This window comes from Rutidosis leptorrhynchoides, chromosome 2 (assembly GCF_046630445.1).
Source record: "Rutidosis leptorrhynchoides isolate AG116_Rl617_1_P2 chromosome 2, CSIRO_AGI_Rlap_v1, whole genome shotgun sequence".
NCBI lineage: Eukaryota > Viridiplantae > Streptophyta > Magnoliopsida > Asterales > Asteraceae > Rutidosis > Rutidosis leptorrhynchoides.
This window is the reverse complement of record NC_092334.1, coordinates 242,898,838-242,970,926: the sequence shown is the minus strand read 5'-3', so window position 1 is coordinate 242,970,926 and position 72,089 is coordinate 242,898,838.

The following is a 72,089-nucleotide window of genomic DNA, read 5'->3' as shown; positions in this document are numbered from 1 at the left end:
ATAAATTATATTATTTACTCTAATAAATCTTTTAAAAATATTTAAAAATATAAAACGACGATATTTAAACTATATATTAATCATGTATAGATTTTTGGAAATTATTTTGAGTCAAATTTACTTTTATTGACTTTTGTATATTAGTCTCGAGCATTAGGATTGTGGTACACTATGACTTGGCCTAATTTGTTAGACAAATATTGACCAACACATAATTATATATAATTAATTTAGGTTCGTGAATCCGAGGCCAACCTTGCATTTGTTCAATGACGTTATATGTATTTTTACTACGAAATACAGTATGGTGAGTTTCATTTGCCTTTTTACCCTTTATATTTTTGGGACTGAGAATACATGCGCTTTTATAAATGTTTGACGAAATAGACACAAGTAATTGAAACTACATTCTATGGTTGAATTATCGAAATCGAATATGCCCCTTTTTATTAAAGTCTGGTAATCTAAGAATTAGGGAACAGACACCCTAATTGACGCGAATCCTAAAGATAGATCTATTGGGCCTAACAAACCCCATCCAAAGTACCGGATGCTTTAGTACTTCGAAATTTATATCATGTCCGAAGGAGGATCCCGGAATGATAGGGGATATTCTTATATGTATCTAGTTAATGTCGGTTACCAGGTGTTCACCATATGAATGATTATTTTTGTCTCTATGCATGGGACGTATATTTATGAGAACTGGAAATGAAATTCTTGTGGTCTATTAAAATGATGGATATAAATGATTATGATAAACTAATGAACTCACCAACCTTTTGGTTGACACTTTAAAGCATGTTTATTCTCAGGTGTTAAAGAAATCTTCCGCTGTGCATTTGCTCATTTTAAAGATATTACTTGGAGTCTTTCATAGCATATTTCGAAGAACGTTGCATTCGAGTCATTGAGTTCATCAAAGATTATTATTAAATCAATTTATAGTTGGATAGTGGATATTATGAAATGGTATGCATGCCTGTCAATTTTCGATGTAAAGAAATTTTGTCTTTTAAAAACGAATGCAATGTTTGTAAAATGTATCATATAGAGGTCAAATACCTCGCAATGTAATCAACTATTGTGAATCGTTTATAATGTATATGAACGGGTCATTTCAGTTGGTATCAGAGCGGTGGTCTTAGCGAACCAGGTCTACATTAGTGTGTCTAACTGATAAGTCATTAGGATGCATTAGTGAGTCTGGACTTCGACCGTGTCTGCATGTTAAAAGTTTTGCTTATCATTTCTAGTCGGAAATCACCTGCTTATCATCCATAGGAAATTACCTGCTTATCATTATTAGTCTAGACACTTCTTGCTACATTAATTGCATGAGTAGTGTATAGATAAAATTCATATCTTAGCGTATCTGCTAAATCATATCTTATCGTATCTGTTACTTTAAACTTTGCCTGACATATCCCGCAAATTCCTCCGTAATCTATGAAATCTTTTGATCTCTATATATAGATATCCTATGTAAATAGAATACCACCCGATAGCCGAAAAATCATTTTATATCGAAAAATCCTTTATCCAATCGTACGAAATGGAAATTGTCATCAGTTCAAGTCACTCGGATTCCGAAGTAGAATCTCACTCAAGCTCCGAAGCAGTGTGACCGGAATGGATCAACCAATCAGTCATCACCTATTCTGAATGAATTGGAGATGGGTTCGTAGCCTCATCAATCATTGGAAACAAGAAGAAGGCGATCCTTTCCATCCACCACATTGCCCTCTTGGCGAAGAACCTGAAGCACTTACTGGCAAACCTGTTCGAGACATCATTTTCTCTCTCATTTCCAGGGTATCTCGTCACGATTATATACTACATCAAATTCTAGATTTTATTTATCTGCTCGTTCCGACCGACAATCATCCTGGAATAATAGAAGAAGTCAACGAACTTCGCGCTCGGGTAGTGGCTTTGGAGAATATGGTGCAGAGATTACAAACACCAGCAGCAGCACCAGCAACATAACCAGTACCACCATCATCAACGCCAATAGTACCATTACTACCTCCAACCACAACCGTGTTGTAAACCTCAACTTCACAATCTGTCCCACGAGCATCAACGTCATACGCACCATAGATACCAAGGAGTACCAACAACAATAACTGACGAAGTATTAATTCATAACTTCATTGGAGAAACATTCTGCGGCGATTATATAATCTCTAAAGTCTTAGAGATTATCTAATCTAGCCCTAACCATAAATCAGTTAAGCGAACCAAAATGATAGAAGGAAGAGTAGAAACCCTGACAAAAATGGTGTGTGATTAACAAGTTAAACTTGTTTTACCAACAGCATCAATAGTACCGTCAACGTCACCAGCATCGTCAGTACAGTCAACATCAGAATCAACAACACCTATAACATCACAAACTCCGTCAGTTCAAGAATCACTGTGGACATCATTACGAATCAATAACGTGTATATTGTATCAACAAGTTATGAAGAATTAACTCATTCCCTCTGAATAAATTATATATATATTATATATATATATATATATATATATATATATATATATATATATATATATATATTTTGAAATAAAAAATAAATCTTTCCGTGCTAAGCTATTGTGTGTGAATCTTAACTACTCGGTTAATTCATATTACAAATATGCAATAATGTACGTCCCTCGCCCGCGACTTAACCATCGTTAACTACAATCTCTGTCTCAATTCAACAAATTCCAATTCCTAATAAATCAAGTATATATTTGATTTTACACTTCATCATTGATGTAGACGAAACTTTTCAGATAACATCATTCTTACTTTGCGAAGTTCACAAGAATTTAACGAAAACCAACATCACATCTCAACAAATAACGAAGTATTGATTCATAATTTCAATATTATTGAAGAAATACTTATGTAACCTCTAAAGCCTTCAAGGAATTATTCAATTCTAGTTCCAACCGTAAATCGAATGAGTTTAATTTAGTATTAACTCATTAAAATCTATGTTACATCTGAGGAGAATATATACATATATATTTTCATAAAGACTGTAATAAAATTCTTATGTAAAAAATATTAATTGTGAAATTTTTTTTAATGGGTAGGTAATACCCGAGAGATATATATAAATTCACAATTAATATGTTACATTCTTCGAATCGGATTAAGCAAATTATCAATTATACTTCCTACTTTCACAATAATATACATTCATTCATAGAAATCAAAACAACCATACTCATTCAAACCCAATTACATATTCTGATTTTAAAATCTCAGAATTCAATTTGAGATATAACCGGTACCATCACTTTTAGATTCCTACATCTTTCAAAGCTATACTTTGACTTCAAAAGTGTGTTAGAACATCAAATGTATACAAACGATTACAATCTGTGTTCAAACCCTTCGAAAATCTCTGAAGACACTTCAAATAATGAGCAATCGAGATGATGATCCAACCACATATTACCCACAGTTATGTACTTAAAAAGCTCTCGAAACCAAAGTCATAATTCAACACATATCTGTGTCAGATCTTTTGGCATTTATTAGCAAAAATAACCTTGCAATTCCTTTGCAAAGTAGCAAATTATATCACAGCTCCAGCAAGACAACTTCGATCTTTTCATTCGGAGTAGCCTTATCATAATTTTGATATATGTGATTACCCTTTTGTTACCGGAGAACCTTTCATATTCCACCACATTAGCAATAAACTTACCAACAACTTCACTGATCTTGGGCATTCTGAAGAATCATTATATTTATCGAAACCTCATCATTTACTCATCTGCCTCTTGTAACGAGAATTGCCATACGAATCATTGGGAATTAGCAATCAGTATTTTGAAATCTCACAGCATGTTGACGCCAACAGTTATACATAATGTCTATTTCCAAGGCTTACATACTTCGAATGTGAAGTTTCTGAAAAACACTCTGAACCACGCACTAGTTCTCAAAATGCTGATGAAGCAACAAAAACTGTAAACGACCTTAGCAGTAAAAAGTTTGATGATAAAGATTAGTGTATTAGCAAAGCTCAGAAATAGAGAAGTTTTGGAACTAAAAAATGGATTGAGCAAAGTATGAAGGAGGCTGTGGACAAATCACAAAGAATGAACCTGCCTTCAAAGAATCCAAATGATTCAGTGTCTGCTGAAGTCATTAACAAATACCTTGCTCCTGACACTAAACCCTTACAGAAAATATACTTCATCATCCTCTGATATTAGAAATTCTAAGATATCATCGTATCTTTCATTATAAATATCCTCCATATTTCTGAAGATATTTCCATAACTATTCTTATCTGGAATCATTTATCTTTTTGCGCTATCTGTATTACATCAAAAAGGAAACTCTTTAGTTCCTATACTCTGTAAACCTTTGAGTTTAAAATATGAATATTTTTGAAGTAGTGTTGGAAACTGAAGCACGAGTTAGTATAATATAATGACACTTGATCAACGTAATTATATTACAGTAATTCATGCTGAGTTTCTAAATGGAACGTGATGATTCACAGATCATAACATCATCATGTGCCGTGTTATACGACTCTTGTATTCTATTTAACCTCTAAAATATCAAGAAAATATTTCTTGATGATTCGGCTTTTTCTGAGGTATTCTGATAATTTGACAAGTCAAGATCGTGCCATTACAATTTTCTTCCTAGAACATTAACAATGTTCATTCCAAAATTCATATCTGCAAATTCTGGACCATTACAAGCGGTGCTTAATCGCAAGAAGAAGAAACGAAAGGACAAAACTCCGAAATAGAAATTGGGGTATAAATTGCAGCAAATAAAAGAGAACATTAACTGTGGATGACAATGATTATAGAAGATAGAAACAGAGACTTTGAAATATAAGGGAAGATATAAAGCCCAACGACAAACCAAAAGTTATAAACCATATATATCGATGCATATAGCAATATAAAAATATGGGAGAACTAGAAACACTATAAACCCAAGAGTATAGTAGAAGTAAATAGATTCTTCTGGCGGTAGATGAAAAAGAAGAATGACCGATATGAAAGTTAGAAGTATATCGAGAATCAGAACTGGATGGAGCATATTGATGAATACTTTAAAATATGAGTTGAGGGGGAAAGAATAGAAGGTGATGAAACATGACTAGGAACTTAGAAATCAACAGATTTAACTCACACAATGACGGAATAAGTGAATCAAACCCTCTAGTGAATAGGTTAAGCTTTTTGGGATTAATTTAGTCATACCACAACTAAATCAAGTGTGATTAGATCAACACTTAGAGCTATTATTCACCACCTGGGTGATTTGGGTTGAGAGAGAATCGGAGGAACTCACCAGATCTGAGTGTGTGTAACAAATGAGAGGCTTAACCTAAAATGAAGAACATAAGACTTTATATACCCCTGCTGTTGACTCACCCGTACGATTCATCCATCACACATACGAGTTGGCTTCATCAGCCGTACGGGTGATCACTCACTCGTGTCTTCTCATTTAGGTTGTAATTGTGACTTAGCTCAGCATCAACCGTGCGTATGAGCCTGTCAACCGTACGAGTGGGGCTTCACTCGGACGTCTGACTAAGTCTAACATAGTCAAACATCCAAATCTCATTCCTGCAGTTCCTGTAACCACATACAAACACGGATAGGATAATAACGAACGATCATGGTGGCCTGTAAACTGTTGTACCTGCAATGGACGTGGGTAGATGTCTAGGGACTTGCATAAAATGCATCAACAGAAGGTGTGAGTTGTAAGAAAATGAAGGAGGTGAATTTATAAGAAAATCTCTGACAGAACAATTAAAATGGACGATCGCATTTAAAGCGGATCCTAATTCCCTTTGTTACCAGAGAATCAAATCTTATTACAAAGATTTTCTTCAAATCCCTTGAAATCTGGAAATCAATCATATCTACGTCAAATGATAAGATGAATCTACACTTACTCATTTCACTCTTCTATGTTAGCTTCATTCGTACTCTTCATATAAATGGATTGTTTATCTAAATTATTCGCTGATGATAAAACTCTAATTTTCAGCCTGTATGCATCATGAAAACATACTTATTATCATTCATGACTTTCCACTCAAATTTCGGGACGAAATTTCTTTAACGGGTAGGTACTGTGACAACCCGGAAATTTTCAACCAAATTCCAACTTTATCTTTATATTATTCCGACACGATAAGCAAAGTTTGTTAAGTTAAATCTCAAGAATTTTAAATTGTGTTCATACATTCATTATAACCTCGACCAAATTCCAACGATTCACGAACCGTTATATATAAATAAATATGTATATATATGTATATATATATATATATATATATATTATAACTTGAGAATATTAATAAAGTATTAAACGTATAATACTTTACATGAACATATTTGTTTCAATATGTTTATCGATGGAATTAGAAGATAATATCAAATAATTGATTTATCAGATACATTGTGATATGATTACGGGTCTATGTTATGAGGTCCACTGTGATTTAAGAAATCTATTCTTTTTTACAACATTCGAAAAATGGTAAAGTGATTTATAAGTAAGAACGTGAAGTGTAACTAACTTAGATGTTGGATATCGACAAGTTAAGTAACTCGACATTTTTCATTAAGATGATTTCATACATTTATTTAACCTTTGAACTTTATCTCATGCTTCACCAACAGACTGTAATTTAAAAACTTGAAACCTATTATGAATATATATGATTCTACTTTTCTAAAACGTTTTATGATATAACGATTTCCATTATTTTAACCTTTAAACAAAATGATTCTTAAAAATATATTTGGTTTTGGAAAACGAAATTATTATATTTATTTGATTTAGTTTCAAACGTACAAAAACGTTTTCAGTTTAAAAAGAACTTAATATTAAAACGTATATAACTTTTATAAATATTTAGAACCACTTTTGACAACTCATTACTTAACCAGTATGATAAAGATAACGATATTTATATTTTATTTTATTAAATATATATAATGATTTAAATTAATATTATATATATTTATACGCGTATTATACGTACATAGTTTTATACTTTTACTATACTTAAACTTTACCTTTACTTTATTTTTACTTTACTTTAACTTTAATAATTCACTTTAATAATTCACTTTAATAATTCATAATAATTCATACTTTAATAATTCATTTTAATAATTCATACTTTAATAATTCACTTTAATAATTCATACTTTAATAATTCACTTTAATAATTCAAAAATCTATTATAAATAGAATTCAATAGGTTTCATTATTTCATAGAAACTTGAAAATATTTTTCTCTAAACTCTCTCAATCGATTTACATATATATATTTACTCCGTATTATTTCAAGATATTATTAGTATACATAAAATATTACAACGGAGTGCTGTCCGAGTGATTTCGAAATTGTTTTTCGAGTACGATAGGATTAAGGAAATTATGGGTTATAGCTATGGAGGTGATTGAGTATGGTTCATGGGTATGCTCGTGAGGTCAATATAGTGTTTATCATTTCCGTTGCGTCTACGTACCTTTCCTGCAATATTGAATCCCAATATTGATACATGAGTACTCATAATTTAACTTTTACATACTAATAGTGTATCCCTGACTAGTGCTCGAGTATTTAGGATTATGCATGCTTGTACTTTTGATATTGCCCTTAGACAGGTTAGGTTGAATATTGAATTAGTTACACTTGCGGTTGAGATAAGGTATAAGATATGCATGTCCTTGGAAAGCTAGCGAAAAATTAAGGACTTTTCCTTTAGATATCGAATGGTTTCGATGAACGGATTAGAAGTTATAATCAATTGAATTTTCGATATTTTTATTAAAAATGATTATTATTATCGTCGTTTTTATCGTCGTTCTAGTTTTATCTTATTATTATCATTATTATTATCTTTATCAATAAAAGGGATTTATCATTAAAAATTGTTATTTTTTTTATTATTACTATCGTTATTATCGTTAAAGTTATAATTAGTATTATTATTATTATTATTATTATCCAATTATTATTATTATTATTATTATTATTATTATTATTATTATTATTATTATTATTATTATTATTATTATTATTATTATTATTATTATTAGTATTATTATTATTATTATCATTATTAATATATATATCATTATTTAAAAATGGATATTGTCATTGTTATTATTATTATTACTATATTATCATTAAGATAATTATTAGTATTATCGTTAAAAATGTTATAGTAACTATCATTATTAATATTAGTGTAATTAAAACAAATATTTGTAACACCTAATTATTTTGATTACTATTATTATCAATATTATGAATACGATATAAAAGACGATTAAAAGCTATTAAACGAAACGATTAGGAAATAATGAGTAAGAGTATCATGATGAAATTAAAATATTATAAGATATTGATTTAGATAAAATTATCGTTCTTATTATTTTTATCATTACTATTATTATTAAAAATATCGTTAGTATTAAAACTATCATTTTAACAAAAATTATCATTTTAATAGAAATGTCATTGTTACTATAAAATATCATTATTATTATTATTTTAAATAGAATTATTATTTTAAAGATAATATTAAAAATTATCGTAAATATTAAAGTTATCATAATTAAAATTATCGTTTTATCATAATGTCATCTTAGTAATTATAAATATTGATATTTTTATAATAATAATTATTATTACAAAATAATACAACTTTTACTTACTATCATTATAGATATTATTTTATCAAATAAATATGTGATACAAACATATTTTACTACGTGTAATAACTTACTTTAATAATACCTATCATATTATCTTTATGATATTAAATGAACCCTATAAATTTTATTACTTAATATATATAAAAGTATATTATATTATATAAATTTAATATAAAATTTTATTTATTAATAAATAAATTATATTATTTACTCTAATAAATCTTTTAAAAATATTTAAAAATATAAAACGACGATATTTAAACTATATATTAATCATGTATAGATTTTTGGAAATTATTTTGAGTCAAATTTACTTTTATTGACTTTTGTATATTAGTCTCGAGCATTAGGATTGTGGTACACTATGACTTGGCCTAATTTGTTAGACAAATATTGACCAACACATAATTATATATAATTAATTTAGGTTCGTGAATCCGAGGCCAACCTTGCATTTGTTCAATGACGTTATATGTATTTTTACTACGAAATACAGTATGGTGAGTTTCATTTGCCTTTTTACCCTTTATATTTTTGGGACTGAGAATACATGCGCTTTTATAAATGTTTGACGAAATAGACACAAGTAATTGAAACTACATTCTATGGTTGAATTATCGAAATCGAATATGCCCCTTTTTATTAAAGTCTGGTAATCTAAGAATTAGGGAACAGATACCCTAATTGACGCGAATCCTAAAGATAGATCTATTGGGCCTAACAAACCCCATCCAAAGTACCGGATGCTTTAGTACTTCGAAATTTATATCATGTCCGAAGGAGGATCCCGGAATGATAGGGGATATTCTTATATGTATCTAGTTAATGTCGGTTACCAGGTGTTCACCATATGAATGATTACTTTTGTCTCTATGCATGGGACGTATATTTATGAGAACTGGAAATGAAATTCTTGTGGTCTATTAAAATGATGGATATAAATGATTATGATAAACTAATGAACTCACCAACCTTTTGGTTGACATTTTAAAGCATGTTTATTCTCAGGTGTTAAAGAAATCTTCCGCTGTGCATTTGCTCATTTTAAAGATATTACTTGGAGTCTTTCATAGCATATTTCGAAGAACGTTGCATTCGAGTCATTGAGTTCATCAAAGATTATTATTAAATCAATTTATAGTTGGATAGTGGATATTATGAAATGGTATGCATGCCTGTCAATTTTCGATGTAAAGAAATTTTGTCTTTTAAAAACGAATGCAATGTTTGTAAAATGTATCATATAGAGGTCAAATACCTCGCAATGTAATCAACTATTGTGAATCGTTTATAATGTATATGAACGGGTCATTTCAAGTCGCGGAGTATCCCTGAACACAATTCCCTATAAAGCCAACCGAATTCTGATCATTTTTCATCATCTAATATCTATCTCTCTCTCAATATATACGTAAAAATATATATATATATATATATATATATATATATATATATATATATATATATATATATATATATATATATATATAATTTATATTTTAATTTTAATTTTAATTTTAAATCCTAATAATAAGGGTATGTTAGCAAATGTTGTATGGGTGTAAGTCGAAATTCTGTCCGTGTAACGCTACGCTATTTTTAATCATTGTAAGTTATGTTCAACCTTTTTAATTTAATGTCTCGTAGCTAAGTTATTATTATGCTTATTTAAAACGAAGTAATCATGATGTTGGGCTAATTACTAAAATTGGGTAATTGGGCTTTGTACCATAATTAGGGTTTGGACAAAAGAACGACACTTGTGGAAATTAGACTATGGGCTATTAATGGGCTTTATATTTGTTTAACTAAATGATAGTTTGTTAATGTTAATATAAAGATTTACAATTGGGCGTCCCTATAAATTACCATATACACTCGATCGGACAAGATGGGCGGGGTATTTATATGTACGAATAATCGTTCATTTAACCGGATACGGGAATGGATTAATAGCCACTAGAATAATTAAAACAGGGGTGAAATTATGTACAAGGACACTTGGTATAATTGATAACAAAATATTAAAACCTTGGATTACACTCAGTCGACATCCTGGTGTAATTATTAAACAAAGTATTAAAATCTTGTTACAGTTTAAGTCCCCAATTAGTTGGAATATTTAACTTCGGGTATAAGGATAATTTGACGAGGACACTCGCACTTTATATTTATGACTGATGGACTGTTATGGACAAAAACCAGACGGACATATTAAATAATCTAGGACAAAGGACAATTAACCCATGGGCATAAAACTAAAATCAACACGTCAACCATCATGATTACGGAAGTTTAAATAAGCATAATTCTTTTATTTCATATTTAATTTCCTTTATTTTATATTTAATTGCACTTCTAATTATCGCATTTTTATTGTTATTGTATTTAATTGCACTTTTAATTATCGTACTTTTTAATTATCGCAAGTTTATTTTATCGCACTTTTATTATTCGCAATTTCATTATCGTTATTTACTTTACGCTTTAATTTAAGTCTTGTATTTATTTTTAATATTTTACATTTGGTTTTAACTGCGACTAAAGTTTTAAAATCGACAAACCGGTCATTAAACGGTAAAAACCCCCCTTTATAATAATAATATTACTTATATATATATTTGTATTTTTATAAAAGTAAACTAATATAGCGTTAAGCTTTGTTTAAAGATTTTCCCTGTGGAACGAACCGGACTTACTAAAAACTACACTACTGTATGATTAGGTACACTGCCTATAAGTGTTGTAGCAAGGTTTAGGTATATCCATTCTCTAAATAAATAAATATCTTGAGTAAAATTGTATCGTATTTAATAGTATTTCCTGCTAAAATTTAATAGCTATTTTATATACACCTAGCTTAAAAGCCGGAAGCGCAACGCTAATATAAAAAAAAAAATTAGTTTACTTCTATTAAAATTCGTTTTTATAAAAATACGTTTTAAATATTCGAAAATATAAAAAGAAAACAAAAATATAAGTATTTTTTAAGATTTTGTTAAATATTTAAGTTTTATAAAGTTTCTTTATTTTTATTTTATAAAAATATAAGTTTTATTTAAATATTTTGTTTTTATTTAAAACATAAAATCAAATACCAAAAAAAAAAAAACGCGTCGAATTTTAAACTGTACCTGAGTTGAAAATTGGAACCCCGCGACTCGCGGAGTTTGCAGCCTCGAATACCGCGACTCGCGGAGCCGTCTGACACGAACCCGGTCCAGCAATTAATTCGATTTAGGTTTTAATTATTTATTTTTATTATTATTAAACCTAATTAGGTTTTATATATAATATTATTTAGTTTAAGTTTTTAATTAATTTGTAATATTAAATTTTAATTAGTTTTATTTATATATAAAAATTAATACTATTATAAAATTAATATAAAAATAATATTTTTATAAAAATAAGTAATTTTATTATTTGTTATATATTTTTATATTTTGTCCCTTTTTAATTATTTTAGCGTAATATTTGTATTTTTTTCGCTCATATTTAGTTTTAAACTTAGTTTTTGCCATAGTTATTTTTACTTCTAGATTTTTAGGCTTTGCCGTAGAATTTCTTAAGTGCTTTTTCTTTAGACTAAGATTTAGGTACTCTAGAATTTTGCGACGCCTTTTTAAGTTTTAGTTTCTTTTTAAGTTATTTCCATTTGGGATTTAGTTTTTCCTGTAAGCTTTAATATTTTTAGACGACTTTTTCCTATGTATCAATTATCATTCCAATTAGTAATCTCAATTTGCGATTATAATTTTAAGTTAGTTGTAGTAATAAGGTTAGGTTAGTCAAGTATTTTTAAGTTTTATAAGTTTCTTTTATTTTTCCGCCACCTTTTATTTTTCAACCATTTTTCTTTTTCGACGAACTCTTTTTCTTTCTTATTTCTCGCTATTCTAGTTTTAGGACATAGATTTTTATTCTACTTCTTATCTAAATTTCTTAAAATTACGAAATTTATTTTAAGTGGTTAAATTGATAGACATCAAAATTTTCTGGTTCGTAGTAATAGTTGGATTTGTACGTGGACCGAGTTATTGGAGCCAAACAGTCCTCAATTATATTGAGACCAAACGAATCCTGCCCCTCTGCTGCATCTTTTGGCTATTCGAAACGTGGGAAAAATCAGAAAAGTCTATTGATTGGATAACTTATTATAATTTTTCTTTCCTTTTTAAAACTAATAGGATATTCAGTGAATGCACCGAGCAAGACGTTCACCACCTTTTGTACGTTCACCACCTGTAACTAGATCAAGACATTTAGCAAATATTCCCACCGTTGATTTTTCTTTAGAATCGTCATCCAGTCGACCAAGTACTCCAGTTCAAATTTCCGATAATCCATTTTTTGAACCCGACCTCACAATTGAGAATCCGGAGAATATTCAGGAATGATTAGTAGATCCTGAACCACTAAACTTTCCTCCAGAACCACCAATCATTCAAACAGAGATTGTTGAGGAACGAACCATTAAATCAGAATCCTCTAGTGATTCCGATTCAACAAATTCAATTATTGAGAATCTGGAACCTTTAAGTATGGAAGACCGAATGAGACCTAACCGCACTGGCCAAGGTCTCGCAATTACTCATCCAGACATTAATGCGCCAGATTATGAAATCAAAGGACAAATTCTACACATGGTGACTAATCAATGCCAATTTAGTGGTGCGCCGAAGGAAGATCCAAATGAACATCTACGTACCTTTAATAGGATCTGCACACTATTTAAAATTCGAGAAGTTGAGGATGAACAGATATATCTCATGTTATTTCCCTGGACTTTAAAGGGAGAAGCCAAAGATTGGTTGGAATCGTTACCTGAAGGGGCGATTGATACATGGGATGTTTTAGTTGAAAAATTTCTTAAACAATTCTTTCCTGCATCTAAAGCCGTAAGACTTCAAGCAGAAATTGTTACGTTCACACAGAAACCAAATGAAACTCTATATGAGGCGTGGACAAGATTTGGAAAGTTATTAAGAGGATGTCCGCAACATGGTTTAGACACCTGTCAAATAGTACAAATATTCTACCAAAGATGCGACATCACTACAAGGAAAGACATAGATATAGCAGTTGGTGGTTCTATTATGAAGAAAACCGAAACTGATGCTTACAAAATTATTGATAACACTGCTTCCCACTCACATGAGTGGCACCAAGAAAAAGATATCGTTAGATCATCTAAAGCAGCTAGAGCCGATTCTAGCCATGACTTAGATTCCATTTCCGCAAAGATAGATGCTGTCGAGAGACGAATGGAAAAGATGACTAAAGATATTCACTCAATACGAATTAGTTGTGAGCAGTGTGGAGGACCACATTTGACAAAAGATTGTCTCAGTATTGAATTAACAATGGAACAAAGAGAGAATATTTCATACATAAACCAAAGATCTGGAAATAATTATCAGAATAATTATCAACAGCCAAGACCAATTTACAATCAAAACCAGAATTATAACAGAAATATTCCATACAACAACCAACAAGGTCCTAGCAATCAACAAGTATCCAATAATACTTACAATCAGCAAAGACCTAATTTTCAAAACAAACCACCGCAACAAACCGATGATAAAAAGCCGAATTTAGAAGATATGATGATGAAGCTAGTTGAAACTCAAACGCAGTTTTTCACATCTCAGAAACAAACCAATGAACAAAATGCTCAAGCATTTAGAAATCAACAAGCTTCTATTCAAAATCTGGAACAAGAAGTAAGTAACCTAGCAAGGTTAATAGGTGAAAGAAAACCGGGAAGTCTACCTAGTGATACAAACGCTAACCCCCGGAATGAAACAGCTAAAGCCATTACCACAAGAAGTGGTACAACACGTAAACCACCTGAAATACCTGTAACTTCTGATGAAGCTATTCCTACTCCACAAGAACCACAACCTGGTCAAGATAAGGAAAAAGAACCGGTAGTTGAAAAGGTTAATGAAGATAACACAGTTAAGGCTAAACCTTATGTTAAACCATACCAACCACCACTTCCTTACCCGAGTAAAATGAAGAAAGAGAAACTTGAAGCCGAGCAATCCAAATTCTTGGATATGTTTAAACAGATAAATGTAAATCTTCCTTTCATTGATGTGATTTCAGGAATGCCTAGATATGCTAAATTCTTGAAAGATCTAATTTCAAATAGAAAGAAAATGGAAGAACTCTCGGCTGTTACCATGAATGCTAATTGTTCAGCAGTGCTGTTGAATAAGATACCAGAAAAACTATCTGGTCCAGGAAATTTCACAATTCCATGTTTTCTGGGTAGTCTTAGTTCAATAGAAGCATTGGCAGACTTAGGTGCTAGTATAAATCTAATGCCGTATTCACTATACGCTAAACTAGACCTTGGAGAATTGAAACCAACCAGAATAAGCATACAACTAGCCGATAGATCAATAAAATATCCTAGAGGGATAATGGAGAACATGCTAGTTAAAGTTGGTACTTTAGTATTTCCAGTAGATTTTATTGTTCTGGACATGGAAGAAGATTCTCAAGTTCCTCTCATATTAGGAAGACCATTCTTAAACACGGCTAAAGCAATGATAGACGTGTTCGGTAAGAAACTGACCCTAAGTATAGAGGATGAGAGTGTTACCTTTTCAGTTGATAGAGCAATGCAACAACCACAATCTGCAGATGATACATGTTATTATATTCAAACTATAGATGCACATGCAGAATTATTAGAAGAATTTCCAGAATTACAAGGAACAGGAGAATGTTCTTTAGGAGAAGGTAATGAACCAATTGATGAAACTGAAATGTTAGCTACACTTATAGCTAATGGATATGAACCAACAACAGAAGAAATCCAAATGCTAAAAGAAGAAGACAGATATCGATACAAATCATCGATAGAAGAACCTCCGAAATTAGAGTTAAAGCCACTTCCAAACCATTTGGAATACGCTTATTTACATGGTGAATCTGAATTACCTGTAATAATATCGTCTTCTCTTACTGAAAATGAGAAATCACAACTCATTTCTGTGTTGAAAGCCCATAAACCAGCCATTGCATGGAAGATTCATGATATTAAAGGAATAAGTCCTTCGTATTGCACACATAAAATCCTTATGGAAGAAGGTCATAAAACGTATGTGCAACGCCAACGAAGACTAAATCCTAATATGCAAGATGTAGTTAAGAAAGAGATTATTAAACTGCTAGATGCAGGTTTAATTTATCCAATTTCTGATAGTCCATGGGTAAGCCCAGTCCAATGCGTACCTAAGAAGGGTGGCATGACTGTCATTACAAATGAAAAAAATGAGCTTATTCCTACTAGGACTGTAACAGGATGGCGTGTGTGTGTTGATTATAGAAAATTAAATGACGCCACCAGAAAAGATCACTTTCCCTTACATTTCATTGATCAAATGTTAGAAAGATTAGCCGGAAATAGTTACTATTGTTTTCTAGATGGATTTTCCGGATATTTTCAAATTCCAATAGCACCCGAAGACCAAGAGAAAACCACATTCACGTGCCCTTATGGTACTTTTGCTTACAAACGCATGCCATTTGGACTTTGCAACGCCCCTGCAACCTTTCAAAGGTGTATGATGGCGATTTTTCATGACATGATAGAAGAATGCATGGAAATGGAAGTTTTCATGGATGACTTTTCAGTCTTCGGTGATACATTTGAATCATGTCTAGTTAATCTTGAACGAATGCTTATTAGATGCGAACAATCAAATCTAGTACTTAATTGGGAGAAATGTCATTTCATGGTTAAAGAAGGCATCGTTCTTGGTCATAAAATTTCAAAAGAAGGAATTGAAGTAGATAGAGCTAAAGTAGATGTAATTGCTAAACTTCCACATCCCACCAATGTTAGAGGAGTTAGGAGTGTTCTAGGGCATGCCGGTTTTTACCGACGTTTCATAAAAGATTTTTCTAAAATTGCCACTCCTATGAATAAACTCCTAGAAAAGGATGCTCCATTCATCTTTTCAGATGAGTGTATCAAATCTTTTATTATTCTTAAAGAAAAACTCACTAATGCGCCGATCATGATAACACCAAATTGGAATCTACCATTTGAACTAATGTGCAATGCAAGTGATTTTGCAATGGGAGCCGTTTTAGGACAAAGGATTGAAAAATGATTTCAACCTATATATTATGCTAGTAAGACGTTACAAGGAGCACAAACGAACTATACAACTACTGAAAAAGAGCTCCTTGCTATTGTCTTTGCTTTTGACAAATTTCGATCATATCTCGTTCTAGCAAAAACGATGGTCTATACCGACCATTCTGCTCTTAGATACCTATTTTCGAAACAAGATGCTAAACCAAGATTAATCCGTTGGATCTTACTCTTACAAGAGTTTGATATTGAAATCCGAGATAAAAGAGGAGCAGAAAATCTCGCCGCTGATCATCTTTCTCGTCTTGAAAATCCCGAATTAGAAGTTCTAAATGAATCTGCCATACAAGACAACTTTCCTGATGAATATCTATTGAAGATAGATTATAAAGAAATTCCATGGTTTGCAGACTATGCAAACTACTTAGTTTGTGGATTTCTTGAAAAAGGATTATCGTACCAAAGACGAAAGAAATTCTTCAGTGATATAAAACACTATTTTTGGGAAGATCCACATTTGTTTAAAAGTTGTCCCGATGGAATAATACGCCGATGTGTATTTGGAGATGAAGCTAGTAAAATATTAAACCATTGTCACACAGGACCAACAGGAGGGCATTATGGGCCTCAACTAACAGCAAGAAAAGTTTATGATGCTGGATTCTATTGGCCTACAATTTACAAAGACGCACACCTTCTTTGCAAATCATGTGATGCTTGTCAACGGGCCGGAAAAATAAGTCAACGTGATGAAATGCCACAAAATGTCATCCAAGTATGTGAAGTATTTGACATTTGGGGTATTGACTTTATGGGTCCATTTCCAAAATCTCATAATAATCTATATATACTCGTAGCCATTGATTATGTATCTAAATGGGTGGAAGCACAAGCTCTCCCAACTAACGATGCACGAGTTGTAGTCAACTTTTTAAAACGTCTTTTTGCAAGGTTTGGAACACCGAAACCTTTAATAAGTGATCGGGGTACTCATTTCTGTAATAATCAACTTGAGAAAGTTCTTAAAAGATATGGAGTAACTCATAAAATCTCCACCGCATATCATCCACAAACAAGTGGACAAGTTGAAAATACCAACCGAGCTTTAAAACGTATTCTAGAGAAAACCGTAGGAACAAATCAAAGGAATGGTCCATTAAATTGGAGGATGCACTATGGGCTTTTAGAACAGCCTACAAAACTCCAATTGGAACCACACCTTTTAGACTTGTTTATGGAAAAACATGTCATCTTGCAGTAGAAATTGAACACAAAGCATTTTGGGCTTTGAAGACATGTAATCTTAAATTACATGAAGCCGGACGTCTACGATTAAGTCAACTAAACGAATTAGAAGAATTAAGACATGAAACATACGATAATTCGTTAATCTATAAGGAAAGAACGAAGAAATGGCATGATAAAAGAATCAGAAGTTCAAAAGAATTTAAGGAAGGAGACAGAGTTCTTCTTTTCAATTCACGATTCAAGCTATTTCCTGGAAAATTGAAATCAAGATGGTCTGGACCATTCATAGTCAAAAGAGTTTTCCCATACGGAACAATAGAATTAATAAATTCAAATGGGATTGAATTTAAAGTTAATGGTCACAGAGTTAAACATTACATACATGGTCCGATGGAAGTTGACAACGAAGTTAATCACAATTTCGACACCACAGCTAACTAAGTGTGGGGAGAATCAAGTCTTTAAAGGATAATATGTATTTATGTTAGAGTTAGATTGTCTGTTTTCGTGTAGTTCTCGAAAATGGAACCCGAATGGTCTTTCCCTAGTAGACCCTAAAGAACTAGTCTTCTCCCCCCATTCTGAATTTTTATTTTTTTTAGGAAATGAAGACTGCCTGTGAACTAAACCATGGTCTAATGCTACACGCTTTGATCACTAAACGTAATAATGACATACTTCCGAGTGAAATAGTATCAGTAATCAGAGAAAGAATGGACGGAGTTAGAAAAGAATCCAGATGCGAAGATAATAAGTTACAATTTGGTAAAGGAAAATCAAAATCCGCAGCGAAAAGAAGAGCACGGCACCTAGAAAGATGTCACAAATACGGAAAATGGTCACATGGAGGTAAATGTTCAAATAATCAAACCTATTCAAATACCGAATTTGTTACTTTATGCAGAGATGGACCGTTCATATGTTTAGAAGAAAAGACACTGAATGCTCGAGGTTACGCCTATGTAGCTATGGAAAACCAATTAAACCGACTATCTTATGAATGGGATCGATCATATAACTAAGAAATCTATTTCACAGGTATGTTTATACAGTTTTTATTTTATTTTTTTTTATTTTTAACCTTTTGATAATAAACGCTAATTTGTTCGCTATAAAGTATTAAATTGTTATTGAATAAAATTAGGTTTGGCGACCGAAATTATTGATATCATTCAAAAATTTATTACATCACTGCAAAATTTAACGTTTATTCTTAAGGTATAAATATCTTTAATCAATCAACCCAAAATATTTCAAAAATTCGTCATGAGTTAAATTAGGTCTTGGAACCGAAATTACTTTACCGAAAAAAGGGGCGCATATTTTTGATAATATTTGATTGATTAAAGTGGGATAAAAAGCGAAAAAAAGATTTTTAATTTTATTTTTACCATGTTTTTAAAATTAATATTTAAATCTTAAATTAATATTGTAAACTTTGTAAAAACATTATATTTAAAATTGTAAGTATTTGAAAATTTAATATAAGTTTGGTGTGAATTTATAATATGAATTTTTAAATTAAGTTTGGTGTGAATTTTTAATTTTTAAAATATGAATTTTAATTTTATGCATTTTAAATTTTAAGTTTGGTGTGAATTTTTAATATTAATTTTGAATTTTATATTTAAATTGTGTGAATTTAAAAACAAAAATTTACTTTATCTCATTAAGTTAAAAATATGATTTTTAAAATTCGTCGTAAGTTGAAGATTAGGTCTTTAAACCGAAATTGCTTTACCCAAGGGAGGGACGAGAACTTTTATTATCATAATTTTTAATCTTATTGAATTAAAGTATGCCAAAAACATTAAAAAACCCAAAAATCTTAGCTTTTAAAACAATCGCTACAAAAAGACAAATTTTAAAATTTTGTCGAAGGACGGACTAGGACATCGATCCGAAACGACCTCGTCCTAAATAACAAGGGAAACAAAATTTTAAAAGTAATTACTTAATTGTTTTAATTAGTATAAGATGTTAAAAAAAAAAAAAATAAATAAACAAACTCCGCGAGTCGCGGAGTTTGAAGGGTCCAAACACCGCGACTCGCGGGAGGACCAAAACTCAGAAAAAAATAAAAACGCAAGAACTGATCAGTCCACACCACAAAAACAGAAAATACAGCGAAATACTGCCGAAAAAACTCGAAAAAAACACCCCCAAAATCACAATTTTTAACCGTTAATCATCAAATCTTTTACTAAAATCATGTTGAGAAGGATGCTATCAAGGAATTACTCAAGAAAAACGGTAAATTTCTGCACCTAAACACCATTTAATCCGAAAATTAGTGTTCTTGAGTAATTTTTTCTCCAATTTGATTTTGATGCTTTTTAGTGTAATTATGCTTAAATTGCTTATGTATTATGCTTGTATAACCTAGATTGATGCTATTTAACATAATTAGAAGCCTTAAACTTCAAATTTTGAGTAATCTAGGGTTTGTGTTCTTGAGCAAATTTGGGGCATTTTGATATAAACAGGTTATGGCCGATTTTTTTCATGAATTGTTGCTAAATTAAGTAGTGTAACATGTTTAGGTAGTTAAATGATCCAAAATTTGAGCCTAAACATGATTTTGAGAATTAAAGTGGACTTTTTCAAGTCTAAAAATTCATGAACTTGATTTTTGAGAGATAATGCCATTTGAAACTTGTTTAATTGCTTGTAATGATTATTTTGACATGTTATTTGAGTTGAATGCTTATGAACTTGGCGAACATTTTCGTATATGCTTATTTGAAAAAGTGTAGATTTGATAAAAATGTGAAAATGAGCTTAAGTTTGATATAAATTGATCATGTCATTGTAATTATTTTGATTGATGATTTTGCTGACACAAATGCATATTTGGATGCACAAAAATTGTGTTTGATGTGTTTTGCAGACTGAAAGGGGTGAATCTTCATCCCAAGCTCGCAATGCTCCTGCTGAGAATGCGGAACAACAGGAGGTGGATAGCTACTACAAGCAAGATATACCTCATTCAGTCATGACATTTTCTGATATGCACTTGGAAGATTTGCACCCGAACCTGAGATTTGACAGACTTTGGATAGATTATCCAAAATACCAAAGGGGTTTGCATACTCTTCATTCTAAAGTTGTTGAGGTACCTAGGATCATAGAATGGGGACCATTAGAAGCTGTAGAATTGGCCGGGCCAATTAGGGAATTACTTGCACAGAGGTATGGTAATTCTACTTTTAATGACTGGGTACGTTTATTCACCATGCGTAGACCTGTATATAAAGTATGGTGTGAAGAATTGTTGTGTAGTATAGAATTAAATGATCGGGTAGCTAGTTTAACCGATCGATCTTTTATTAGATTTTTGTTAGGAGGTTCGATGCGTCACATGTCTTTACTAGACATGGCTCAGGCTTTACGTATATATACGCCTGAGGAGTTAGCATCTGCCGATTGTAGAGGGTTGATACTAAATGGTAGAAAGATATATGAAAATTTTGATACACATGGTGTATGGAGTCAAATGACAAGCCATCACCGATTCAAAGGGGGGAATTACTCTTATTTGGATATAGATAGAGCTGAATTAAGAGTGATTCATAGGTTTTTAGCTAATTCGATTACACAAAGAGGTAAGAACAAGGAAAAGGTAAATGAACAGGATTTGTTTTACCATATGTGTATTCGAGACCCACAAAGCGCTGTAAGTATACCTTATTGTGTGGGTTATTATTTATCAGCTATGGTTAGGGGGATGAGACCGCATAGCATAATAGGAGGTGGCATTTTTATTACTTTGATTGCTGAATATCTCGGTGTGGATATAAGTCGGGGGGATTATTAGTCGAAGAACCAGAACCCCGCGATACAATAGGTTTAAATGTATACCATGGTGCGAAAGTTTTGAAGAGGCGAAATAACGCCGCAGTACAATACCATGGTAGACATCCACAGGTTGAGAGAAACCAACAGCAAGGTAATGTAGGAGGGGGAAATGAAATGCAAGAAATGCAAAGGTTTATAGCTTCACAGGAGTACGAAAATGCTAGACAGAGAGCATTTGAAGATTGGCAAGTTCATCAAAATCAAATCATAGCTCATTGCCAACATATAGGTAGAAACTATATTCCTACTCCAAAACCCATATTCCCTCCCTGGTCTATAGAGATGCAACCACCGTATCCTTCGTATAACCCTGCCGAAGCATTTTATAGTACCTATGGTTATGCTTGGAACCCCTATTGGTATCAGTATCATCCCTAGTCTACTTAGTTTTATTTATTTTGTAATTTGTAATGTTGATACATTTAATACTTATGTTAATATTGTAATAGTTTTTATAATTTTCTAACTTTTATTCTTAGATTTTAATAATTTTTGAATGTGGGGTAATATACCAAACTTCAAAAATATATATATATGTTTGCAGTTTATCTTATGTACACAACAGGTTAAAACAACGCATTTTCAAAGACTGGCATTAAGTTCAGCAAAAGCAACTAATTTTGATGACAAGATGTAAAATATATGTGAAATAACAACAAGACGGAATGAACAAATGATGTGCACCATTTATCATTCAGCAAACAAACGCCAATATATTTGGAAACTTTGGTAAAATTTAATCATTTTCACACAAATCACCCTCAATAATTTAAATTGTTACTGATTTCTTGCAAATGAGGGCATTGCAAGATCTTAAGTGTGTGAAGGAGTTAAATTCTTTTGGATTTTAAAATTTTTACTTTATACACTTGGTTACCATTAAAAATACTAGTAAAGCAGTAGTTGTATTAGAATCTAGTACTCTCTGATAATAAAGAAAAGCCCTAGTCTTATATACTGACTACCCAATTCTAGAAAAAAAAAATTCAAAATTTTCAATTAAATGAACTCAAAATCATGTTTATACATATTTATGAACGATAAAACTAGGTTTTAACACCGAAATTATTGTTACCTCAGAGAGGACATAAATTGAGAAACAAACAAAAATGTTAAAATTCATTTAAAATGGAATAGAGGACAATAAAAAAGGAAAATAAAAGCCAAGTGTGGGAAAATTCTCCAAGTTATTCAAAACATATATCACATATTTTTGTACAAATAACTGAAAATACTTTTGCTTTGGACTAAACTAAAAAGTTTTACCTGATTTACTGTAAGAAAGATGGATCTACACGATGAATCAATTCCATCATTAAAAGGAAGTAAAGTCTTCCGAAAAAGACACGCGCTTCTTGATTTAGGTCAAGAAGTTGTCGTCCAGACCAGCTGTAGGTTGACGAAAAATCTAGAAAAGTCATCACTAAAATCAGCAGGAAATCCACGGACCTCAGCATTAAACAGGGTCTCCAAGTGGTCAGATTTATCCTAACCATGAGAAGGATTTATCTCGTACAATGGGGGGCACCATGCAAATTAGCTTGATAAGACTAATGAATCAGATCCCCAGAAAGGATAATCTCCTTAAAAGATCAAAAATCAGCTTTTAAGCCTGATATTACTCAATCCTTGAGATTGACCTTAAAGATTGAGAATTATAAACTCATGGAATTCAATGATATCTAAACTCGAGCTTGAACGAGAAAATATTTTGATCAAAATTACAAACCGATTTGTTTTCTGAAAACCCTATTTTCAATGCGTTCATTACCATTGAACGTAAAATCCTAGGAATTCACCTGGAATTCATTAGGTCACCTGAACCAAATCGGGTGTCAACCGTAAGAACGGTGGTTGCATAGTGGTCAAAGACAGGACCTTGTGCCAGACCAAAAAATTATAAGGGTGAGCTTTACTATTGCTCCTACCAAGGATAGTAATTGCGTCCGACACGTTATAGACCATAATTAAAAGCATGTCAGGGGACATTGCCTTAACAGTTGCTTGTTCAACGCTTTCCTTTACAAACCGAACGGTAGTTTACCGAAAGGTAATATACGGGACAAGTAAACTGGACGTGTTGCTTTCCAAATACAAGGTTAGCAAGTGGGTGACACAAAACCATAAGTTTTGAGCTAAAATTTTCAAATCTGAAACCCACCAAGCCCACAAAAATATTTTGCAAACACCGGTAAAGGGTTATTCCGGAAAACTTATCTAGGGTAAAAACTAGATTTAATTTTCAAAAGATCAAATGTTTTCATAAAGATCCAATTTCCTTAATGGATCTAAATTTTTATAGTCATGTGGGACTGTAAACCATATCGTTACTACCATTGTTTATACCGCCGTAAAGAAATCACTGATGTACAAAGTGTGAAGAATAAAGAAGTGATTCTAGTATTTAAAGACGATATTGCTTGAGGACAAGCAACGCTCAAGTGTGGGAATATTTGATAATGCTAAAAACGAACATATATTTCATAGCATTATTCCTCAAGAAAGACAAGCTTTTAGTTGCAATTGATCTATTTAAAAGTGATATTCGTTTAAATAATAAAAGGTGAAGACAAAAGACAGATTCGACGAATTGAAGACGCAAACGACCAAAAAGCTCAAAAGTACAAAATACAATCAAAGAGGTTCCAATTATTGATAAGAAACGTCTCGAAATTACAAGAGTGCTTGATTCAAAACGCAAAGTACAAGATATTAAATTGTACGCAAGGACGTTCGAAAATCTGGAACCAGGACATGAGTCAACTCTCAACGCTCAACGCAACGGACTAAAAATTACAAGTCAACTATGCACATAAATATAATATAATATTTAAATAATTCTTATAATTATTTATATATTATATAAATAATAAAAATCCGTCGGCAAGAAAGACTCCAAACTGGAGTGAGCTGTATTTACAAACTCCGCGACTCGCGGAGTTTGAAGGCAAAAAGGGCCGCGAGTCGCGGAGTATCCCTGAACTCAATTCCCTATAAAGCCAACCAAATTCTGATCATTTTTCATCATCTAATATCTATCTCTCTCTCTATATATACGTAAAAATATATACGTAAAAATATATATATATATATATATATATATATATATATATATATATATATATATATATATATATATATATATATATATATATATATATATACAACACTTATAGGCAGTGTACCTAATCGTACAGTAGTGTAGTTTTTAGTAAGTCCGGTTCATTCCGAATGGAGCTAGCTAAGTTTAACGCTATAATTATTTTAAGCTATAATTGTAAATATATATATATATATATATATATATATATATATGTATATATATATATATATATATATATATATATATATATATATATATATATATATATATATATATAAGTAGTAATAATTATTATAAAAAGGGGTTTTACCGTTTAATGACCGGTTTGTCGATTTTATGTCTTAAGTCACAATTAAAACCTAATGTAAAATATTAAAAATAAAAATAACTTAATTTAAAGCGTAAAGTAAATGACGATAATAAAAGTGTGATAATTAAAAAGTGCAATAAATAAAATGACGATAAATAAAATTGCGATAATTAAAAAGTACGATAATTAAAACTGCGATAAGATATGAAATAAATGAATTATGCTTATTTAAACTTCCGTAATCATTATGTTCGACGTGTTGATTTTAATTTATTACCATGGGTAAATTGTCCTTTGTCCTGGATTATTCGATATGTCCATCTGGTGTTTGTCCATAACAGTCCATCAGTCATAAATATAAAGTGCGAGTGTCCTCGTCAAATTATCCTTATATCCGAAGTCAAATATTCCAACTAATTGGGGATTCGAACCGTAACAAGGTCTTAATACTTTGTTTAATGAATACACCAGGTTATCGACTGCGTATAATCCAAGGTTTTACTACTTTGTTAACAATTACACCAATTACCCTTGAATGTAATCCACCCCTGTTTTAATGAGTCCATTAACTATTAATCCAACCCCGTATCCGGTAAAATGAACGATAATTCGTATTTATAGATATCCCGCCCACCGTACCCGATTAAGCGTATGTGGTTATATATAGATACGTCAAATTGTAATCTTTATATTAAATTAACGAGGTATCGTTTAGTTAATATAAAACCCAATAGTAGCTCATAGTCCAATTTCCACAAGTGTCATTCTTTTGTCCAAACCCCAATTATGGTACAAAGCCTAATTACCCCGTCTTTAATATTTAGCCCAACATCACGATTATTTCGGCTTAAATAAGCATAATAATAACTTAGCTACGAGACATTAATTTAAAATGGTTGAACATAACTTACAATGATTAATAATAGCGTAGCATTACACGGACAGAATTTTAACTTACAAACTTACAACATTCGCTAACATAACCTTATTATTATTAATCTTAAATTAAAATTAAAATTATAAATATAAATATATAAATATATATATATATATATATATATATATATATATATATATATTTATGAGAGAGATTGATAAAGGAGTACATCTGTAAGACCCAAATATTTATTGTACATAATGTATTTATGGTGTACGATACGTGTATGAAGTGTACGAAGCATGTACGTGTTGTTTGCTCGAACGTCGAAGGAAACTGGACGTTGTGTGAAGTGACAAGGTGTGTACGTATCTTTTCAACCCCAAATAAAGTTTGTGTTGATGTTTCAAAGCCTTACCATTGGAAAGGAAATCTTATTACGTTTCCAACGATATTTGATTCATCGAAAACGGAGCTACGGTCAAAAAGTTATGGCCAAAACAAGTTTCTGAAAACTGACCTGCAGGTTGGAGCGGCGCTCCACCATTTGGAGCGGCGCGCCGATTGCTGCTGATGCAATTTTCAACCTTTTTAAAAGGCTTAAATGAGGGGTACTTTGGTCTTTTCATTTAGGGTCGGTTTAGGGTCACCAAAACTGATCTAGAACTCCATTGGAGCTCATTTCTCACCGACACAAACACTCTCATCCACATCTAGAGAGAGAGGAAGAGTTCTAGAGTGAGAGAGCTTGAATTAGAGAAGAAGGAGCTTGAATTAATCAAAGTCTCGGGTTTTAAAGTTGTTCACCTCGTTCCTAGCTACGTTTTGGTTGTTGTGGTAAGTTCTAACTCCGAATTTTATTGTTTGATTTGATATTCAAAGTTAGGGTTTGAACTTAAATTGTTAAGAAACCCATTTAAACTCATGAAGTGAGTTTAGTGATGCTAGTAATCAGGTTTATAGTTAGTTTTGGTGGATTTTGGGTTGGTGAACAAATTGGCCTTGATTAGGACTTGTAATTGGGTTTAATCACTAGGTTTAGTGATTATGGAAGTGTTGAAACACTTTTAGGTGTGTTTGGTTGACTAATTTTGACTAGAGTCAAAATTAGGGTTTGGTGATGATTATGACCCAATTGTCGATTTAATAAGGTTTATAAACTTAAAATGGATTAAGTTGAAGTATAAAACCGGGTTAAATATGTTTTGGTGTCAAAACTTGTAATTGGTGAGATTTTGACTTTATGGGTCAAAATTAGGGTTTATGGGTGATTTTGAGAACGATAAGTGTTTAACACTTGTGTTCGGGTTTAATTGGCATATTAGGACCATTCTCACTTGTGTTAGTGATAATTGGTTAGTTTGGGCACGGTTTGTGCTTGGAAGTGCATTTGGGTCAAAATCGCACTAGTTGTCAATTTGGGTTGATTTGTATATCCACCCTAATTGTGTTACTTGTTATGTGATAAATGGATTAGGTACATTCCATCGGCAATTGCAGATTATTCTGTAGCATTCTTCAAGGCGACAAGGTGAGTGTTAATATCCTATATGCATATGTATGTGTAGGATGGGTGCGGGTCGGGAGAAGGGGTTCTCGCTTGTAGAGCTCGCTTCTCGTATAGGTGGAATTGTTGGACTTGTGTATAGGTCCAATTGGCACGGTTGTGCATTTTGGTTGACCACGTTGGCGAGGTGCACACTTTGTGTGTACGTTATCACATGGGCGTGTGATGTGGACTTATATAACCCCAATGACGAAGGGTTAATATAGTGAGTGGAATAATTATATGTGTAGGTATATAATGTATCTATTTGTTGTAGCGTGAAATGCGTAGTGTCGAGGTGTTAAGACACCACGTTTCACGTGACGAGTGAAGCATCGAGGTGTTAAGATGCCACTCGGGGTGAAGCATCGAGGTGTTAAGATGCCACCTAGGGGTGTAGTGTCGAGGTGTTAAGACACCACTCCATAAAATAATGAGTGAATCATCGAGGTGTTAAGATGCCACTCGGGGTGAAGTGCCGAGGTGTTAAGGTGCCACCTAGGGGTGTAGTGTCGAGGTGTTAAGACACCACTCCGTAAAATAATGAGTGAAGCATTGAGGTGTTAAGATGCCACTCGTGGTGAAGTGCCAAGGTGTTAAGGTGCCACCCTAGGGGTTAGTGATACGAGGTGTTAAGTACCCTAACGGATGTTATGCACATCGATGACTTGTTTCGCGAAGTCATTCCCTTGCGAAGATTTGGTTAACCATGGTTATTGTGATGTAAGCGTAAGCAATTATGCTATTCGAGATATATATATATATATATATATATATATATATATATATATATATATATATATATATATATATATATATATATATATATATATATATATATATATATATTGTATACGTATAATGTTGTTTATATTAATGAATTTTTGTGATGTAGCTAACCCTCCGGGTGTGGCTTATTGGCGTTGTTCACATCATCGTTGGTGAACTCACTTTATTTATTGTTAGCTTGTTGCTTAGTGATGTTACGGTATGCTTAGACTAGCTTGCCTTTATGCTTGGATGCTTCGGTATGCGGTATTTGATATTTGTGTGGCGTGTCCATTTTATACATATATATGTATGTAGTATGTTATCATTCACTAAGCGTTAGCTTACCCTCTCGTTGTTTACCTTTTTATAGATTTGCATGGATGCGGTGGCTCGGGTAAGCGTGGGACTAGTGGACTCGCGTAGTTGCTTTAGAAGGCTTGCTTTTAGATTGATTAGGATTGGGTAGCGTATCCCCAATCGCCATGCTCGGCTTTATTTTGTGTTAATAGTCGTGTGATTAAAAACTTGTATTTTCGTATGAAAGTCGTAAAACGGCCGATGTGGGCCCGGCCTCGTAAAACTTATTTTATGAATGGAACGTGTTAGTTTTTCATATATGAATAGGTTGTGAAAAGGGATTTGTCTAAATACGTCGGGAAGTGGTCAAACATTTTCGCATTTCATGACTTTTTGGACAGGCCAGTTTGGCGCGCCGCGCGGCCATATGGCGGGCCGCGCCATATGCTGTTCCAGCAATTCTTTTTTTATTTCGCGTTATTGGTTGGTTAACGGGTTGGGTTGTTACAAGTGGTATCAGAGCATGGTCTAAGAGATTTAGGTGACTTGAGATAGGTGCCTAGACTTAGACTTCTGTATGTGCTTTAATTGTTTTTGGACTTGTAGGATTACGGGTCGGAATGGGTTATAGTTAGTGCCTTGTTTGTAAGTGGACTAACGTTTATATTAGTAATACGGATATTATTAATATACTTTTGTGTTGTGATAATAATTCTCGCGTGTGTTTATATCGTGTAGAATTTTATTTGTGTTTGTTTATATCATCGAGCGAGGCGGTCGTTGTACTAACAAGTTGATACGGCGTGTATGCGTAATAAGGACTTGCAAACCTTATTACGGGTGCAAATCATGTCTAACAAGTGATGTACGATGAGTGTTTTGCAAGATGGGATGGTGTTGTACGTGTGGTATATACGTTCGTGATCTAATCGTTTGCATCCCTTAGAATGAAAACGGAAGATGGGTGCGGAACGAGTGAGCCAATTCACGAAGGGAAGGATGAGTTAACGTTAAAGATTGAGGCTGTGTTTGAACAATATGTCTCGGTTTTCACCGGCAAGGTTAGAGAAGTAACCAAGGAGTTGGTCGAAGGACAAATGACGGAAATGGTCCGAGACCAAGTGACTAAAGTTGTAAAGGAAGAGTTTGAAAAGAGGTTTCCCAAGCCTCGAGGTAGTGATGGTGAAGATGTACTTGCAAGGTTAGGATTACATGGTGCTCATGGTAAGAGTGCACGAAGTACGCCTGAAGGCGTCGGGAATGTGAAGAAGAAGAGTAAGAAGGGTTACAAGCTCACGTGCTTTAAGTGTGGGGAACGGGGTCATTTGGCACAAGATTGTACAGTGGTGCCTTTAGACTCAATCAGGTGTTTCATTTGTCGGATGAAGGGACACCGAAAGTCAGAGTGTTCCGAATCGCCATGCGATCGGGTTAGGAGGTTAGAGCGTGAATACATGATGGGAAGTGGAGCACGGAAGCCCAACAGTTCTACATCAGGTACTTTTAGTACGAAATTATATGTTGTTCGTTTGTAATAACATGCGGTATGTGCGTAAGTCTTAGCTAAACTTTATTCTCCGTTGGAGATAATTCGTAGCAAGCGGGCGGTTTACGTTTATGGTTCCGGTTTGCTCTCAGCAGAGTGTATAAGTGGTGTGTTGTGCCTTGATCCTATGGTGCGAATCCTTGGGTGCTTAAGCATTTTGGTTGGTATCTAAGCTCGGTTGAGTGAGACCCTTAAAGTCTCAATGGTGTTGTGCATGTTATTGATATGGGTGACGTTCCTAATGGAAGTACCCTATGGTGACGTTTGATTGTCGGGCGAAGGGCATAAGACTTGGTGCAACCAAGCATTTCCTTAGTATTTGGGAAATGTTTCTACCAAATCATGGAAATGGGTTTTGGTGTTCGGTCGTTAAGCGCGTGTTCGCTTTCGTGTTGAAGTTGATGAACCATGAGGTTCGTCGGGTGGATTGAAACTCTTGAAATCGAGTGTTGATCTCGATGTATGTTGGTAAAGGAGTCTACGTGACGCGACATTAGGTGCCTTTTTATACCTACTAGCGTGGTGTTCGACTCCGATTGTGTTGCGGTTACATTGTACTTAGGGTACCGAAGTGAAACCCTTAGGTACATGAGTGATCGGGTGAAATTCGATAAACTAAAGCAATTGGATGATTGCGATTGTATAGTTCGTGTAATTTGTGGTACACTTTTCGTTCGAAGTGTTTAAGGATAGGTTAGGATCCTTGGTATGCTCAAAGTTGGAGCAAGACATGGTGATGGGCCGTGTGAACCCAATTATTTGTAAAGTCTACCTTTGGTTGCATGGTACGGGTGTACGAGATGCGGATATGGAACGTAGTTCCAAGTGGGGGAGTTACACTCCCGCACGCGGAGGTTTTAGTGTGAGATTTCGGACAATGCTTTTGGTAGATCCGAAATTTGTGTCGGGACCTAGATTTGGTCGATTTGTGGTAGAGTACAATTTCGGTTAAATTGTACCTATGATTTAGGATTTGAATTATCACCAAGGTAGTAATGTGGTAAATCTCGTTGAGAGATAATGGACGGGTATGGTGTGCAAGGTAAAATCCCTCGGTTAAGGGATGTGCGTATCGGATCCTCTTTTTGAGAATTAATGTTTTGTGCCTATGTTTGATATAGGTGGTTCTTGCTCGACTGTGTGAATGGTTAGTGGTATCCGTTAGGATTCACTATGGCGTAGCAGAGCGCGATGTTACGCTACTCATCGTTCGAGGCCAAAAGGGCGTTGATTGATGAAGCATGACCTTCGGGGTCCGCTGACTTCATCATGGTATTGGTGATTGATGAAGAATGACCTTCAGGGTCCGCTGACTTCATCATGGGATCGTTGATTGGTGAAGCATGACCTTCGGGGTCCGCTGACTTCATCATGGGTGTAGTGTTATATCGGTGAAGCATGACCGTTGATGGGGTCCGCTGACTTCATCCGGTGTTGAGATTTGAGAAGTGGGTCGCGTGTAGTTTTCTTCCAGCCTTCATGTTATTGGATATGTGATCTATTGGTTGTTTTATACGCTAATGGTGGGGTCGTAAGGACCACGTTGTGTGAACTAACGGTAGTTTTTTACGCCGATGGTGGGGTCGTGGGGACCATGTCGTGGGATTAGTGAGGCGATAGCCGTGTTTCACTCACATGTTGTTACGGGTGTGACAATAGTCAATTTTGTACACCTTAGGTTTAGCGTTGCCATAGTCATTTTGGGCGCTTTTGGTTTTAGCCGTTGCTTATGATGTTAGGATAGTGGCATATTGGTTGTATTGCGCACTACAAAGGATGTTTAGTGGTAAGTGTAATCCGTAAAGATTCATGTGGTTCGATCCTCAACGTTCGGATCGTTGACTTTAGGTTGAGACTTGGTCACTTTTAGAATTGTTCTTGGTAAAGGTACGCTAAGGAATTGATATCTCGGTACGAGGTTGGTTGAGTTTTTCCCGATATGGGGAAAAGAGCAGGGTTTAGTACTCGGATAGTGGTTTTGATAAATCACGGTTGACGATTTTGTTGTTAAAGGTGATTCATTGGGAAGAATTGTCTAGGAAAGTTCGGATTGGAACTTAGGATTGAGGGTCGTTGAGTAGTTCCGGATTGGTTAAGTGGAGAAGATCACGAGGACGTGATCGAGTTTAAGTGGGGGAGAGTCGTAAGACCCAAATATTTATTGTACATAATGTATTTATGGTGTACGATACGTGTATGAAGTGTACGAATCATGTACGTGTTGTTTGCTCGAACGTCGAAGGAAACTGGACGTTGTCTGAAGTGAGAAGGTGTGTACGTATCTTTTCAACCCTAAATAAAGTTTTTGTTGATGTTTCAAAGCCTTACCATTGGAAAGGAAATCTTATTACGTTTCCAACGATATTTGATTCATCGAAAACGGAGCTACGGTCAAAAAGTTATGGCCAAAACAAGTTTCTGAAAACTGACCTGCAGGTTGGAGCGGCGCTCCACCATTTGGCGCAGCGCGCCGATTGCTGCTGATGCAATTTTCAGCCTTTTTAAAAGGCTTAAATGAGGGATACTTTGGTCTTTTCATTTAGGGTCGGTTTAGGGTCACCAAAACTGATCTAGAACTCCATTGGAGCTCATTTCTCACCCACACAAACACTCTCATCCACATCTAGAGAGAGAGGAAGAGTTCTAGAGTGAGAGAGCTTGAATTGGAGAAGAAGGAGCTTGAATTGATCAAAGTCTCGGGTTTTAAAGTTGTTCACCTCGTTCCTAGCTACGTTTTGGTTGTTGTGGTAAGTTCTAACTCCGAATTTCATTGTTTTATTTGATATTCAAAGTTAGGGTTTGAACTTAAATTGTTAAGAAACCCATTTAAACTCATGAAGTGAGTTTAGTGATGCTAGTAATCGGTTTTATAGTTAGTGTTGGTGGATTTTGGGTTGGTGAACAAATTGGCCTTGATTATGACTTGTAATTGGGTTTAATCACTAGGTTTAGTGATTATGGAAGTGTTGAAACACTTTTAGGTGTGTTTGGTTGACTAATTTTGACTAGAGTCAAAATTAGGGTTTGGTGATGATTATGACCCAATTGTCGATTTAATAAGGTTTATAAATTTAAAATGGATTAAGTTGAAGTATAAAACCGGGTTAAATATGTTTTGGTGTCAAAACTTGTAATTGGTGAGATTTTGACTTTATGGGTCAAAATTAGGGTTTATGGGCGATTTTGAGAACGATAAGTGTTTAACACTTGTGTTCGGGGTTAATTGGCATATTAGGACCATTCTCACTTGTGTTAGGGATAATTGGTTAGTTTGGGCACGGTTTGTGCTTGGAAGTGCATTTGGGTCAAAATCGCACTAGTTGTCAATTTGGGTTAATTTATATATCCACCCTAATTGTGTTACTTGTTATGTGATAAATGGATTAGGTACATTCCATCGGCGATTGCGGATTATTCGGTAGCATTCTTCAAGGCGACAAGGTGAGTGTTAATATCCTATATGCATATGTATGTGTAGGATGGGTGCGGGTCGGGAGAATGGGTTCTCGCTTGTAGAGCTCGCTTCTCGTATAGGTGGAATTGTTGGACTTGTGTATAGGTCCAATTGGCACGGTTGTGCATTTTGGTTGACCACGTTGGTGAGGTGCACACTTTGTGTGTACGTTATCACATGGGCGTGTGATGTGGACTTATATAACCCCAATGACGAAGGGTTAATATAGTGAGTGGAATAATTATATTAGTAGGTATATAATGTATCTATTTGTTGTAGCGTGAAATGCGTAGTGTCGAGGTGTTAAGACACCACGTGACGAGTGAAGCATCGAGGTGTTAAGATGCCACTCGGGGTGAAGCATCGAGGTGTTAAGATGCCACCTAGGGGTGTAGTGTCGAGGTGTTAAGACACCACTCTGTAAAATAATGAGTGAAGCATCGAGGTGTTAAGATGTCACTCGGGGTGAAGTTCCGAGGTGTTAAGGTGCCACCTAGGGGTGTAGTGTCGAGGTGTTAAGACGCCACTCCGTAAAATAATGAGTGAAGCATCGAGGTGTTAAGATGCCACTCGGGGTGAAGTGTCGAGGTGTTAAGGTTCCACCCTAGGGGTTAGTGATACGAGGTGTTAAGTACCCTAACGGATGTTATGAACATCGATGACTTGTTTCGCGAAGTCATTCCCTTGCGAAGATTTGGTTAACCATGGTTATTGTGATGTAAGCGTAAGCAATTATGCTATTCGAGATATTTATATATATATATATATATATATATATATATATATATATATATATATACATATATATATATATATATATATTGTATACGTATAATGTTGTTTATATTAATGAATTGTTGTGATGTAGCTAACCCTACGGGTGTGGCTTATTGGCGTTGTTCACATCAACGTTGGTGAACTCACTTTATTTATTGTTAGCTTGTTGCTTAGTGATGTTACAGTATGCTTAGACTTGCTTGCCTTTATGCTTGGATGCTTCGGTATGCGGTATTTGATATTTGTGTGGCGTGTCCATTTTATACATATATATGTATGTAGTATGTTATCATTCACTAAGCGTTAGCTTACCCTCTCGTTGTTTACCTTTTTATAGATTTGCATGGATGCGGTGGCTCGGGTAAGCGAGGGACTAGTGGACTCGCGTAGTTGCTTTAGAAGGCTTGCTTTTGGATTGATTAGGATTGGGTAGCGTATCCCCAATCGCCATGCTCGGCTTTATTTTGTGTTAATAGTCGTGTGATTGAAAACTTGTATTTTCGTATGAAAGTCGTAAAACGGTCGATGTGGGCCCGGCCTCGTAAAACTTATTTTATGAATGGAACGTGTTAGTTTTTCATATATGAATAGGTTGTGAAAAGCGTTTTGTCTAAATACGTCGGGAAGTGGTCAAACATTTTCGCATTTCATGACTTTTTGGACAGGCCAGTTTGGCGCGCCGCGCCATATGCTGTTCCAGCAATTTTTTTTTATTTCGCGTTATTGGTTGGTTAACGGGTTGGGTTGTTACAGCATCATTCGTCCGAAAAACTGTTGAATTTATAGATGTGGCCAAGCTCCTGGCCTCATGCGATCACATGAGTTTTCTTCATGCTGGCCATGCAATCGCATGGCCGTCAAATACTGGTCACAATTCATTTTAAATGTGGGCTGCTGTGATTAATTTAATATATAATATAATATATATAATTTTATATAATTATATATATATATATATATATTATATTCTTGTGCATAGTTGACTCGTAATTTTAGCTCCGTTGCGTCGCGCGTTGATAGTTGGTTCATGTCCCGGTTCTGGATTTTTGAACGTCCATTCGTACTATTTAATATCTTGTACTTTGCGTTTTGCGGCTCGTACTCTTGTAACTTTTAGACGTTTCTCATCAATAAATTGAACCTCGTGGATTGTACTTTGTATTTTTTAGCGTTTTGATCATTTGCGTCTTCAAATCGTCAAATCTGTCTTTTATCTTCACCTTTTATTATTTAAACGAATATTACTTGTAAATAGAACAATTGCAACTAAAAGCTTGTCTTTCTTGAGGGATAATGCTATGAAATATATGTTAGTTTTTAGCATTATCAAATATTCCCACACTTGAGCGTTGCTTGTCCTCAAGCAATATAGTCTTGATATAAAATACTAGAATCACTTCTTTATTCTTCACACATTGTACATCAGTGATTTCGATTTGGCGGTATAAAAAATGATAGTAACGTTGTGGTTACAGTCCCACATGACTATGAAAATTTAGATCCTTAAGGAAATTGGATCTTTATGAAAACATTTGATATTTTGAAAATACAATCTAGCTTTTACCCTAGATAAGTTTTTCGGAATAACCCTTCACCGGTGTTTGCGAAATTGTTTTTGTGGGTTTTGTGGGTTTCAGATTTGAAAATTTTAGCTCAAAACTTATGGTTTTGTGTCACCCACTTGCTAACCTTGTATTAGGAAAGCAACACGTCCAGTATACTTGCTCCATGTATTACCTTTCGGTAAACTACCGTTCGGTTGTAAAGGAAAGCGTTGAACAAGCAACTGTTAAGGCAATGTCCCGTGACATGCTTTTGATTATGGTCTATATCGTGTCGGATGCAATTACTATCCTTTGTAGGAGCAATAGTAAAGATCACCCTATAGTTTTTTGGTCTGGCACAAGGTCCTGTCTTTGACCATGCTATGCAACCACTGTTCTTACGGTTGACACCCAATTTGGTTCAGGTGACCTAATGAATTCCAGGTGAATTCCTAGGATTTTACGTTCAATGGTAATGAACGCATTGAAAATAGGTTTTCAGAAAACAAATCGGATTGTAATTTGATCAAAATATTTTCTCGTTCAAGCTCGAGTTTAGATATCATTGAATTCCATGAGTTTGAATTCTCAATCTTTAAGGTCAATCTCAAGGATTGAGTAATATCATTCTTAAAAGCTGATTTTTGATCTTTAAGTAGATTATCCTTTCTGGGGATCTGATTCATTAGTCTTATAATCTAATTTTCACGGTACCCACCATTGTACGAGACATTTCCTCTCATGGTTAGGATAAGTCTGACCACTTGGCGACCCTGTTTGATGCTGAGGTCCGTGAATTTCTAGCTGATTTTTGAGTAAACTTTTCAAGGTTTTTCGTAGACTCTACAACTGGTCTGGATGACAACTTCCTGACCTAAATCAAGAAGCGCGTGTATTTTTCTCTCGGAAGACTTTACTTCCTTTTAAATTTCATTTATATTACAATAAACTGGGTAAAACTGATTAATATTGTCCAAAACAAAAGTATCTTTAATTATTTGTACAAAAATATGTGATATATGTTCTAAATAACTTGGTAAATTTTTCCCACACTTGGCTTTTATTTTCCTTTCTTTGCCTTTTTATTTTCCTCTATTCCATTTTAAATGAATTCTAACATTTTGGGTTGTTTCTCAAATTATGTCCTTTCCGAGGTAACAATAATTTCGGTGTTAACACCTAGTTTTATCGTTCATAAATATGTATAAACATGATTTTGAGTTCATTTAGTTGAAAATTTTGAAAAATTTTACTAGAATTGGGTAGTCAGTATATAAGACTAGGGTTGTTCTTTATTATCAGAGAGCACTAGATTCTAATACAACTACTGCGTTACTAGTATTTTTAATGGTAACCAAGTGTTTAAATTTAAAATTTTAAAAATCTGAAAGAATTTAACCCCTTCCCACACTTAAGATATTGCAATGCCCTCATTTGCAAGAAATCAGTACAATTTAAATTATTGAGGGTGATTAGTTTAGAAAAATGATTAAATTTTACCAAAGTTTCCAAATATATTGGCGTTTGTTTGTTAAATGATAAATGGTGCACATCATTTGTTCATTCCGTCTTGCTGTTACATCATATTTGTTTTTCGTTTTGTCGTCAAAATTAGTAGCTTTTACTGAACTTAATGCCAGTCTTTGAAAGTTCGCTGTTTTACCCTGTCGTGTACAATTGACAATATACATACATACAAATAATAACATGCATGGTAATTTGAAATGGGACTTAACATCCCACTTTCAAATTATAAATACGAAATATTAGTAACAAAATAAAAAAAAAATAGTTAAAAAATTACATAAAAGTATCACAATATTATATGTTTTAAACATAAGTAAATAAAAATAATAAAAAATAAAAATCACTAACGGGAACTGTATCAATCTGGATAGGGGTTCTAGTTCATGTCGTCGGTCGGGTTCCACGGTTGGTTATAGGTGTGCTGATAGGCTTGGTTGGAGTCGTAGAGAGTAAATGGTGGTCGCATATTGGGCTGGTGTGGCGGATAGTAAGCAGGTCGGGTCGGTACGTAGTTATTTGGTACCTGAGGTGATAGCTGGCTCATGATCTGATGCTGATGATAGTGCCATCTATTATGCTATCGTTGCCTGGAATGCTCGTACACATTCTCGGTGTGCCACTGCTCGTACTGACTATGTCTAGCCTTGTTTGTCATTTCTACCTCATCTATACGCTGGTAAACGTCAGTAACAGCCTCTCTAATGACATCTCTAATGTCATCCGCTTCCTCCATTTCCTCATCTGAACCTCTCTCTACCTGTGGATGAGGGCCCTAATATGGTACTGCCTGATTGCGTCTGCTCTTTAATACCTTTGCACATTGATAGACCCGCAATCCTAAAGTCTCATCCTGTTCCCTACATACCAGCATCGGACCCCTTTGATCCCTATCTACACCTAAATACTCTCCAATGAGAGTAACAAAAATACATCTTCCTATTATTCCCCCGTCCTGTATACCTTCCACCATTTTGGAAAGATAAAAACCAACACAATAGGGGACATTAACAAAGCTTCTAGTGTTTCGAATACACTTAAGGTAAAATAAATCGTGTAGAGTCATTTTCTCCTTGTTGTTACCTCTTTGTATAATCGAATTAGCTAAAAATCTATGTATAATACGAAGCTCTGCTTTGTTAATATCTAAATAGGAGTGTCTTCCTCCCCGCGAAAAAACATTATAATTTGACATACGCCTCCAGACGGCGTGCGCGTCAAAATTCCTATCTACCCTCTCTCTATGATAAATCAAATTTGTACAATCAGGTAATATGTAACACCCCGTTTTTCCCCGTACATGATTTATAGGTGTATTGTGTATGTACGACAGGCGTATGAAGGGTTCGATACATGTTTGGGTGTTAAAGTCTTGTATGCGAGAAAATGTGTCAAGCCACGTTGGGTGTCGCGGCGTGACAAAGGGAGCCGCGGCGCGGCGTTTCAAATAAATCCAGATCAGAAAGCTTGTTAACAAAGTCACCAGTTCGAGGCAATCGTCGCGGCGCGACGAATTAGGCCGCGGCGCGGCGAATGGTGTGAACTGGCACCAGATTCTTGTAAATTTAAATGAAGTTCAAGGGCAATTTGGTCTTTTCGCGTTTGAGCCAGATTTGAGGATTTAACCTCATCCATTCATTTCATTTCTCATTTTAATTTCCCTTTTCTTTTCATTTTTCCTCTCAAACTCAAACACCCATTTGATTTCAAAAGAATTTTTGGAAAGGAAGGATCGGGAGTTGATCCTTGGCGTAGTTGACAAGTGTGTTCTCCTCGTTCTTAGCTACACGGTGATACTAGTGGTAAGCTCTAACTCCGAAATTCATTTTCGTGTTCATCATTCAAGTTTAGGGCTTTTGATTGTATGATTCATAGGTGAAACCCATTTAGTTGTTAATTGAAGGTTAACACCAAGATTCGGGTTTTTTGTTGTTAATGTCGGGTTTTGGGTTTGGTGTGCAAGTTCATGCTTGTAAGACTTGTAAATGGTGTATAATCACTAGTATTAGTGATTATTGAGGTTTTAGGGACATTTAGGGTTCTTGGAGTTGACTAATTTTGACTAGAGCCAAAATTAGGGTTTGGTGATAATTTTGACCCGATTGTTGATTTATTAAGGTTTATAAACTTAAAATGGATTAAGTTGAAGTATTAAACCGAGTTAAATGTGTTTTGGTGTCAAGACTTGTAAACGGCGAGATTTTGACTTAATGGGTCAAAATTAGGGTTTTGGTGTCAAAATGGGTGAGACATGTGTTTAACACTTGTGTTTGGGTTTACTTGGCATATTAGGACCATTTTCACCCGTGTTAGTAATTATTGGTTAGTTTGGGCGCGGTTTGTACTTGGAATTACATTTGGGTCGAATTTGCACTAAGTGTCAAATTGGGTTGGTTTGTAAATCCAATCTAAGTGTGTTGTTGAATTTGTGATAATGGAATAGGTAGTTTCCATTGACGAGTTGCGGATTACTTGGTTGCATTCATCAAGGCTTAAGGTGAGTGTTAATATCCTATATGCATATGTATGTGTAGGATGGGTGCGGGTCGGGTGAAGTGGTTCTCGGTTATAGAGCTCACTTCACATATAGGTGGATTGATGGACTTGTGTGTAGGTCCAATTGGCACGGTTGTGCGTTTTGGATCACCACCTTTGACGAGGTACACACCTTGCGTGTACTCTATCACATGGGCGTGTGATGTGGATTATATAACCCCAATGGCGAAGGGTTAATATTGTGAGTGGAATAATTATGCGTGTACGTATATAATGTATTTATTTGTGTAGTATGAATGTGGTATTGTCGCGGTGTTCAAGACACCACATTCTAAGTAACGAGTAGTAGTGTCGCGGTGTTTAAGACACTACTCATTGTTTGATTGGCATGTGGTATTGTCGCGGTGGTTAAGACACCACATTGTCATGGGAGTGGAATTGTCGCGGTGTTCAAGACACCACTCATTATTTTGATTGACGTGTGGATTCGTCGCGGTGTTTAAGACGCCACATTGTCATGGGGGTGAATTAGTCGCGGTGTTTAAGACATCACCCGGGGGATTAGTGATTACGCGGTGTTTAAGTAACGCTAATGGATGTTACGAACTCCGACGGTCTCTTACGAGTATCGTTCCCTTGTACGATTGGTTAACCATGGTTATTGTGTTGTAAGCGTAAACAAATTATGTTATTCGAGAGATATATACATATATATACATATATATTGTATACATATAATGTTGTATTGTCGTGTTGTAGCTAACCCTCCGGGTGTAGCTTATTGGCATTGTTCACATCGTTGTTGGAAAACTTATATTTTGTTGATGTATCTTTAGCTCATTGCTTAGTGATCTTACGGTATGCTTAGACTAGCTTGCCTTTATGTTTGGATGCTCCGGTATGCGGTATTTGCTATTTTGTGGCGTGTCCATTTTATGCATATATATGTATGTAGTATATTCTCACTCACTAAGCGTTAGCTTACCCTCTCGTTGTTGATATTTTTATAGGTTCGCATGCTTGGCGGCTCGGGTAAGCTTGGGAATTAGAGATCTCGGCTAGGTTGCTTTAGAAGATCTTGCTTTTGGACTCGATTAGGATTTGGGTAGCGTAGTCCCAAATCACCATGCTCGATTTTGTGTAAACGTAACTAGTCGGGTCATAATGATTATAACAGGTTTACGATTTAATTAATGAACCATTGTATTAAGGAGTTTAAATCATTAATGTATGTTTTAAGTTCGATGAACTTACTTTGATAACAAATACGTTTTGGAATATGTGTAACGGGACCTAAAGTATTATTTAACGCGTATTAAAAGGAAAAAATTTTATGGGCCGGTTTTAATACGGGTTGGGTTGTTTCATAATAGTAATTCAGCGGGAGTGTAAATCTGTAAAGCCCTGGCCATGTCCAGCATGGACATCCTGTACATCCTACGGCCAAGTAAAAATCTAAGAAAACTCTTATCATCTAACCTATTTACATCCTTATTAAATGATATAGTACTCATAAGCTCAACACACCACTCTTTATATACAGGCCTACGAGTAGTAAATAAACGTTCCCAATCGGGAAAAGAAGAGCTGCCATACCTTTGGATTAGATGCTGCCTAACTGGGTTAGCTAGGTGGACCCTTTCCAAAGGCTCCCAATCGATTACGCTTGGTACTTCCACATTTTTCGTTACCAGTTTAAATTTGTTACTTTGGTACGTCGGGTAATCTCTCCAACTTCTATCAATCCTTAAATTGGGATGCAAATATTCTTCATGAATTGTTAGGTGTTCTACTATATGGTGAACGGGAAATACTACGTAAGTAATAAAAAATTGTAGATCCAGTTCATAGTATGGTACTCATTGATCAGGTTATTGTTGTTATTCCTGTTGTTGCTCCGGTTCGTGATATTGCATCTCTGGCTGTGGTTCTGGAGCAGGTTGCCTAGATGATGATGATGCACCATCAGTATCGGTATTTCTCTGCAAAACACATTAAACACAAAATTTGTGCATCCAAATATGCATTAGTGTTAGCAAAATAACAAGTTAAAACAATTACAATAACATGTTTAATCCATATTAAACTCATACTCATATTCATATTTTTATCAATTCTACACTTTTTCAAATAAGCATATATGAAAATATTTACAAAGTTCATAAGCATTCAACTCAAATAACATATTAAAATAACCATTACTAGTAATTAAACAAGTTTCAAATGGCATTTACATCAATTTAATCAAGTTCATGAATTTTAGACTTAAAAATTCCACTTTAATTCTCAAAAATCATGTTTAGGATCAAATTTTGGATCATTTAGCTACCTAAACATGTTACACTACTTAATTTAGCAATAATTCATGACAAAAATCGGACATAATCTGTTTATATCAAAAAGCCCCAAATTGCTCAAGAACACAAACCATAGATTTCTAAAAATGTTGAAGTTTTTGGCTTCAAATCATGTTAAATAGCATCAATCTAGGTTATACATGCATAATATACTAACAATTTAACTCTAATTACACTAAAAATTATCAAACTAATATTATTGAAAATAATTGAAATTATCACAAAAATTATGAAATTTATGAGTTTAGGGGTGAAATCTTTACCTTTTTGCTTCCCCATCTGAGAAAAGGCATGATTGTAGCGAATTATTGTGAGAAATTTGGTTGATTTTGGTGAAAAATTGGTGATTTTAGCGGTGTTTTTGTGCATATGTTCGTGTATGTGTGTGTTTGAAAGTGAGAGAAACAGAGCTGTCGACTGGAACTTATGTTCCTGACCAGATATCCAGTGCCATGCGATCGCATGGCTTGACAGTTCAAACCCCATACGATCGCATGGGGTCAGGTATTTTTTTTTTTTAAAAAACTTTAACTAATGAAACAAATAATTAAATTACTTAAAATTTTGTTTCTTTTAAGAATGAGGGCGTTTCGGATCGTTGTTCTAGTTCGTCCCTCGACAAAATTTTAAAATTTGTCATTTTAAAGCGATTGTTTTAAAAGCAAAGATTTTTGGGTTTTTTTTATGTTATTGCATACTTTAGATCAATGAGATTAAAAATAATGATAATAAAATTTCTCGTCCCTCCCTTGGGTAAAGCAATTTCAGTTCAACGACCTAGTCTTCAACTCACGACGAATTTTAAATATCAAAATTTTAACTTAATGAAATAAAGTAAATTTTTGTTTTTAAATTCACACCAAACTTAAATTTAAAATGAATAAAATTAAAAATTCATATTAATATTATTAATATTTTTATACATTAATTTTATAAACTTATATTCAAAATATTAAATTTTTTTTAAAATATTTAAAATCTTAAATATATAGGTTTTAAAAATTTACAATAATAATAATTTAATATTAATTTAAAAACAAGGTAAAAATTGAAATTAAAAATCTTTTTGATCTTTTATCCCACTTTAATCAATCAAATATTATCAAAAATATACGCCCCTCTTTTGGGTAAAGTAATTTCGGCTATTTTACCTAGTTTTACTCCTGACGAATTTCTGAAATATTTTGAATTGATTGATTAAAGATATTTATACCTTAAGAATAAACGGTAAATTTCGCAGTGATGTAATAAATTTTTTTATGATATCAATAATTTTGGTTTCGCATACCTAATTTTATTGAATATCAATTTAATACTTTATAGCGAACGATTCAGCGTTTATTATCAAAAGGTTAAAAGCAATAAATAAAAACAATAATAAAAACCGTACATACTTACCTATGAAATAGAATTCTCAGAGACTTGCTTTAGCCGACTCATAGGAGAGTCGTATGATTTGGTTTTCCATAGCTACATAAGCGTAACCTCGATTCTTCAATAACTTTTCTTCTAAACATATGAACGGTCATTCTCTGCATAGAGTAACAAATTCGGTATTTGAATATGTTTGATTGTTCGAACATTTACCTTCGTGTGACCATTTTCCGCATTTATGACATCTTTCAAGGTGTCGTGCTCTTCTTTTTGTTGCGGATTTCGATTTTCCTTTACCAAAATGTATCTTATGATGATCTTTCCTGAGTTCTTTCCTTACTTCGTCCATTTTTCCTCTTATGAATGATACCAGTTCACTCGGGAAGATGTTATTATTACGTTTGGTAATCATAGCGTGTAGTAGTAGACCATAGTTCAGATCAAAGGAATTCTTCATTTCGTAAAATCTAAAAGAAATAAAAATTCAGAATGGAGGGAGAAGACTAGTTCTTTAGGGTGTGCTAGGGAAAGACCATTAGGATTCCATTTTCGGAACTACACAAAAACAGAATATCTAACTCTAACAGAAATATATATTATCCTTAAAAAGACTTGATTCTCCCCACACTTAGTTAGCTTTAGTGTTGAAATTGTGATTAATTTCATTGTCAACTTACATTGGACTATGTATGTAATGTTTAACTCTGTGACCATTAACTTTAAATTCAATCCCATTTGAATTTATTAACTCTCTTGTTCCATATGAGAAAACTCTTTTGACTATGAATGGTCTAGACCATCTTGATTTCAATTTTCTAGGAAATAGCTTGAATCGTGAATTGAAAAGAAGGACTATGTCTCCTTCCTTAAATTCTTTTGAACTTCTGATTCTTTTATCATGTCATTTCTTCGTTCTTTCCTTATAGATTAACGAATTTTCTTATGCTTCATGTCTTAATTCTTCTAATTCGTTTAGTTGACTTAACCGTGGACGTCCGGCTTCATGTAAATCAAGATTACATGTCTTTAAAGCCCAAAATGCTTTGTACTCAATTTCTACTGGAAGGTGACATGCTTTTTCATAAATGAGTTTAAAAGGTGTGGTACCAATTGGAGTTTTGTAGGCTGTTCTAAAAGCCCAGAGTGCATCCTCTAATTTCATGGACCATTCCTTCGGATTTGATCCTACGGTTTTCTCTAGAATACGTTTTAATGCTCGGTTGGTATTTTCAACTTCTCCACTTTTTTGTGGATGATAAGCGGTTGAGATTTTATGAGTTACTCCATATCTTTTGAGAACTTTATCAAGTTGATTATTACAAAAATGAGTACCCCGATCACTTATTAAAGCTTTCGGTGTTCCGAACCTTGCAAAAATACGTTTTAAGAAGTTGACTACAACTCGTGCATCGTTAGTTGGAAGAGCTTGTGCTTCCGCCCATTTAGATACATAATCAATGGCAACGAGAATGTAGATATTATTGTGAGATTTTGGAAATAGACCCATAAAGTCAATACGCCAAACGTCAAAAACTTCACATACTTGAATGACATTTTGTGGCATTTCATCACGTTGACTTATTTTTCCGGCCCTTTGACAAGCATCACAGGATTTACAAAGAAGGTGTGCGTCTTTGAAAATTTTAGGCCAATAGAATCCGGCGTCGTAGACTTTTATTGCGGTAAGTTGAGGCCCATAATGCCCTCCTGTTGGTCCTGTGTGACAATGGCTTAAGATTTGACTGGCTTCATCTCCGAATACACATCGGCATATTATTCCATCGGGACAACTTTTAAACAAATGTGGATCTTCCCAGAAATAGTGTATTATATCACTAAAGAATTTCTTTCGTTTTTGGTACGACAACCCTTTTTCAAGGAATCCACATACTAAGTAGTTTGCATTGTCTGCAAACCATGGAATTTCATTATAATCAATCTTCAAAAGATATTCATCAGGAAAGTTATCTTGTATAGCCGATTCATTTAGAACTTCTAATTCAGGATTTTCAAGACGAGAAAGATGATCAGCGGCGAGATTTTCTGCTCCCTTTTTGTCTCGGATTTCAATATCGAACTCTTGTAAGAGTAAGATCTAACGGATTAATTATGGTGTGGCATCTTATTTTGAAAATAGGTATCCAAGAGCAGAATGGTCGGTATAGACCACCGTTTTTGCTAGAACGAGATATGAACGAAATTTGTCAAAAGCAAAGACAATAGCAAGGAGTTCTTTTTCAGTAGTTGTGTAATTCGTTTGTGATCCTTGTAACGTCTTACTAGCGTAATAAATAGGTTGAAATAATTTTCAATCCTTTGTCCTAAAACGGCTCCCATTGCAAAATCACTTGCATCGCACATGAGTTCAAACGGTAGATTCCAATTTGGAGTTATCATGATCGGCGAATTAGTGAGTTTTTCTTTAAGAATATTAAAAAATTTGATGCATTCATCCGAAAAGATGAATGGAGCATCCTTTTCTAGGAGTTTATTCATAGGAGTGGCAATTTTAGAAAAATCTTTTATGAAACGTCGGTAAAAACTGGCATGCCCTAGAAAACTCCTAACTCCTCTAACATTGGTGAGATGTGGAAGTTTAGCAATTACATCTACTTTAGCTCTATCCACTTCTATTCCTTCCTTTGAGATTTTATGATGAAGAACGATGCCTTCTTTAACCATGAAATGGCATTTCTCCCAATTAAGAACTAGATTTGATTGCTCGCATCTAATAAACATTCGTTCAAGATTAACTAGACATGATTCAAATGTATCACCGAAGACTGAAAAGTCATCCATGAATACTTCCATGCATTCTTCTATCATGTCGTGAAAAATAGCCATCATGCACCTTTGAAAGGTTGCAGGGTCGTTGCAAAGTCCAAATGGCATGCGTTTGTAAGCAAAAGTACCATAAGGGCACATGAACGTGGTTTTCTCTTGGTCCTTGGGTGCGATTGGAATTTGAAAGTATCCGGAGAAACCGTCTAGAAAACAATAGTAACTGTTTCTGGCTAATCTTTCCAACATTTGATCAATGAAAGGTAGGGGAAAGTGATCTTTTCTGGTGGCGTCATTTAATTTTCTATAATCAATACAAACACGCCATCATGTTACAGTCCTTGTAGAAATAAGCTCATTTTTTTCATTTGTGATGACAGTCATGCCACCCTTCTTAGGTACACATTGAACTGAGCTTACCCATGGACTATCAGAGATTGGATAAATTAAACCTGCATCTAGTAGTTTAATAATTTCTTTCTTAACAACATCTTGCATGTTAGGATTTAGTCTTCGTTGGAGTTGCACGTACGTTTTATGACCTTCTTCCATAAGGATTTTATGTTTGTAATACGAAGGACTTATGCTTTAATATCATGAATCTTCCATGCAATAGCTGGTTTATGAGCTTTTAACACAGAAATGAGTTGAGATTTTTCATTTTCCGTAAGAGAATACGATATTATTACAGGTAATTCAGATTCACCATGTAAATAAGCGTATTCCAAATGGTTTGGAAGTGGCTTTAACTCTAATGTCGGTGGTTCTTCTATCGATGATTTGTATCGATATCTGTCTTCTTCTTTTAGCATTTGAATTTATTCTATTGTTGGTTCATATCCATTAGCCATGAGTGCGGCTAACATTTCAGCTTCATCAATTGGTTCAGTTCCTTCTCCTAAAGAACATTCTCCTGTTCCTTGTAATTCTGGAAATTCTTCAAACAATTCTGCATGTGAATCTATAGTTTGAATATAATTACATGTATCTTCTGCAGATTGCGGTTGTTGCATGGCTCTATCAACAGAAAAGGTAACACTCTCGTCCTCTATACTTAGGGTCAGTTTCTTACCGAACACGTCTATTATTGCTTTAGCCGTGTTTAAGAATGGTCTTCCTAATATGAGAGGAACTCGAGAATCTTCTTCCATGTCCAGAATAACAAAATCTACTGGAAATACTAAAGTACTAACTTTAACTAGCATGTTCTCCATTATCCCTCTAGGATATTTTAGTGATCGATCGGCTAGTTGTATGCTTATTCGTGTTGGTTTCAATTCTCCAAGGTCTAGTTTAGCGTATAGTGAATACGGCATTAAATTTATACTAGCACCTAAGTCTGCCAATGCTTCTATTGAACTAAGGCTACCCAGAAAACATGGAATTGTGAAACTTCCTGGATCAGAGAGTTTTTCTGGTATCTTATTCAACAACACTGCAGAACAATTAGCATTCATAGTAACAGCCGAGAGTTCTTCCATTTTCTTTCTATTTGTGATTAGATCTTTCAGAAATTTAGCATATCTAGGCATTCCTGAAATCACATCAATGAAAGGAAGATTTACATTTATTTGTTTAAACATATCTAAAAATTTGGATTGCTCGGCTTCAAGTCTTTCTTTTCTCATTTTACTCGGGTAAGGAAGTGGTGGTTGGTATGGTTTAACATAAGGTTTAGCCTTAACTGTGTTATCTTCATTAACCTTTTCAACTACCGGTTCTGATTCTTTATCTTGTTCAGGCTGTGGTGCCTGTGTAGTAGGAATAGAGTCATCAGAAATTACAGGTATTTCAGGTGGTTCAAGTGTAATACCACTTCTTGTGGTAATAGCTTTAGCTGTTTCATTCCGGGGGTTAGCATTTGTATCGCTAGGTAGACTTCCCGGGTTTCTTTCACCTATCAACCTTGCTAGGTTTCTCACTTCTTGTTCCAGATTTTGAATAGAAGCTTGTTGATTTCTAAATGCTTGAGCATTTTGTTCATTGGTTTGTTTCTGAGATGTGAAAAATTGCGTTTGAGATTCAACTAGCTTCGACATCATGTCTTCTAGGTTTGGCTTTTTATCATCGGTTTGTGGTCCTCCACACTGCTCACAACTAATTAGTATTGTATGAATATCTTTAGTCATCTTTTCCATTCTGTAAGACCCGAATATTTGTATTGTACATATGTGTATAAAAGTTACTCAAGTTTGGGGTTTTTGTTGCACATAATTAAAAAGACAAAAGATGCTGAACTGGGAGGTCGCGCGCCGCGTGGCTAGGTGGCGCGCTGCGCCATCTGTCTGCGACAGATTCTCCTCTTCTTTTAAAATAGATATTTTGAGAGCAATTGTGTAATTTCACTTTGGGGCCGAATTTAATACCCTAGATCAGTTTTGGGGAGCTCATTTACTACTCCCACAATAACCTTATCTCCTCTAATTGAATTTTAGTGAGAGAGTGCAATCCTTGAGAGAGAGCTCCATTAAAGGGTGAAAAAGGTTGAATCGGGTCTTGATGCAAGTTTTAAAGTCGTTCATCTAGTCGATAGCTACGTGGTGATTGTGTTGGTAAGTTATAAAACCCAATTTCGTACTTTAATTGCTTTAAGGGTTAGGTTTTGGGCTAGTGATAAACCAAAGACCCATCTTGTTAGTATTTTGGGGATTTTGGGTGAATATGGGTTATGAAGGCTCATTGATGACTAACCTAGGGTTGAATGTGTTAATTGGACTTTTGAGTCTTAAATTTAGTTAGTTAGTGCTAGAACACTTTAATAATATGTAAATGGGTGTTATTGGGTATGGATGACCCAAATGGGTGTGTTGACCTTGAAATGGGTCAAATGAGTCTTTAATGACCTAAGTGGCCTAGCAATTATGAAAACGAGTTAGCCTTGTGATCTAAATGTGTTTTAAACCCATCTTGACGAATGATTAGGGTTTTGTTGTGTGTTGACCCAATTTAGGGTTAAGGGTGCAAATGGGTTGAAATTGCACCATTGGGTCAAAATGGCTTAGAATGGTGAAAGGGTTTGGTTGACCGACTTGAGTTTGCGTTTGATGATGTGTATAATATGATAGGTACGTTACTTTGAGGTCTTGCAAGCTCGGGTATCTTTTCACAAGACTTTGAGGTGAGTGGAATAATTATATGCGTATGTATATAATGTATCTATTTGTTGTAGCGTGAAAGGTGTAGTGTTGAGGTGTTAAGACACCACGTTTCACGTGAAGAGTGTAGCATCGAGGTGTTAAGATGCCACTCGGGTGTAGCATCGAGGTGTTAAGATGCCACCTAGGAGTGTAGTGTCGAAGTGTTAAGACACCACTCTGTAAAATAATGAGTGATGCATCGAGGTGTTAAGATGCCACTCGGGGTGATGTACCGAGGTGTTAAGGTGCCACCCTAGGGGTTAGTGGTGCGAGGTGTTAAGTGCCCTAACGGATGTTGTGAACACCGATGGCGTTTTCGCGAGCGTCGTTCCCTTGTACTATTGGTTAACCATGGTTATTTGTGTTGTAAGCATATTATATTATTCGAGTTATATTCATATGTGGTTGTTATGCTAGCTTGTAGTATTGGTGATTTATAGCTCGTTATTGTGACGGTAAGCTAAATGTGTATGCTAGCGTGTTTGCGGTTTGGTGTGTAAGTGTATGTAAGTAGGTATAATTATATATGTATTCATATAATTATTGCATTCACTAAGTTTTGCTTACCCTCTCGTTGTTTACCATTTTATAGGTTCGGTTTTGGACAAGGGTAAGGGCATCGTTTTGGACTAGAGATCCCGCTTGATGCTAGGGGACGCTTTTAGCTTTAGTCGCTCTTGGAGTTTGACCGATAGTTGGGTAATTTAATCCCAAACGCCATGCTCATTGTGTAGTTTGGAACTTAAACTTTTTGGTGGTCGAAACTCGTAAATTGTATTAAACTCGTAAAACGGCCGATGTGGGCCCCACTTGTAAAACATCATTTTTATGTTTGAATCGTGATAGTTTTACATATTTGAATGTGTGGTTAAAAGCGTGTCATCTAAAAATATTGGGAACTAGCCGATCTTTTTCGCATTTTAAAACTTTCCGGACAGACCACTTGGCGCGCCGCGCCCCTACCTGGCGCGCCGCGCGGGTATGCTGCACAGGAAATTTTTTTTTTTTGTATTTTCCCGTGGTTTGGTCGAGGTTTGGTTTGGGTCGTTACAAGTGGTATCAGAGCATGGTCTAAGGGATTAAGGTGACTTGAGATAGGCGCATAGACTTAGACTTTTTGTGTGCGTGTTTATGCGGGACTTGTAGGACTTTGGGTCGGATCAGGATGATTAGTGCATAGGTTTATGTGAACTAATCATGCGCTATTTGTTGTGTTGTGTTTAGCAATCATCAAGCGAGATGGACGTTGTACTAGCGAGTTAACGCGACGTGCTCGCGTAGTAATGACTAGCTACCATCACTACGAGTGCAAATCTCGTCAAACAAGTAATGTACGACGATTGTTGAGCGAGATGGAGTAGTGTGGCGTATATGTATGTATATATGTAATCTGTCCTTCCGTTTTGTGGTTTAACCTAATTTGTTTTATAGAATGAAGACGAGAAACGGTCCCGAACATGATAACGGAAGTACAAGCGGGGACGCCGAGTTCTCAACCAAGGTCGAGGCCATCTTTAAGAAGTTAAAATCGGATTTTCTTGCGGACGTTCGAAAGGTCTTCCAAGATTCGGTTGATGAGCAAATAACCGATCTAATTAATGAACGAATGAAGGCCACTATCGAAGAGGCCCTTGACGCTAGGAATATCTACCCTCGCGGTGAAGGAGGTGAAGGAAGGCGGGACTTCCACTACAAGAACTTCAAGGATGCTTAACCCCCGATGTTCAATGGGGTGCGGGATCCTTTAAAAAGTACATGTTGGATCTCTGATATTGAGGGAGCTTTCCGTACCGCGGAATGTCCTCCCGAAAGGAAGACGAGGTATGGTTCTAGCATGTTACGCGAAGAAGCTAAGTTGTGGTGGGACGATAAAATCAACTTGTATGGTGAAGAACAATGTATGGGCTTGACATGGGAGGAGTTCAAGAAAGAATTTTTCAGAGAATACCGAACTTCATCCGATCTCGATAGAATCCGGGACGAGTTGCACCATTTGCAACAAGGTTCCATGGATTTGGTTACCCTCAAGTCTACATTCTTGGCAAAGACTCGTTTTTGCCCGGAATATGTGGGTGATGATCACAAGCTCATGAAGGATTTCTACCGTACTTTGAATGATGAGTACAAGGGGAAGATTAGTCGGGGTATGGCTAAGTCTTTTGATGAATTGTTCCAGTTGGCTCGGGGTTTTGAGCCGGAGGTTTCAAGAAAGAGTGATTTCATGTTTTCCAAAAGAAAGTTTGAAGGTTCTAGTTACTCTAACGCCTCAAGCAAGAAGAGCAAGAGCAAGAGGGGGGCCGAAAGTGTCAATAGTGCGAAGAAGGGCACTACCTGCGGGTTTTCTTATACGTGCTACAACTGTGGGCAACCTGGTCATATGGCTCGTGAGTGTCCGAAACCACCTTCCGGAAACAAAATCACTTGTTTTAATTGCGGCAAAGAGGGGCATAAGAAGCCAGAGTGTCCCGATTTGCGAAATGATAATGTGAAGCGGTTAGAGAAGGCGGCGGGTACGGCTAGGGGTCGCAACTACTTGATGACTAATGATGAAGCCAAACAATCGAACGAAGTTGTCTCAGGTACTTTCATGGTTAATTCTAATCCGGCGAGGATTCTTTTTGATAGCGGTGCAAATTTGTCGTTTGTGTCTCCTAAATTTGTGCCTAAACTTGATAGACCATTAGCTAAGTTGAGTCATCCAGTAGAAGTCAAAATAGCGAACGGCAAGACGGTGCTAGTGGTTGATGTGTGTGAAAATTGTGATGTTGTTTTTGGTGCCGAAACCTTTAAAATTAATCTTATTCCAATGACCTTGGGCGACTTTGATATTGTCGTTGGTATGGATTGGCTTGATCGTTATAGAGCCGATATTGCATGTCATGATAAGTTTATTCATGTGAAGACCCCAAGTGGGGGAGAGTTGATTATTCATGGTGATAGGCGGGGGAGACCGGTGCCGATATGCACTTTTGCACGGGCACATCGTCATGTTGTTATCGGCGGCATGGCTTTCCTTGCTCATGTTGTTGATACTTGTAATGAGCCGCCACCCATTCGTGGAATTCCGGTTGTTAGTGATTTCGAAGACGTTTTTCCGGACGAATTATCGGGTGTTCCGGCGGAAAGACAAGTTGAATTTCGCATCGAGTTGGTTCCGGGGGCTACCCCCATTGCTAAAACTCCTTATCGTTTAGCGCCAACGGAGATGCAAGAGTTGTTAAATCAAATTCAAGAATTGCTCGAGAAGGGTTTTATTCGACCGAGTGCTTCACCGTGGGGCGCTCCGGTGTTATTTGTGAAGAAGAAAGATGGTAGTATGCGTATGTGCATTGATTACCGTGAGTTGAATAAAGTGACAATCAAGAATCGTTATCCATTACCTAGGATTGTCGATTTATTTGATCAACTTCAAGGTGCAACGTATTTCTCTAAGATCGACCTACGGTTCGGCTATCACCAAATGCGGGTCCGTGAGGAAGATATTGAGAAAACGGCTTTTAGAACGCGGTATGGGCATTTTGAGTTTGTGGTGATGCCTTTTGGCCTTACGAATGCACCGGCGGCATTCATGGATCTTATAAACCGAGTGTGCCAACCAATGTTGGACAAGTCGGTAATAGTGTTCATTGACGACATACTAGTCTACTCGAAAAGTATGAACGAGCATGAACGTCATTTGCGTGAAGTATTGAAGACGCTACGAAAGGAGAAATTGTATGCAAAGTTCTCCAAATGTGAATTTTGGCTAAGGAAAGTTCAATTCCTTGGTCATATTGTGAACGAATACGGTATTCAAGTAGATCCAGGGAAGATCGAGACGGTGAAGAGTTGGGGACGACCGACTACGCCTACGGAAATCCGAAGGTTTCTCGGATTGGCCGGTTATTATCGTCGATTTATCCAAGACTTTTCTAAGATTGCTTCTCCATTAACGAACTTGACGAGGAAGAATGCTAAGTTTAATTGGGAGAACGAGCAAAAAATTGCTTTTCAATTGTTAAAAGAGAAGTTGTGTCAAGCTCCGGTGTTAGTGTTGCCGGAAGGGGTAGAAGACATGGTGGTTTATTGTGATGCTTCCTTAAATGGGCTCGGGAGTGTTCTTATGCAATGGGGTAAAGTTATTGCTTATGCCTCTCGACAATTAAAGGAACACGAAACGAGGTACCCGACTCATGATCTTGAAATGGCGGCGGTGGTACATGCGTTGAAAATTTGGCGACATTACTTGTATGGTGTCAAGTGTATGATATATTCGGATCATAAGAATTTGAAACATCTTTTCACTCAAAGAGATTTGAATTATCGTCAACGTAGGTGGATGGATGTGGTGAAAGACTACGATTGTGAGATACATTACCATCCGGGTAAGGCGAACGTGATCGCGGATGCGTTGAGTCGAAAGAGTCAACACCTGGCGATAAAAGTAGGATCGTTACGTTTGATTATTTCCAACGATTTTCTTGAGAAGCTTGGTGAGATACAAATTGAGGCTTATGTTCACAACAAGCATGCGGAGCGAATCGTGGGCCAATCGGAGTTTATTACTATGGGTCCTCGTGGTTTGTTGTCTTTTCAAGGAAGGGTGTGGGTGCCTAAGATGGGTAATTACTGACGGGTGCTACTTGATGAAGCACATAAGTCAAAATATTCCATTCATCCGGGCGCGACGAAAATGTATCATGACTTGAAGAAAGATTATTGGTGGCCGGGCATGAAACGTGATGTTGTGAAGTATGTTGAACAATGTGTCACGTGTTTACAAGTAAAAGCCGAACACCAAAAGCCGTATGGTAAGTTGTAACCGTTAGAAATCCCGAAATGGAAATGGGAGCACATTACCATGGATTTCATTACAAAGTTACCTAAAACGGCGAGAACCCAATTTGATTCGATTTGGGTTATAGTTGACCGATTGACAAAAAGCGCTTTGTTTCTTCCCATTAAAGAAGCGATAGCGTCGGAGACCTTGGCTAAGTTATTTATCAAGGAAGTGGTCTCGCGACATGGGGTTCCTATATCTATTATTTCGGATCGAGATACCCGTTTTACATCTCGGTTTTGGGAAAAGTTTCATGAAGATATGGGTATGCAATTGAAGTTGAGCACGGCGTATCATCCTCAAACGTCAAACCGAACGTACGAATCAAACTTTGGAAGATATGCTACGGGCGTGCATCATTGACTTCGGTGGTAGTTGGGATGAGCATTTGCCTTTGGTGGAATTCTCGCACAATAATAGTTATCATACTAGTATCGGGATGCCACCTTATGAAATGCTTTATGGGCGTAGGTGCCGAACTCTCGTTTGTTGAGGAGAAGTGGGTCAAAGAGAGATCGGAAGAACCGATTTGGTTTTAGAGACTAATAGCAAGATCAATTTGATTCGGGAACATTTAAAGAAGGCTCAAGATAGGTAAAAGTCGTATGCCGATAGACGTAGGCGATTGATTGAGTTCCAAGAAGGCGATATGGTGATGCTTAAGGTTTCGCCATGGAAGGGTATTATTCGATTTCGAAAACGGGGAAAGTTAGCTCCTCGGTTTATTGGGCCATTCAAGGTTTTAGCTCGTGTTGGTGAAGTTGCATATCGATTGGAATTACCCGAAGAGCTTGCGGGGATCCATAATACATTTCATGTTTCCCACCTCCGTAAGTGTCTTGTGGATGATTCCTCATGGATGCCTTTAGACGAGATCGAGCTAAACAACAAGTTAGAATATGTCGAGGAACCGATTGCTATCCTTGACGAGAAGGTGAAAATGTTGAGGAATAAAGAGGTGAGGACCTTTAAGGTTCAATGGCAACGAAGTAAAGGTTCCGAGTTCACTTGGTAGCCCGAAGAGTTCGTGTTAGTTTATCTTCCCTCGTGTCATGCTGCTTGGATTGCGAGGACGCAATCCGATTAAGTGGGGGAGAGTTGTAAGACCCGAATATTTGTATTGTACATATGTGTATAAAAGTTACTCAAGTTTGGGATTTTTGTTGCACATAATTAAAAAGACAAAAGATGCTGAACTGGGAGGTCGCGCGCCGCGCGGCTTGGTGGCGCGCCGCACCATCTGTCTGCGACAGATTCTCCTCTTCTTTTAAAATAGATATTTTGAGGGCAATTGTGTAATTTCACTTTGGGGCCGAATTTAATACCCTAGATCAGTTTTGGGGAGCTTATTTACTACTCCTACAACAACCTTATCTCCTCCAATTGAATTTTAGTGAGAGAGTGCAATTCTTGAGAGAGAGAGCTCCATTAAAGGGTGAAAAAGGTTGAATCGGGTCTTGATGCAAGTTTTAAAGTCGTTCATCTAGTTGATAGCTACGTGGTGATTGTGTTGGTAAGTTATAAAACCCAATTTCGTACTTTAATTGCTTTAAGGGTTAGGTTTTGGGCTAGTGATAAACTAAAGACCCATCTTGTTAGTATTTTGGGGATTTTGGGTGAATATGGGTTATGAAGGCTCATTGATGACTAACCTAGGGTTAAATGTGTTAATTGGACTTTTGAGTCTTAAATTTAGTTAGTTAGTGCACACTTTAATAATATGTAAATGGGTGTTATTGGGTATGGATGATCCAAATGGGTGTGTTGACCTTGAAATGGGTCAAATGAGTCTTTAATGACCTAAGTGGCCTAGCAATTATGAAAACGAGTTAGCCTTGTGACCTAAATGTGTTTTAAACCCATCTTGACGAATGATTAGGGTTTTGGTGTGTGTTGACCCAATTTAGGGTTAAGGGTGCAAATGGGTTGAAATTGCACCATTTGGTCAAAATGGCTTAGAATGGTGAAAGGGTTTGGTTGACCGACTTGAGTTTGCATTTGATGATGTGTATAATATGATAGGTACGTTACTTTGAGGTCTTGCAAGCTCGGGTATCTTTTCACAAGACTTTGAGGTGAGTGGAATAATTATATGCGTATGTATATAATGTATCTATTTGTTGTAGTGTGAAAGGTGTAGTGTCGAGGTGTTAAGACACCACGTTTCACGTGAAGAGTGTAGCATCGAGGTGTTAAGATGCCACTCGGGTGTAGCATCGAGGTGTTAAGATGCCACCTAGGAGTGTAGTGTCGAGGTGTTAAGACACCACTCCGTAAAATAATGAGTGATGCATCGAGGTGTTAAGATGCCACTCGGGGTGATGTGCCGAGGTGTTAAGGTGCCACCCTAGGGGTTAGTGGTGCGAGGTGTTAAGTGCCCTAACGGATGTTGTGAACACCGATGGCGTTTTCGCGAGCATCGTTCCCTTGTACTATTGGTTAACCATGGTTATTTGTGTTGTAAGCATATTATATTATTCGAGTTATATTCATATGCGGTTGTTATGCTAGCTTGTAGTATTGGTCATTTATAGCTCGTTATTGTGACGGTAAGCTAAATATGTATGCTAGCGTGTTTGCGGTTTGGTGTGTAAGTGTATGCAAGTAGGTATAATTATATATGTATTCGTATAATTATTGCATTCACTAAGCTTTGCTTACCCTCTCATTGTTTACCATTTTATAGGTTCGGTTTTAGACAAGGGTAAGGTCATCGTTTTGGACTAGAGATCCCGCTTGATGCTAGGGGACGCTTTTGGCTTTAGTAGCTCTTGGAGTTTGACCGATAGTTGGGTAGTTTAATCCGAAACGCCGTGCTCATTGTGTAGTTTGGAACTTAAACTTTTTGGTGGTCGAAACTCGTAAATTGTATTAAACTCGAAAAAAGGGCGATGTGGGCCCCACTTGTAAAACATCATTTTTATGTTTGAATCGTGATAGTTTTACATATTTGAATGTGTGGTTAAAAGCGTGTCGTCTAAAAATGTCGGGAACTAGCCGATCTTTTTCGCATTTTAAAACTTTCCGGACAGACCACTTTGGCGCGCCGCGCCCCTACCTGGCGCGCCGCGCGGGTATGCTGCACAGGAAAAGTATTTTTGCGTGGTTTGGTCGAGGGTTGGTTTGGGTCATTACACATTCATCTCTCGAAAGCATCTATTTTTGCAGACATGGAATCAAAGTCATGGCTAGAATCGGCTCTAGCCGCTTTAGATTATCTAACGATGTCTTTTTCTTGATGCCACTCATGTGAGTGGGAAGCAGTGTTATCAATAATTTTGTAAGCTTCAGTTGCGGTTTTCTTCATAATGGAACCACCAGCTGCTATGTCAATGTCTTTTATTGTAGTGATGTCGCATCCTTGATAGAATATTTGTACTATTTGATAAGTGTCTAAACCATGTTGCGGACATCCTCTTAACAACTTTCCAAATCTTGTCCACGCCTCATATAGAGTTTCATTTGGCTTTTGCGTGAATGTAACTATTTCTCCTTGAAGTCTCACGGCCTTAGATGCCGGAAAGAATTGTTTAAGAAATTTTTTAACTAAGACATCCCATGTATCAATCGCCCCTTCAGGTAACGATTCTAACCAATCTTTGGCTTCTCCCTTTAAAGACCAGGGAAATAACATGAGATAGATCTGTTCATCCTCAACTTCTCGGATTTTGAATAGAGTACAGATTCTATTAAAGGTACGAAGATGTTCGTTTGGATCTTCCTTCGGCGCACCACTAAATTGGCATTGATTAGTTACCATGTGTAGGATTTGTCCTTTGATTTCATAATCTGGCGCATTAATGTCTGGTTGAGTAATTGCATGACCATGGCCAGTGCGTTTAGCTCTCATTCGATCTTCCATACTTAGAGGTTCCAGATTTTCCATGATTGAATTTGTTGAATCTGAATCACTAGAAGATTCTAATTTAATGGTTTCTTCCTCGACAATCTCTGGATGAGTGATTTGTGGTTCAGGAGGAATGATTAGTGGTTCAGGATCTCTGAATTGTCCCTGAATATCCTCCGGATTCTCAATTGTGCGGTCAGGTTCAAAAAATGGATTATCGGAAATTTGAATTGGAGTACTTGGTCGGCTAGATGATGATTCTAAAGAAAAATTAACGGCGACAATATCGGCTAGATGTCTTGATCGAGTTACAGGTGGTGAACGTATGAAAGGTGGTGAACGTTTTGCTCGGTGCATTCACTGAATATCCTATTAGTTATAAAAGATAAAAATTATATAAGTTATCAAATTAATAGACTTTTATTATTTTGCCCACGTTTCGAATAGCCAATAGATGCAGCAGGTTGCCAGGACCCTTTAAATCGGAAGCCCACAACTCGCCACTAACAAATCCAACTATTACTACGAACCAGAAAATTTTAGATGTCTATCAATTTAATCGCTTAAAATAATTTTTTGTTTTGAAATTTTAGAGAAGAAATAGAAAATTCTATATCCTAAAAACTAGAGCGTCGAGAAATAAGAGAGAAAAAGAGCGCGTCGAAAAACGTCGAAAAATAAAAGGTCGAAAAACAAATATATAAAAACAAACAGTCCAAAAATAAAAATAAGAAAATAAAGCGTCGAAACTTAGAATTCTAAAAACTAAAAATTAAAACTTACGTCTAAAGGTATTAAAGCTTAAAAGGATTTCTATATCCAAAACGGCAATAACTTAAAAAGTACTAAAATCTAAAAACGGCGTCGCAAAATTCTAAAGCACCTAAATCTTAGTCTAAAGAAAAAGCACTTAAGGGATTTTACGGCAAAGTCTTAAAATTTAGAAATAGAAATAACTACGGAAAAAATACTAAACTTAAAACTAATTACGAACGATAAAAATACAAATATTACGAATAAACGATTAAAATATACAATTTATAAAAAGAAATAAAAAGTACTAAAATTACAATTTTATAAAAATATTATTTTTATATTATTATTTTATAAAAGTGTTACTTTATATATTAATAAAACTAATTAACACTTAAATTAAACAAAACTTAAACTAATTAATATTTAAATAAAACCCTAATTATAATTAATTAATAATAATAATTATTAATAATTAATACTCCGTAACCCTAATTCGTCGGCTGAGGTTCCTGGGTTATCAAATCAATCCATGCGATCGCATGGATTGTGTGTAGGAATCCCATGCGTTCGCATGGCTTCGGGTACCAGGCCAATTATTGGCCTGCTACAGTGTAGTGGCCCGTATATATTTTTTATATTTTTTTTCTATTTTTAATTTAAATACAATATTTATATAAATAAAACTTATACTAAAATAGAAAAAAAATACTTTATAATTTTATATATTTTAAACAAACTCTTAAAAATATATATATTTTATTTTTCTTTTTATATTTTTGTATTTTTAATATTTTAAAACGTATTTTACAAAAAGAAATTACAACTTAATAAAAATCTTTTTTTTATAGCGTTTCGCTTCGGCGTTCCCCGGCAGCGGCGCCAAAAATACTTGATGTGTGCAGCAGCGTATACGAAATAGTTATATTTTTATTACGAAATACTATTAAATACGATATAATTTTACACAAGTTATTTATTTGTTTATAGAGTGGATGTACCTAAACCTTGCTACAACACTTATTGGCAGTGTACCTAATCGTACAGTAGTGTAGTTTTTAGTAAGTCCGGTTCGTTCCGCAGGGAGCTAGCCAAGTTTAACGCTATAATTATTTTAACCTGTAATTGTAAAAATACAAATATATATATATATATATAAGTAGTAATAATTATTATAAAAGGGGGTTTTACCGTTTAATGACCGGTTTGTCGATTTTATGTCTTAAGTCACAATTAAAACCTAATGTAAAATATTAAAAATAAAAATAACTTAATTTAAAGCATAAAGTAAATGACGATAATAAAAGTGCGATAATTAAAAAGTGAGATAAATAAAATGACGATAAATAAAATTGCGATAATTAAAAAGTACGATAATTAAAAGTGCGATAAGATATGAAATAAAGGAATTGTGCTTATTTAAACTTCTGTAATCATGATGTTCGACGTGTTGATTTTAATTTATTACCATGGGTTAATTGTCCTTTGTCATGGATTATTCGATATGTCCATCTGGTTTTTGTCCATAACAGTCCATCAGTCATAAATATAAAGTGCGAGTGTCCTCGTCAAATTATCCTTATATCCGAAATCAAATATTCCAAATAATTGGGGATTCAAACTGTAACAAGGTCTTAATACTTTGTTTAATGAATACACCAGGTTATCGACTGCGTGTAATCCAAGGTTTTACTACTTTATTAACAATTACACCAATTACCCTTGAATGTAATCCACACCTGTTTTAATGAGTCCATTAACTATTAATCCATCCCCGTGTCAGGTAAAATGAACGATAATTCGTATTTATAGATATCCCACCCACCGTACCCGATTAAGCATATGTGGTTATATATAGATACGTCAAATTGTAATCTTTATATTAAATTAACGAGGTATCGTTTAGTTAATATAAAGCCCATTAATAGCTCATAGTCCAATTTCCACAAGTGTCGTTCTTTTGTCCAAACCCCAATTATGGTACAAAGCCCAATTACCCCGTCTTTAATATTTAGCCCAACATCACGATTATTTCGGCTTAAATAAGCATAATAATAACTTAGCTATGAGACATTAATTTAAAAAGGTTGAATATAACTTACAATGATTAATAATAGCGTAGCGTTACACGGACAGAATTTCGACTTACAAACTTACAACATTCACTAACATAACCTTATTATTATTAATCTTAAATTAAAATTAAAATTATAAATATAAATATATATATATATATATATATATATATATATATATATATTTGTGAGAGAGAGATTGATAAAGGAGTGCATCATTCGTCCGAAAAACTGCTGAATTTATAGACGTGGCCAAGCTCCTGGGCTCATGCGATCGCATGAGTTTTATTCATGCTGGCCATGCGATAGCATGGCCGTCAAATACTGGTCACAATTCATTTTAAACGTGGGCTGCTGTGATTAATTTAATATATAATATAATATATATAATTTTATATAATTATATATATATATATATATATATATATATATATATATATTATATTATATTCTTGTGCATAGTTGACTCATAATTTTAGCTCCGTTGCGTCGCACGTTGATAGTTGGTTCATGTCCTGGTTCCAGATTTTCGAACGTCCTTTCGTACTATTTAATATCTTGTACTTTGCGTTTTGCAGCTCGTACTCTTGTAACTTTTAGACGTTTCTCATCAATAAATTGAACCTCGTAGATTGTACTTTGTATTTTTTTAGCGTTTTGGTCATTTGCGTCTTCAAATCGTCGAATCTGTCTTTTGTCTTCACCTTTTATTATTTAAACAAATATTACTTGTAAATAGAACAGTTGCAACTAAAAGATTGTCTTTCTTGAGGGATAATGCTATGAAATATATGTTCGTTTTTAGCATTAGGAATATTATATAGAAGGAATTATGTGATGATATTTGTTAATATATATATACATGATATAGGTTCGTGAATCCAAGGTCAACCCTACATTGTTCAGTTCCGTCATGAATATGTTTACTACACAATTTCGTATGGTGAGTTTCATTTACCATTTTACCCTTTATATTTTTGGGCTGAGAATACATGCACAATTTTTATAAATGTTTTACGAAATAGACACAAGTAATTGAAACTACATTATATGGTTGAATGATCGAAGCCGAATATGCCCCTTTTTGCTTGGTAACCTAAGAATTAGTAAACCGATCTACTAATTGACGAGAATCCTAAAGATAGATCTATTGGGCCTAACGAACCCCATCCGTTGTAGCGGATGCTTTAGTACTTCGATGTTGTTTTATATCATGTCCAATGGATGTCACGGAATGATAGGGGATATTCTTTTATGCATCTAGTTAATGTCGGTTACCAGGTGTTCAATCCATATGAATGATATTTTTTGTCTCTATGTATGGGACGTATATTTATGAGAATCGAAAATGAAAATCTTGTGGTCTATTAAAATGATGGAAATGATTATTTATGTTAAACTAATGAACTCACCAACCTTTTGGTTGACACTTGAAAGCATGTTTATTCTCATGTATGAAAGAAATCTTCCGCTGTGCATTTGCTCATATTAGAGATATTACTTGGAGTCATTCATGACATATTTCAAAAGACATTGCATTCAAGTCGTTGAGTTCAGTAAAGATTATGATTAAGTAAATGATAGATTAGTCAGTGATAGTTTGATATATTTTATGAAATGGTATGCATGCCTATCAACTTTTGATGTAATAAAATATTATCTTTTCGAATACGAATGCAATGTTTGTAAAATGTATCATATAGAGGTCAAGAACCTCGCGATGAAATCAACTATTGTGAATCGTTTATAATGTATATGAACGGGTCCTTTCAGTTGGTATCAGAGCGGTGGTCTTAGCGAACCAGGTCTGCATTAGTGTGTCTAACTGATAAGTCGTTAGGATGCATTAGTGAGTCTGGACTTCGACCGTGTCTGCATGTCAAAAGTTTTGCTTATCATTTTGTGTCAAAAATCATCTACTTATCATCCTTAAGAAATTACCTGCTTATCATTTTTAGTCTAGACATATCTTACTGCAATGATTGCATGAATAGTGTATAGACAAAATTCGTATCTTAGCATATCTACTAATTCATATCTTAGCATATCTGTTACTGTAGACTTTACCTGACAGCTTCCGTAGATTCCTCCGTAACTTATGGGATTTTAGTATTATATATGCATATGTAAATTATGTATTGCAGGGTACTAATCGACATCCTATAATCTATTTCTCATCGAAAATCCTTCATCTGATCGTACGAGATGAATCCCTCAACTAGTTCGAGTCCCTCAGATTCCGATAGCTATTCCGACAGTTATTCCGACAGCTATTCCAACATGGAATTCCACTCGAGCTCTGAAAGCAGTGTGACCAGAATGAATCAATCAATCAGCCATCATCAATTCTGGATGAGTTGGGGATGGGTTCTTAATCGAATTAACCAATGGAGACGAGAAGAGGGCGATCCTTTCCATTAACTAAATTCACCTCTTGGCGATGAACCTGAAGCACTTACCAGCGAACCTATCCAAAACACCATTTTCACCCTCATTTCCAGAGTATCTCGTCACGAATATATACTATCTCAAATTCTAGATGTTATTCATTCGCTCGTACGAACCGACAATCATCCCGGAGTAATAGCAGAAGTCAACGAGCTTCGCGCCTAAGTTGTAGTTTTGGAAAATATGGTGCAAAACTTACCAGCTTCAGCAACACCACCGACATCAACAGGACCACCAGCAATAGCACTCGTACCATCAACAACACACGCCTCAGCATCTCATTCTATACCTCGAGTATAATCATCATTATACATATCGTTCTACATCATTTATCTTCGTTCTACATGGCGATTATGTAATCTCTAATGTTTTAGAGATTATATATTCTTGTTCTAACGGTAAATCAGATGAGTTAATATCATATTAACTCATTAAATCCATGATTACATCTGAGGAAAATATATATGTAAGTATATTTTCATAAAGATTGTAATTAAAAATTCTTTTGTACAAATTGTTAATGGTCAAAATATTTTAACGGGTAGGTAATACCCTAGAAATATTTAGATTTCACATTAATAAGTTACAATGTACATTCTTCGAATCTGATTCAATAGTCATTTACTATCCTACTTACAATCACAGAAGTACGAATCCGTTCATCACAGAATAACCATTTTCATTCAATTTCATATTTGGATTTTGACCTATCAGAATCCAACAAGTGGCATAATGAAGAAAACATTGGACAAAATAAAATTTGTTAGAAACAAACAAATTATCTATAAGAAAAATTTTGTTAAGAATCCACGCTAACTGTTCCTAGCTAACTGATTACATTTTATTTATCGCAATTTATATTCTCGCAATTTTATTTATCGTCATTTAATTTCTTTATTTATTTTATGCACTTTAAATATCGGGACACGTATACAAGGTTTTGACATATCATATCGACACATCTATATATATTATTTGGAATCACCATAGACACACTATATGCTGTAATGCTAGAGTTCGCTATACAGGGTTGAGGTTGATTCTATAATAATATATATACTTTGAGTTGTGATCGAGTCTGAGACATGTACACGGGTCACGATACGTATTAATTAATTCGAATATTATAAACTATATATGAATTATTGGACTGTTAACTGTGGACTATCGACTGTGGACTAATAACATTGGACAATTAAAATGAATTAAAATATTGATTATAACATATGAAACTAAACATTTCTTCAAGTTTGCCACTTGATTTCATCTTAAACCTTATTTGTATCTTGAAGATTACAATCTGCGTTCAAACCTTTCATGATTCTTAAAAACATCTCAATCGAGAGGATGAACTAACTGCACTTCATCTATGGAAGAAAAGACTTATGCATATAGTTATGCACCTGAAAATAACTGGAACTTAAGTAAACGTTTAACACGTATCTGTGCTAGCTCCTTTGGCATTGTTATTACCGAAAATAACACTGCAATTCCTTTTCAAAATAGCCAGTTTTGTCACAGCTTCAGCAAGTCAACTTCGACTTTTCATCTGGATTGGTCTTATTATAGCCTTGATATATAAGTTTGCCTTTTGTCATCGTTACCGGGGAACCGTTCATATTCCACCACGTTAGCAGTAAACTCACCAGCAACTTCATTGATCTTTGACTTTTCAAAAAATCATTATATTTATTGAAACTCTATCATATGCTCATTCGCATCTTGAAACGAGAACTGCCATACCAAGTACCAGGAAAATCAGCAATCGGTATTTTGAATCTCGTAGCGTTTCTACATCAAAAGTTATATATACATATAACATTTATCCTTTAGAATTATGATCTCTCATCCTGAAACTCTGAACAAATTACAATGACTAAACTTGTACATAAAGAATCCTGGTGATTCTGTTCTGATGGAATCTTTAGCGAATACCTTGTTCCGTAATTGTTCTAAATCATTATGAATGAATTTCTTCATCACATTTTGATTTTATAACTATAAGATATTATCATATCTTTCATTATAAATATCCTCAATATTTCTGAAGATATCTTCATAAATATTCTCGTCCGATATTAATTATCTCTCCGCACTATCTGTGTTATATCATAAAAGGAAACTGTTTTAGTTTCTATATTCTGTAAACCTTCGAGTTTAAAATAAGAATGCTTTTGAAGTAGTATTGGGAATTGAAGCATGGGTTAGTATAATATAATGACGCTTGGCCAACGTGATTATATTACAGTAAGTCATGCTGAATTTCTAATGAAACATGATGATTCACAGATTATACCGTCATCATGTGTCATGTTACACGACTCGTTCATTCTATTTCACCTCTGAACATATCAAGAAAAAATATATTCTTGATAGTTCCATCCTTAGTGATTCTGATAATCTAACAACTTAAATCGTGAGATTTCGTTTTCTCCTGCTTAGAACGTTATGATCAATCGAAACTCTATATCTATGAATTCTGGACCATTATTCGCTTAACTTGAAGTCGGGAAAAGAAAACAACAGCATGGAACTCCGAAATATAAGGGAAAATATAAAGTCCAACAATAACACCGAAATTACAAACTGTGTATATCAATACGGATAACAACGTAAATACACGGGAGAATGAAAACCACTATAATCCCAAGGTAATAGTAGAAGTTAACATATTCTTCAGGTGGGAGTTGGAAAAGAAGGACGATCATTGTGATAGTCAGAATAAAACAAGGATCAGAACTGGATTAAGCATTTTCAAAATCTTTGGAAATATGAATTAAGAAGGAAAGTATTGAAGTGGTGAAAATCAATGAAACGGAAGAGGTTAATTTATAATGGAAGTATCCGACAAAGCAATCGAAGCAGATAACTGCATTTAATTAAAGAGATCTTAATTTCTTTATTCGCCGAAAGATCAGATCTTAAATAGATTTCGAAGATTTCTGGAATCCCTTGAATTTTGGAATTCAAACAAGACAACATCAAAAGTTAAGACACATCTTATTTTCTAAATTCAACCATGACTAGTCAAAAGTTATGATGAAACCGTCTTTATCATTTCACTATTTAGTGATAGCTTCACTCGTACTCTTCGAATAATCGAATTGTCTTATTCAAATTTCCTTATGGTAATAAAACTCTATTTATCAACTCATATACGCCATGAAAACATTTTTGTTGTTAGCCATGACGACCTCACTTAAATTTCGGGACGAAATTTCTTTAATGGGTAGGTACTGTGACGATCCAGAAATTTCCGACCAAATTTAAACTTAATTCTTATTTTGATTTCGACAAGATAAGCAAAGTCTGTAATGTTGAGTCTCAAAATTTTTTTTAACTATTATCGTACGTTCATTTGACTTCGACCATTTCTGACGATTCACGAACAATAAATTATAAATAGATATGTGTGTATATATACATATATATATACATACATATGTATATAAATAATAATTGAAAATATAATTTGAGATATTATATGTTGTTGTCATTATCTTTAAATTACTTATTATTATTACTAAGACTAATATGATTATTATTATTATCATTCTTATCTTTAGTAGTAAAATCATTATTATAGTTATTATTAATATCAGTAGTATTATCATTATGATCCTTAAAGCATTTTTTTTATTTATCATTTTTATTAGTATTATTATTATTGAAATAAACCTGTTAATTAAACTATCATTTTTACTATTAAAATTATCACTTTTATTATTATTAGAATTATCATAATTTTTATTATAATTAGTATTATTTTTATCATTATTATTAATAGTATTAATATTAATAATGTAATTATAATTATAAATTATTAATTAATATTAAATATTATATATAAAATCAAATAATGAAGTGAATCTGTTATACTTCAACATCAACTTTACATCTTTCTCTGTGACATATTGTCAATTAACTAGAATCAAAAATTGCATGATCTGTAAAGTAGAAAACTACTGTGTAATCAATTATCTCATCTGTGTTGAAAGATTTACATTAATATTATTTCTTTCTTTCTATTTAAGATTCAACCCCTTTACCCATATAACATATACATATGTTAAAGATAATATAGATATAGATACAAAATCCTTTCTCTCCTCCTAAACCAACACCACCACTTCTTTCTATTATCTATTTTGAACTACTCACAAAAACCACCCATTCCATCAGCCAATACACTGAGAACCATCATCATCGATTTTATGTTCCTTACTTCTTTTAATAAGCACAAATACATCCTTGTAAACCATATCAACCACCACTACCATTTACATATACTGTACTACTTCTTGTATAGTCGTCTACTTCAACATCACTTCATACCATCATTGCTAGTTGCTGTTTTGATTCGGTTCACAACAAGAACACAAGACTACCACCAAAACAGTTTCGTTGTTATTATTATCACAACAACCTGATTGCCGCTATTACACGTCAGCCTCACCATCATTGTGGGTAAGAACCTACTAACCTTCTGTTTATTCAATGATTAAACTATCAACCACCATCAAGAACTATCCAACGATAACATTATAAACCCTACTTCTGCAAATTCCCTTCGACTGCTAACTACTGTTTACTTCTTCTGTTAAACCAAACATACTACCATTCCTACTCTTTTTCTCTCTATATCTTCTTTTCCTGCAATTCATGACTACCAATGTTATTCCTTTATGTTTCCTCTTTTGTTTAATAAAATCAACGATCAACCCTCAACACAATCACATAAACTATTATGCTACTATTACGTATTTCAGTATCTGCTGCTTTTAACGACCCTAATTCCAATCACTATATTCGAAACCACATCAAACTTCACGTCACAATTTTCTGCTGCAGTTATATTATTGTTTATGTTCTCGATAAAATGAAAATATTGATTATGATGGTGAAGATAGAGACATTGGACTGTGATTAGAGATAATGAATATATTTATGTTAGACGTTAACCTCGTTAGCTGTTAAGTTAAACCTGTTGAACTTTTCTCACAGGTTGTATGCCATTAAAATAAAGAACCGACACCTTTACAACCTAGTGGACACTTATAAAATTTGGACCATAAAATACTACGTGGGCTTGTAGAAGCAGGGCCGTGTAATTTTCTTGATTGGGCTGCGAATTCAACTCTTGTTTTCCTTTCCTTTTGTGCTTCACAAACGACCCTTAATCAGTAATGGTATTAATGAAAACAATAAAAGAGATTTATGAGGATACTCTATAGTTATAAGAATGAACGTGTTAATGAATTAGCTTAAGGTGATTTTATGATTATGGACTATAATGAATATGGTGATGTATGATGACGATGAGACTATTGTTGCTGAGGATGATGGCGAAAAGTTGATGATGATGAGATAAATTCGGTGATATTGATACGTAATCGATTGTTGCTAATTGCTGCTACTGTCATTTTCTTTTTGTCTCTGCCACACTAACGATGATAGCTTATTACGAACCAAAAAGGACAGAAACCTTGATCTTTAGGCTGTAACTTGAGACATTAAAACAGATTTGGATTGGACTTCAATTGGGCCATTTATATTTTAAGAAATTGGGCCGAGAACTTAGCTTAATTATTTGGGTCATGAGCTTATTATAGAAGTTGGGTCATGAGTTATTATTGGTTGGGCCGAGAGCATGTTTATGATCTTAGTTGGGCCGTATATAGGAAAAAGATGTGAAAGAGACAGGATACACGGTATTGATTCAATGGTAAACTGGAAATAGTATTATACGGGGTAAATAGATATTAAGTTAGTATTACTTTAGAAAAGCACAATGGAGCCATGGTTTGGAGTGTGTGTTTTAAACGTGAGGTCGCGGGTTCGAGCTTGGGCAAGGGCACTTATTTTTTTTGGAACATATTTCGTTGAGGTAGTTTTCTATTATTATTATTATTACTATTATTATTATTATTATTATTATTATTATTATTATTATTATTATTATTATTATTATTATTATTATTATTATTATTATTATTATTATTATTATTATTATTATTATTGTTATTGTTATTGTTATTGTTATTGTTATTGTTATTTTTATTAATTATTATTGTTATATGATCATTATTATTATCATTAATATTATTATTAGTATTATCATAAAAATTATCATTTTTTTAAGTTATTAATATTAACAAAAGTATTTTATTAAAATTATCAATTTTAAGTATTATCATTCATATTATCATTATTATTATCATTATTATTATTATTATTATTATTATTATTATTATTATTATTATTATTATTATTATTATTATTATTATTATCATTATATTTATTATTATTGTTATCCTCATTAGTAAAATTATTATTTTAATTATTGTTATTATTAACATTAATTATATAGATATTTAACAAATTATTGATTTTTGATACAATACCAATTATATATATATATATATATATATATATATATATATATATATATATATATATATATATATATATATATATATATATATATATATAACCATATGTATGAATATTGATTATTTTACAAAATAACTATACATAAAATATAACTGAAGATATAAAGTGTATATATATATATATATATATATATATATATGTGTGTGTGTGTGTGTGTGTATATATAAAACTACAACATTTAACATATATATATATATATATATATATATATATATATATATATATATATATATATATATATATATATGTATATATATATATATATATATATATATATTATATAGAAGGAATTATGTGATGATATGTGTTAATATATATATACATGATATAGGTTCGTGAATCCAAGGTCAACCCTACATTGTTCAGTTCCGTCGTATGAATATTTTTACTACAAAATATCGTATGGTGAGTTTCATTTGCCTTTTTACCCTTTATATTTTTGGGCTGAGAATACATGCACAATTTTTATAAATGTTTTACGAAATAGACACTGTAACATCCCGCATTTTTCAGTTAAATTATTTTAACGCCCGTCTTTTTATTTTTTTAATAATGTCCTTCGTATCTAGATTCGTATCCTCCGTTAACTAACATCCTTAATATTTTTGTTATAGGATTATAACGTCTCCCGCACTCCCGTGTAATTCAAAATAATTCGTTTGGTTAATTCCCGCACCCGACTACAAACTTGAGGGACTAATCTTGCCACTCGGGCAAACTTGACCAACTAGTAACTCCTCACCACCACACACTTCATTTCATCACCTCCCTCCTCTTTTTCTTTCTTCCCTTTTATGCTCTGAAACACCTAAACCATTGATTCATCATCTAAATTCGGATTTGGAAGCTAACATCAAAACAAATTACATATTTGGAATCCTCTCTTCATCCTCTACAACTTGATACCAATTTCATCTCATTTGGGTAACTTTCTAAAATCACTAGATTTTGTGTTCTTGATGTTTTTGAATTATAAAAGTGTTAATTAGTGTCTATGGCTCGTGTATAACATGAATATATGTTTTGTTTATTTGATTTGTTGATTTGAGCAACTAGTTTGAACACTTGAAAATGGGTTTGCTTAATCTTTAATTTTGGAAGATTAAATGTTGTTAAATTGTTAAAGTTCATGTTTTAATTGTGTTACTAGTATCACTAGCTTCATTTTGATGTGTAGGTTGATTTGTAAAACTTCAAAAAAAAACATGATTAACGATTTTGTGATTCTTGATTAGGGTTTGATAGTTCTTGAGATGAACTTTTGATGCTTGAATGCCATGAAATGTTAATTGTAAGTGTATAATTGTAATGTATGTTTCATTACCTTCAAAACAGCATATCATATGTGTGAATTGGATTCCCGAGACTTAAAATGCATTTTGTGAGCTTGAAACTTTGAAAATGGACTTTAAATGATCACTTGATGAGAAATCGGTTATTGGAAATGATGTTTTTGTTTAATGAAACGTGTTTAGTTGTGTTCCTTGTCAAAAGAGCTTTCCAACGATATAAGATACGCCTTCTAAATGTTTACGGTTTGCATTTTGTGCTAAAACAAATTTTGGATCAAGACTTAATCATTTAAAACTGACCAGGTACCAACTCCCGTGTATTGTCGCGGCGTGACAATTGTGGGCCGCGGCGTGGCATAAGCCGTGTCCAGGCTCTGACCTCCTTGGTCAAAATAAGAAAAATGTTTGGCACGCTATGGATCTCCGATTCACGTGAGACTTGTTCTAACATGCTTATATATGAATAAAAACCTCAGAAAAATAGTTCAGGACCCGACCCGAACGTGTTGACTTTTTCGTTGACTTTGACCGACCAAAGTTTGACTTTT